This window comes from Theobroma cacao, chromosome 10 (assembly GCF_053813885.1).
Source record: "Theobroma cacao isolate CCN51 chromosome 10, ASM5381388v1, whole genome shotgun sequence".
In the NCBI taxonomy this organism is placed as follows: domain Eukaryota; kingdom Viridiplantae; phylum Streptophyta; class Magnoliopsida; order Malvales; family Malvaceae; genus Theobroma; species Theobroma cacao.
The window spans coordinates 27,408,707-27,480,795 of record NC_142648.1 but is presented as its reverse complement, the minus strand read 5'-3'; the positions used below and the strand labels follow the sequence as shown (position 1 = coordinate 27,480,795).

General features: G+C 31.2%; 9 protein-coding genes, 1 non-coding gene and 1 pseudogene across 11 annotated transcripts; 3 read left to right on the top strand and 8 right to left on the bottom strand.

Moving 5' to 3' along the window:
- Nucleotides 1–637: 637 nt before the first annotated feature.
- On the top strand, nucleotides 638–3,101 carry LOC148760561 (F-box/kelch-repeat protein At3g23880-like). 2 transcript variants are annotated; one of them, XM_088802546.1, is made up of 3 exons: nucleotides 639–990; nucleotides 1,790–1,900; nucleotides 2,032–3,101. In XM_088802546.1, the coding sequence occupies exon 3, from the start codon at nucleotides 2,097–2,099 to the stop codon at nucleotides 2,946–2,948; it is 852 nt and encodes a 283-aa protein (XP_088658672.1). In that variant the 5' UTR covers nucleotides 639–990; nucleotides 1,790–1,900; nucleotides 2,032–2,096; the 3' UTR covers nucleotides 2,949–3,101. The 2 variants fall into 2 exon arrangements, with proteins under 2 accessions (XP_088658671.1, XP_088658672.1); XM_088802545.1 differs by having other exon boundaries at nucleotides 638–990; nucleotides 1,790–3,101.
- A 205-nt stretch (nucleotides 3,102–3,306) lies between these two features.
- Nucleotides 3,307–5,343, top strand: LOC148760560 (ribonuclease 1-like). Its single transcript, XM_088802547.1, has 3 exons — nucleotides 3,307–4,330; nucleotides 4,599–4,791; nucleotides 4,890–5,343. Exons 1-3 carry the CDS (start codon nucleotides 4,067–4,069, stop codon nucleotides 5,213–5,215), a joined length of 783 nt encoding a protein of 260 aa, XP_088658673.1. The 5' UTR covers nucleotides 3,307–4,066; the 3' UTR covers nucleotides 5,216–5,343.
- Nucleotides 5,344–8,883: 3,540 nt separating this feature from the next.
- On the bottom strand, nucleotides 8,884–9,975 carry LOC18587347 (F-box/kelch-repeat protein At3g06240-like). The gene has a single exon (XM_088810532.1). The coding sequence runs from the start codon at nucleotides 9,973–9,975 to the stop codon at nucleotides 8,884–8,886; it is 1,092 nt and encodes a 363-aa protein (XP_088666658.1).
- A 4,960-nt stretch (nucleotides 9,976–14,935) lies between these two features.
- Nucleotides 14,936–15,943, bottom strand: LOC148760559 (F-box/kelch-repeat protein At3g06240-like). The gene has a single exon (XM_088810531.1). It carries the CDS (start codon nucleotides 15,941–15,943, stop codon nucleotides 14,936–14,938), a length of 1,008 nt encoding a protein of 335 aa, XP_088666657.1.
- A 10,717-nt stretch (nucleotides 15,944–26,660) lies between these two features.
- On the bottom strand, nucleotides 26,661–27,776 carry LOC148760558 (F-box/kelch-repeat protein At3g23880-like). The gene has a single exon (XM_088810530.1). The coding sequence runs from the start codon at nucleotides 27,774–27,776 to the stop codon at nucleotides 26,661–26,663; it is 1,116 nt and encodes a 371-aa protein (XP_088666656.1).
- A 4,510-nt stretch (nucleotides 27,777–32,286) lies between these two features.
- On the bottom strand, nucleotides 32,287–33,462 carry LOC18587343 (F-box/kelch-repeat protein At3g06240-like). Its single transcript, XM_088810529.1, has 2 exons — nucleotides 32,959–33,462; nucleotides 32,287–32,538 (listed from the first exon to the last, which is right to left on the bottom strand). Exons 1-2 carry the CDS (start codon nucleotides 33,460–33,462, stop codon nucleotides 32,287–32,289), a joined length of 756 nt encoding a protein of 251 aa, XP_088666655.1.
- A 1,505-nt stretch (nucleotides 33,463–34,967) lies between these two features.
- LOC18587342 (receptor-like protein 34) lies at nucleotides 34,968–35,908 on the top strand. Its single transcript, XM_018128910.2, has 2 exons — nucleotides 34,968–35,445; nucleotides 35,535–35,908. The coding sequence occupies exons 1-2, from the start codon at nucleotides 34,968–34,970 to the stop codon at nucleotides 35,906–35,908; spliced, it is 852 nt and encodes a 283-aa protein (XP_017984399.2).
- Nucleotides 35,909–39,065: 3,157 nt separating this feature from the next.
- LOC148760557 (F-box/kelch-repeat protein At3g06240-like) lies at nucleotides 39,066–40,257 on the bottom strand. The gene is made up of 2 exons (XM_088810528.1): nucleotides 39,519–40,257; nucleotides 39,066–39,418 (listed from the first exon to the last, which is right to left on the bottom strand). The coding sequence occupies exons 1-2, from the start codon at nucleotides 40,255–40,257 to the stop codon at nucleotides 39,066–39,068; spliced, it is 1,092 nt and encodes a 363-aa protein (XP_088666654.1).
- Nucleotides 40,258–48,484: 8,227 nt separating this feature from the next.
- Nucleotides 48,485–48,576, bottom strand: LOC148760556 (small nucleolar RNA snoR8a). Its single transcript, XR_016023275.1, has one exon. It is a non-coding gene; the product is annotated as a small nucleolar RNA snoR8a (small nucleolar RNA).
- A 1,016-nt stretch (nucleotides 48,577–49,592) lies between these two features.
- Nucleotides 49,593–51,344, bottom strand: LOC148760555 (scopoletin glucosyltransferase-like). The gene has a single exon (XM_088802752.1). It carries the CDS (start codon nucleotides 51,117–51,119, stop codon nucleotides 49,671–49,673), a length of 1,449 nt encoding a protein of 482 aa, XP_088658878.1. The 5' UTR covers nucleotides 51,120–51,344; the 3' UTR covers nucleotides 49,593–49,670.
- Nucleotides 51,345–53,526: 2,182 nt separating this feature from the next.
- On the bottom strand, nucleotides 53,527–53,835 carry LOC148760554 (putative UDP-glucosyl transferase 73B6 pseudogene; annotated as a pseudogene).
- Between the last annotated feature and the right edge of the window lie 18,254 nt (nucleotides 53,836–72,089).

Genomic DNA, 72,089 nt, shown 5'->3' with positions numbered 1-72,089 from the left:
AAATTAAAGATAATTATTTTAAAAAATTGATATTTTTAAAATATTTTCTCATGTCTTACTAAGCAAAATTTTTTATTTAAATAATTTTTATTTTTTGAAAACATTTGACATTTTATAACTTAATATTTGCTAATATTGATATAATCATATTTTGTTAATTACTATGATTCTAATAGCAAATAAAATTCAAATTGAGAAAGTATAATATATTGAAAGTAATTATTGATAAGCTACATAATTTATATAATAAAATTATTAAAATAAAATGAATATTTTTTTGTAAGTCAAAATAAAATGAATATTAATTTTAATGATGAAATTTTGTAAATTATCTTCAATTTTAATTACTATTTTTTATCTTATGCCTTTATAATTATCCTCCAATAATTTTGGTAAGTCATTATTAACTTTATTCAATTAATTATCAAAAAAAATTGTTTCACCTTTTATTTTTATCTTTTTTTTAAAAATAATTTTATAAATTTAATGCTCGCATAAAAAAAGAAATTATATAAATAAAAAAAAATCAGCTAATCCTAAAGCTGAGTTGGGGTTGGGTGAATCCTACCCACCACTTCTTTTTTTGTTGAATCCATCATAAACGACGTTGTTTTAACTTATCTAAGTAGGCAACCCCTTTCTCTTCTTTATTTTTGCTCCCTTCTAATTGTCCACTGCCCCTGGCAGCAGCGGCCAACCCCTTTCTCTATACCCTCTCTCTCTTACTCGGTTCCCGGCGCCGTCGCCTCACCGGCCTGGGCCTTTCCAGCAGTGGCTCCCTTTTTCTTTCCCTTTCCTCTTTTCTTCTCTTCCCTTTCCTTCTGCCGCTAGTTTCCTCTCTTTCTAAAAAAGACTAGCCACCGTTGTCTCCTTCCCTCTAACAACTGTATAAATACCTCGAAATCTACCCTATCCGTATCACCCACCTCTCTGTCTCCCAAAAGAAAAACATATTTTTCTTCGTCTCTCTCTGATAATCCATTGAATCAGGTGATTTTAATTCAATAATTCTCATTTAATTTCAGTTTTGTTTGTATTCTTTATGTGTTCATGTTTCTTTCTTCTGCAATTTGTGATCTGAAAAATAAAGAATCTTTGCTAAATTGAATCTAAAATTGATTTATTTTGTATTTAATGTGTTATTTTTGATCTGGGTGTTTTTATTCTTTTAAAAGGTGTTAGATTTAGTTTTAATGGGTGGTGATTTTGAAGGGATTAGATAGATTCTAGCCTTTCATTATTGGATCATGTGTTCTTCATTGCCGTGTTGGCATATGTGGCTGCATAAGAGTATGGTATGAGTATTTATTGTTGCTTTGATGATTCTTTAATAAATCAACATTTATTCCTCTTGTTAGCATCTGTTTGCTTTTTACTCTTTATTGCTTTTATATTCATTTCAGCACTCATACGTATAGAAATTTCAAGATAATCTTCAAGAGAGGTTTTGCACCAAACAAGGTCAATTAAGGAGAAGTTGCCATCTTATCAAGGAGTAAACATATTTTTTTAAAAACAGCCAAAAAACCAGAAAAATAAACTGGTAAATTGATATAAATTAAAAGGAAAATGGGCTTTATATTAAATATATTGGATTGAACTTAATTTGTGTATTTAGCTTAAAGCCTAAATTTGTACTTATCTTAAGGCCTTATAGAGAAGTTAGGGTTTTAAACCGTCTCATTCATATATAAGGTTTGCGGCATGATCATTGTTGCTTGTTGATGTAGTCTTGGAGTTGTTGTAGACGCAAAGTGCATGTCTTTTAAGTCTTAATTATTTGTTTCAGATCAAGAGCGAACTGCTCCATGTTGATGCCAATTACCAACCACGAGCTGCCAGAAATCATGGTGATCGATATCCTTTTGAGGCTTCCTGTTAAATCCCTTATGAGATTTAGGTGCGTTTGTAAATCCTGGTGCTCTTCTTTTCAGACTTCTGAATTTATCACCAACCATAAAAACAAAAATCTCAATCTCCTTTTAATGCTTCATGATGAGGTCCCTTACTTCTCCTTGCTTTCAACTGAAGCGAAAATTAAGGAATATGGTGAACCCGAGGTCGAGTTTAATCTGAAAGTCAAAGAGAATATTCATATGCTTGACTTTGATCAACTCACAGTCTCTGGTCCATGTAATGGCTTGCTTTGTGTGCATGATAATTATAGCATTATCCTTTGGAATCCTTCCACAAGAGAAGTTAAGGTTCTTCCTGAATCCACTATCTCACGACCTCCTGCCACAGATGACACTTATTTTGGCTTTGTCGGGTTCGGGTTTGATCGCAACTCAAATGACTACAAGGTTTTAAGGTGTGTTAACAATTGTGTCCTTGAAGAAGATGGATTTGCTGTGTTGGAATTTATATATCAAATTGATTTATACAGCCTCAGGACGGATTCCTGGAGAGAAATTGCTCATCCTGACGTCTTTGTTTACGATCCTTATTTGTTTAACGCTTATATAAATGGAATTTACTATTGGGAAGCGATGGGTGATGATGATGATCTAATCCTTTCTTTTGACATGGTTGAAGAAGTTTTCTCGACATTATCCTTACCGAATTTCGGTATGTCTAAAGCTGAGTGTTCATGGTGTATTGCTTCCTTTAATGAAGCTCTTGCTACAATTGTTCATCCAAGAATAGGCATGGAAAAATGCTATGATATATGGATCTTGAATGGATATTCGTGGACTAAACAACTTACCATCGGACCTATTCTTGGAGTTGAGATGCCGTTGGGATTCTGGAAGAATGGAGAATTGTTTCTGGAAAGTGAAAACCACAAACTAGTCATGTTTGATCCCTGCACGGGACAGCTTCAAGATTTTGGAATCTACATGAGTCAGGACTCAACGCAGCAGCTAGTTGTTTATGCTGAAAGCATTGTTTCAATCAGGGGAAGTTTAGAGTATGAGGCAAATATAACTCGTGAAGTGCAGGTGTAAGTGTAGAATTTAGTTAGCAATGCTTCAATAATATTGTATTGAGAAGAAGAAAGATGGAGGTGAGGTTGGATTAGAAAATAAACAAGAAAGGATTAGTATTAAATGTCTTTATTGAGTTTATTAATTCATACTGATTTCGGTTGTAAGATTAAAGTATGGTTCCTTTCGCACTATAGAAAACATAATGATATCTCTGTTAATTTTGGTCAGAAATTTCTCCTTGTCTAGATTTGATTTTTCATTAGTAGTGGGCTGCTTTTAAGTTTTGCGTAGATAACGGAATAGAGACCATTGTCAAGATAATCTCTTCCACCCTCTTGTGAAATTAGAGGCAAATAGATAGTGTCCTAAGAATTGCCTAATTCTTTGCTTTCTCATAGAGGCAGAGAAAGGGAGGGCTGGAGTTTGTTATGAGGAATATTGTGCTATCACACAGTTTAAAGCTTAGTTTAGCCATATAATTGACCTTTAGAGTGGTGAACTGGGCTATCTTGCTATGAATCTACTTTTCTGCCAAAACCAATCTGGTTACTTGCATGCATAAAACATTTTGAAACATTTTGATCAGAAAGAATTAACCTACCACAGAGAAAAGGTCATTTATCAAAGACAATAATTCGCAGATGGGGTTTAGTTGTTTTGAATCTGGGAACAATAATACTAGCTGAGAGTTTAATGGATTTTTTTTAAATCCATTTTAAATCAGATAGCGTCCACGAGAGTTGATACTTGGCCCAATTCTGTCCAAGAGGTTTGGTTTTCTTACATTAGTTGTCCATAAACCACCCAAAGTCAGACACAATTCACGAGAAACAGACCCCAGCTTCACCAGTACATATTTTTCACAATATTCTTTCCTGACACTTCCAACAGCCTGGCAACATCACAACAAATTTGTTGTCATTCTGTTGTTATAGTTATGACCGTATCTGACATTCATATTTCATGTTTTGTTTTAGTTTATTCATTCATATAATGCTTATACTTAGACATCCATAATGTGTGTATGTTAGTTTATTAAAAATTCAATTTTTACAATTTTTGCCTATAAATTCCCACCGAGAGTGAAAATTCATCATCAAAAATTCTTTTGAATTTGCTTTTACTCTATCAAAAACATGCATAATTGTTTACTTTTGTTAGCTGCCCTGGTTTTTCTTCCATTCACTGTAGGTCAAGCACCTTTTGACCTGTACAAGTTATGTCTTAGATGGCCTCCTTCTGAATGCAACATTGGCCAACTTAAGTGCACACCGACGGTTCTTAACTATTGGGTTATTCATGGTATTTGGCCTACATATGAGAATAATACAGCAGTGCCCAAGTATGATAAAACCAAAAATTCTTGTGCTCATAATCCTACAAAGGAAAACCAAATTAAGGTATGCAAGTAATGTTTGAATTATTTATATATCTACTAAATTGAATCATTAGTGCTTAAATTTCTCGTAGAATTTCATTTTTATTATCCATTTAAAATTTTAATCTTTTTATTTATGATTTTATGAAATGTTAAAAATATGAGTTTTTTAAGTTAGAGATGAAACTAAAACTTCATTCACAGGCTAATTATACAATTACTCATTTAATTTGTTATTTAAACTTGTGAAGTTTAACTTATTTATGATTTTTTTTTACTGTTGCACAAAGGCTAAGTTGTCCTCCATTAAAAACACTCTCACACAATTTTGGCCAAGTCTCCGAAATTATGCAAAGGATAAAACAAATCTAAAAGATTGGATCCATGAATGGAAGTTTCATGGCCAATGCTCTGATTACCCAACAGATCCTCTATCATATTTTAACTCTGCCCTATCTCTCAGAAGAAAGAATGACTTAGCAGGTAATATATTTTAAATCCAAATTCATTATTTAATTGTATTTAAATTCATTTAACTTTAAAATACATTTTCTGATCATTATATGTTAATATTATCGTAGGCACTAGAATTCAACCTCGAGAAGAACCATATCAAGCAAAAGAGATTGTAGATGCAGTCAAGCAAATTTTGGGTGCAACTCCTGAAATTACATGCAACACACATCGTCCAAGTGGCATGATCCAACTGCGAGAAGTTCGTATGTGCTTTAAAAGAGCCAAGCCCCCTACTGAACCTAGAGATTGCCCCATCCAGTTTTCTGGTACTTGTAACAAGGAATCTGACCATATAAGGGTGCCTCCTGCTCCATCACCAGGACATTCACAAGTACCATGGCTGCCTATTAATATATTTTTATTGGCTTTTTGTTTAGGAATAGTTATTTAGGTGTTTAATTTTAGTTAGCTTTTCTTTATATGGTAGATGACTGTTCTACTTTTATTAGGTTTAAGAGAAATTAATATTAATTCTCTTTTAGTTTAAGTTTTTCAATGAAATGCAAGCTGCTTATCATGTATGTTATTAGAATCCTTTGGATTTTAATTCTTAATTAAGTTGCTTTGGATCTCAATGTTTAATTAAGTTTCCAAATTAAGTTTGGTATTATATCTTAATTAATTTCTCTGGTGCAAAACAAGTGCTGGATTACCTGTATTTATGATGAGTCTTAAAGCAAAACAAGTCTTATTCTCTTGTCCTGGATTAATGAATTTATTTTGTTCACTTTGAAGGGACTTTGGTTGTGGTTTCATGGACTGGATATTCCTTTTGCATGCTTGAGCAGTGATGGTTTGTTCTGTACAGAGTGTAGGGCAGGTCATGGTTTATTTTTGTAGCGGAGTCCAGTGTTTTTCACTTTAGAGGCCTTGGCTAGGATTGGATTTTTGTTGGAATCTTTGTCATGGTTCATGTGATGTACAGGTTGGTGTTTTTTATTACTGGATGACTGATGAGATTTGATTTTGTTCTTAGGGATGTTGGGTTGGTGTGCTTGAATCTGTGTACAGCAAGTCAAAATCCTTTTGTAACAACTCAGATGGTGAACTGTTTGTTCCCTCTGCCATTAATTGATATCTAATTTTCAAAAAAAGAAACTTTCTTCTATCTTGTGGGCATGTCTAGTTGTGATTACTTTCAACTTCCAGCTTCTTAGGTATGTAACCAATCAAATCAATGCTTTGAGTGCTGTATCAAAACAAATAATCTTGTTTCGAAAGCAGAAAACAAGTATCAATTGAAATAGAATCTTAACAATCTTATCCTGTTGAAATATGTCTGAGGGTTGTATAAGCATTCTATTGTCTCTTACAAGAATAACTTAGTTTTAAGATCTTAAACGGAGTAATAGAAGAGTTAGATATTAGTGTTTTCGTCAATGGTTTTTTTATTGCCAAAGAGTTAAATATCAATCTTGCCAAAGATTATCAGCATTCTTGATTGCATTAAAATGTGCTTTGGCCTCAGATTTTGCAGTGTTTTCTATCACCTTTGGTCCATCATACCTATCAGCTCTCACAAGTAACACAAAGAGCTGTTCAAAGAACATGAACTTATACCTGGGAGTGAGCATTTCAATGCACCAATGCTGCTCACAAGAGAGTTGGTAGATTACACTGGAACACATACTAAGTAGTTTGAAATGCATGAGAGTGAAAAGATTATCTTGATAGACAATATTATACATTGCTTTATCAATCCAAAATTTAAAAGGAAACAAAATTGGAATCTTTTGGAAAAAACCTTAAATTACTAGGATAATAAAAGGTGAAATTACTGATCAAAATCATCAGAAATATCAGTACATTGTATAGTGCAAAAGGAAAAATGCATTGATCTTCCAATTGAAATCAATATCATTAAATAAACACAATAAACACATTGAATACTAATAATTTCTTGTTTATTTTCTAATCCAACCTCGCTTCCATCTTTCTTCTTCTCAATACAATATTATTACAGCATTGCTAACTAAATTCTATACTTACAACTACACTTCACAAGTTACATTTAATGTACTATTTAAGTATAATACTTACAATTATTATTTAATCACATATTACTGTTCAAAATGAATATTTAAAAATTATAAATATCTATGTTTTAAAATTTTAACATTAAATTTATTTATTAACAAAATGATAACATTTGACTCTTTGAAAGATATAAAATCTTGACCGTCTAACAATTATAAGTCTTATAATATATTTTTATGTTTATTTATTTTTTTATGAGTATTTAAAAAGGAAAAATTAATAAATTCCTAATAAGTAGTTGTTAAAATATCAACAAAATTGTACAAATTATCCACAAAGAAACATTAGGAACTTACACTTGGTGACGCAGTGCAACTGTCTACATCCAAAAGAATCATTTAAAAATCATTTTGAATATAATTACAATTTAACACACTTCTAATCCAACACTCTTTCTTCAACTTACATATAAATACCGAGTCTCTTCCCCTCTTCTCTTGGTCTACTATAAAACTTTCTTTTATGTTATAGCCATGATTAGATTTGCTGCTTCTAGGTCTTCCTCATTCATTTCTTCTTCCTCAAATTCATTATACTATTGGGTTAATTCTACTTTAATTAATACTGCTAATATTTATGAACTCTAACAATACATCCTTGTTTAACAAGGAACTTAAGAGACAATTTCACCAACTTTAAAGTAAAAATTCCCAGGAAGTTCATCATATTTACAGCAAATTTAATGGGCCATTGCCACAATCCCTATTGGCTGGGCAATCTTCTAGTTCTACATCATATTTACAGCATTAATTAATGCGAGACATCAGACTATATCAGGAAAAAGCTAAAGAGACTTGGTAAACTAAATTGTCTTGAATGCAATGATGTGCAGTTGGGGTTCTGCAATGGGTGCATCCCATGTCCCTTAGGAAGGTAAATTGATTGTTTAAAGAAGCTAGTTCCAGCATTCGGCAATTGTAGGATTTGCTTTTGTTGAAGTTTTTTGAGTTTTCATGATCGGGAATCCGAGCAAAGTTGAAAGGTAAAGGAAAATAGGGGATAGCTGAATGATTCTATGGGCATGGGCTCTGATTTTGGATTTGTGTTTGATGAGGAAATGGCAAAATATATTTCCCATTGATGATGTATGTTTTGGCATCAGGTTTAGAATTAGTTGTTAATTTGATGAATAAGTAGGTACATTTGGATTAAGATTAGTGGTTTTTGATGAATTGGATAGGACTCTGTTTGATGGATATGCTAGAGTTTTATAAATATTGTACACAACTAAAATTCAGTAGAATGTGATAAATGAGAAGTTTTAATTTATAAATTTTAAAATAAAATATATTTATGATCGATCATGAAGTGGGTTTTAACAACTTCCAACTGAATATTTTATTAAATATTTTTCAAGTAATCGCATAATTTATCCTAAAATGAAAAGCATATATATATATTAGTCTTGTCAGCAATTGCAACACAAGAAAATTTATTATGAAATAATAAATCCTGGTCTATTATAGCTTCCTGTGTATCTTGTTGGACACAGTAATTATAGCTTGTGAAACTAATAAACAATTTACTTAAAGGCTATGTATGCAAACAAAAAATTTTATGAAATCAGGCGATGAGACACATGAAAATAAACTGCAATCAAATTTATCATTGTTCAATAGTAAATTAAGTTTGCACCTTTAATTGTTGTTCATCATGCTTCTTCGCGGCTTTAAAGTGAGATTCGAGGAGCTTTCCCAGAGATTTTCTTTATTATTCTTGGTTTACCAAACTGTCAATCTCTTTGTTGGAGCTCACAGGGGCCAGGATAGCCATATAAAGTGTTGTTTACTCTGAATCTTTGAAGAAGCAGACTACTTTTTCTCATGCCTTGGCAAAAAAAAAGGAGAAATTTTTAATCAAAATCAACAAAGATATCCCTTTTCTAGTACAAAAGGAAACATATTTTAATTTTACAATCAAAATCAGTATCATTTAATAAACACAATAAACGCATTGAACACTACTCATGTTTTTGAAGCCTGCTTACAAGTGCACTTTACGAGTTTCATTTTCCTCGTACTGTCATTTTCTCCTGATTGGAACAATGCTTTCAGCATAAACAACTAGATGCGTTGTGTACTTAGGCATGTGGATTTCAAATTCCTGAAGCTTACCAGTGCTGAGATCAAACATAACTAGTTTACTGTTTTCACTTTTCAACAATAATTCTCCATTCTTCCACAATGCTAACGGCCTCCAATCTCCAAGAATAGGCCCAATTGTAAGTTGTTTAGTCCATAAATATCCATTCAAGACCCATATGTCACAACTATTTCCCATGCCTTCCCTTGGACGAACAATTGTAGCAAGAGCTTTATTAAAGGAAGCAAAACTCCACCAACATTCGGCCTTAGACATACCAAAATTCGGAAAGGGTATTGTCGAGAAAACTTCTTCAGCCATGTTGAAAGAAATGATCAGATAACTACCATCATCACCACCAACCACTTGCCAATAGTAAATACCGTTTATGTAAGTGTTAAACATTACAGGATTAATTCGGAAGTTAGGATGAGGAATTTCTCTCCACGAATTCGTATTGAGGCTGTATAAATGAATTTGATGTGTGGATTCTGACTGGAAACGGTGAGTAACCTTGTCTAAAATCTTGTAATCATCTGACTTGCTATCAAACCCAAACCCAATGCAAGAAAAATAAGTGCAATATGCAGAAGCAGGCCGTGAGATACTGGATTTAGGAACAACCTTAACTTCTCTCATAGAAGGATTCCAAAGGGTAATCCCACAACCATCATCCAAACAAAGTAAGCCATTGCATGGACCAAACATCGTGATTGGTGCACTATTACTAATAGAGACAGGCATAGGGATATTCTTTTTGTCTTTTAGATTAAGCTCAACACCAGATCCACCATGTTTTTTAATTTCTGTTTCAGTTGAAAACAGGGATAAGCGAGGGACATTTTCAATATGCTTGACGAGGAGATTGAGATTGTTGTTTTTATAGTTGGTGATAAAATAGGAGGTTTGAAAAGAAGAGCACCAGGATTTGCGAACACACTTAAATCTCACTAAGGATTTAATGGGAAGCTTCAAAAGGATTTCCATCACAAGGGTTTCTGGTAATTGCTTGTCAGTACTTGGCATCGACATGGAGCAGTTCTTCGTTTTTTTTTCTGAAACAAAAGATTAAGACTTGAAGACTTCAACTCAAAGGATACATCAACAACCAACAAAGATCACGCCGCCATGCAAACTTTATTCAGGAAATAAGAAGGTTTGAAACCCTCTACTTTTCATTAAGGCTCATAAGCTAACTGGAGAAAAAATTCAATGTGAGAAATAGACGAATTTACACTTAAATATTCAATTCAATAATAAAAAATTAACACTTAAAAATAAATTAATTAGGGAAATTGAGAGATATCCGACAAGAAACTTTTGTCAAGCCAGGGGTCCATCAAAGCATAGGAGCATAATATTTTTGATGTGACACTCTTTATTTCTTATAATGGAATCCTTTTCCAATTAGGCTAAGTTTAATCTATCTTTTTCATAGAACCATGGATTTTCATTTTAAGGAACACTTGAAACAATCTGAAAGAAAAATGATTGAAAGCAAACTCATTTGTAGTTTGGATATCTAGCTAGTTAAACTCCAAGTCCAGTTCCATGTTCAAAGAACTGGTGAATTTGTCCAGTTTCTTCATCAGCAAATACTTTAAAGATTTGAAAACCCCATTATCTTGTAATGTCATGTTACTACTATTTAGTGTATTGGGAGACAAGATTTGAAGAATACTATCATAGAAGCACAAAGACCCCATGCTCTTGCAAATTGAAAATCATAAAGCTACGTGTGAAAGGTTCTCAAAGAAGGATAATAATCTGTAAATCAAACTTAAAAAATTAAAAATTATAATAATTATGTTTACAATAGAAAGATAATTTGATCTAGAAAATGCTTGATATATACACATGACACTATATTTGGTTAAGTTAAAAAAAATTGATCTTATGTAATATCATAAGATCAGGAGATCAAAGGTTTCTGTCTGTCATCAAATATATCAAACCTTAAGATTAGTTTTTGATATTTCAGTCTCACACATAGCAATATAGAACATAATCAACTACCTATTATACTAACAACAATGGTATCAGTAGCAATAACCTTCCAGGGAATTCAACTAAAAGAGATAACAGTAACAGTTCAAGAACATTAAACAACAAGTTTCCTCATGATCAAAGAAAAATGATTCAACCAAAAAAAGGAAAGAGAAAAGAAAAACAATAACATCAAGAGTGAAGAAAACCAAATTGGCATAGTTCCTTAGGATTTGAGGCTGCATGTTTCTTTGTGAAAAAAGTAAAGGCATGCAAATGACTGCATGTTAACTGAGAACATTGAAAGCAATACAAGAACACCAAGAATAGTTCAAGTATCGATAAATTAAAATGAAAAAAGACCTTTGCAATATCATTCTTGGTTCGCAAAGCAGAGAATGATTCATTGGAACTTCCAAGAAGTGAAGGTGTGAAATTGTAAGGACTTTCCAGACACAGAACTTTTAAAACACATGGAATCATGAAAAAAATATGAAAATCATGCAAACAAATGGAAGAAAGAGTTGTTACCTTGTAAATGTAGTTTTCCTTGGAGACAATGTGGGTGCTGTTAGAAATATTTGATAAGAAAGAAAAAACTTCAGAAATCTTCAGAATACAACACACTTATCAGAATTGTAAAAATTGCAATGTAAGAACATTGTTTATATAATAAGCCAACATATGCGTCTTTTAAGATAAAGAGCTGTTGTATTTTATAATGTAACTTTTCAAATAGTTGTTTCCTTTCAGAATATAACTACTCAAAAATTATATTTAATAAGGGAACTTTTTTCTAACTCTATAGTCATGACTTTTCATCAATGAGCACTTTTCATAAATAACATTTTATTATTTAATTCAAAAATTAGAATAATAAAATTAATTGCTTATTGCTTTTTTTCCTAGAGTCCAAATACCAACATTAACAAATTATCTAACAATCCCTCACTAGTTTGAAATGTTGATTTTTTTTTTCCTGCCTTTCATACAAACGAATATTATGCATACAAGAATATATCTCTTGATTTAAAGCATCAATTAGTGAATGCATCTCAGAAACCTAACAAAGTAAATGGTGTCCACAGATTGAACCTTGACTCCTAGTGTTAGAATTGAATATTCACCACACATAATATTCGTTTATATTTTTGGAAATGGACATTCACTTTTAGCACCATAATGGCCATGTGCTTAACATGTTCATAAGAAACATTTACAAGAGAATCTCCAAATTCTTCTTATATAGATTTTTCTAGTAAAGTATATATATAATATGTAATTAAATTTTAACCCACTAAATTATACAAAGATATTAATAAATCGTAGCATAGCACGATGATGCAATGGATTCAATGAATGCAATGATGTGTAGTTGGGGTTCTGCAATGGGTGTATAATTTTTCGTTTTTGCTGTTTAGTCAGGATAGGATGGATTAAAAAAACGGAATGGATTGGGAAGTAGTTTTTCTTTGGCTTGAATTTTTATTTTATTTTACTTTTACTTTTTTAAACTTATTAATCACTGGCTGGTTTAACAATTTTGGAATTTAATGTGTGTATAATTTTGGAAGTTAATTTTGAAACTGATTCCCCAGAAATAAAAACCTTTGAAATGTCATATAATTTTGTTTCATTTCTTTTTTGTTTTGTTTTTTATTTTGTTATTTTAGTATGTTCAATTAATTGGACATTTTTTGACATATGAAATGGACTTGAGTTAGACTCCACCTTGATGATGCAATCTGAAGAAAAAATTGGTGAAGGAGAGAGAAGATGTAAAAAGCGAAAGTATCCTTTAAATTATATAATCATCTTTTCTTTTTGACTATTTAGTAAGGAAAAAATAAAATGGACAAAAAAATGTAACACACTAGGAGGCAGTATTTTTTGTTAGAATTTCTACTTTGGCTTATTGTATTACAGTATGTATGAATTTATTTAACTTTTATGCTACAAAAATTATTTATGTATAACTTTAAAAATATTGTTTTATGATAAAATATAATATTTTACTTAATATTTCTTTATTTTCTTATTATACCCAAATAATCAAAATTTCGTTTTAAATGAAGATTTTAGACTTTAAAACTCACTTTGGATTATGAATTATATGTTTTGTACTCGTATATTACATTTTATCAGGTTTCAAAATTTTTGAGAAAAAATGACTAAAATACCCCTGTGAGATGAAAATTACTATTTATTTGTTTTGAGTTGAAAACAGTTTGAAATCTTATAGAACATGATTGTCGACAACGATTACTCACGGGGGAAATGAGATACTAATATTAAGTCTTGCGAGATCCCGGTTGGCATTCCGAGAAATAAATGTCTATCAGTGTACCGCGACTGTTGTCACGGGCTCGGGGGGAGTATCGGGTCGTGACACCAACGGCCTCCCAACTCCAAGAATAGGCCCAACTGTAAGTAGTTTAGTCCATAAATATCCATTCAAGACCCATATGTCATAGCATTTTTCCATGCCTCTTCTTGGATGAACAATTATAGCAAGAGCTTCATTGAAGGAAGCTATATACCAAAAACACGCAGCCCTAGACATACCAAAATTTGGCAGTCGTGATGTTGAGAAAACTTCTTCAACCATGTCAAAAGAAAGGATCAGATCACCACTATCACCAAATGCTAGCCAATGGCAAATTCCATTTATGTAATGGCAAGTTCCGTTTATGTAAGTGATAAACAAATGATGAAGACCATAAAAAAGGACCTTAGGGTGAGAAATTTCTCTCCAAGAATCTGTACTTAGGCTGTATAAATGAATTTGATTTATATATTTGAACGAGATAATTCTCTCTTCATTGTGGACACGATTAATAACATTCACTAAAACCTTGTAGTCATCTGACTTAGGATCAAACCCAAACCCCATGCAATGAAAATAAGTACTCTCTACGGAAGGAGGAAGTGAGATAGTTGACTTAAGAAGAAGCTTAACTTCTCTCGTGAAAGGATTTCAAAGGGTAATCCTATAACCATCCTGCAAACAAAGCAAGCCATTACGTACTCCAGACACTGTGAGTCATGACCTACTACTATTACAGATGGAGACAAGCATATGGATATTTTCTTTGACTTTCAGATTAAACTCGGCATCAGGTCCACCATGTCTCTTAATTTTTGTTTCAGTTGAAAGCAGGGAGAAGTGAGAGATCCTAAAATCCTTGAAGAGGAGATTAAGGTTGTCATTTTTATGGTTGGTGATAAAATAGGGAATTTGAAAAGAAAAGCTCCAGGATTTGCAAACGCACTTAAATCTTATCAGAGATTTAACAGGAAGCCTCAAAAGGATTTCCATCACTAGGATTTCTGGCAATTCCTTGTCGATAATTGGCATCGACATGGAGCAATTCTTCCTTCTTTATCTAAAACAAAGGATTAAGACTTCAAAGGCAAGATCTCTAAGCCTGAAGCAACTCAAAGAACTAAAATTTAATAAAGGTATGCCGCAAGGCAAACTTTATTCACAAAATTGTATTTACATTTAAACACTCAATTTAATAAGTGTTTGTGTCAAACAAAGTTACTATTACTTTACATAATCATTAGGTTGGTAAAAAAATAAATAGAAAAGTATTTTTTTTATTAATTTAAATAAATTTCATGAATATGTTAGGGCATTATAAATATTTTATACAACTAAAATGGAATAGAATGTGGTAAATGAGAGGTTTTAACTCCTAAATTTAAAAATAAAATATATTTATGATCCATGAATGAGGTTTTTAGAAAACATTCTTTCAGATGAACTTAGAGACAAATCTTGATTCTTCGCAATGGGTTATAATTTTTTTTCTCTTTAGTTTCAAAATAAAAATTTTAATATTATATCTTTTAAATATAAAAAATATATATTTATCATTAAATTAAATATTCAAATCAAATGTGAATAATATACCTTATTAATCAAATTAATTTGTTGGCACATTTGGGAATAGCGATCTACTTTGGTGGTTTGAATGTGCGAAATTATATATTAAGTTAACTATTTTTTATTATCACTTTCCAGAAACAATTCTCCATTCTTCCAAAATCCCAACGGCCTCCCAACTCCAAGAATAGGCCCAATTGTAAGTTGTTTAGTCCATAAATATCCATTCAAGACCCAAATGTCATAGCATTTTTCCATGGCTCTTATTGGATGAACAATTGTAGCAAGAGCTTCATTGAAGGAAGCTATATACCAAAAACACTCAGCCTTAGACATACCGAAATTCGGCAGGCATGATGTCGAGAAAACTTCTTCAGCCACGTCAAAAGAAAGAATTAGATCACCACTATCATCAAACGCTGGCCAATGGCAAATTCCATTTATGTAAATGTTAAACAAATACTTAAGACGATCAAAAGAGACCTTAGGATGAGGAATTTCTCTCCAAGATTCTGTACTTAGGCTGTATAAATGAATTTGACTTATATATTTGAACGCGATAATTCTCTCTTCATCGTGGACACGATTAACAACATTCACTAAAACCTTGTAGTCATCTGACTTACGATCAAACCCGAGCCCCATGCAATAAAAATAAGTACTATCTACGGAAGGAGGAAGAGAGATAGTTGATTCAGGAAGATGCTTAACTTCTCTCGTGGAAGGATTCCAAAGGTTAATCCTATAACCATCATGCAAACAAAGCAAGCCATTACATACACCAGACACTGTGAGTCGTGACCTACTGCCGCTGCAGATAGAGACAGGCATACGGATATTTTCTTTGATTTTCAAATTAAACTCGACATTAGGTCCACCATGTTTCTTACTTTCTGTTTCAGTTGAAAGTAGGGAGAGGTGAGGGACCTTAAAACCCCCGAAAAAACCCTTGAAGAGGAGATTGAGGTTGTCGTTTTTATGGTTGGTGATAAAATAGGAGGTTTGGAAAGAAGAGCACCAAGATTTGCAAACACACTTGAATCTCATTAGAGATTTAACGGGAAGCCTCAAAAGGATTTCCATCACTAAGGTTTCTGGCAATTCCTTGTCGGTAATTGGCATCGACATGGAACAATTTTTCGTTCTTTATCCGAAACAAAGGATTAAGACTTCAAAGGCAAGATCTCTGCGTTTGCAACAACTCAAAGAATACGTCAACAACAAACAAAGATGATGCCGCAAGGCAAACTTTATTGACGGAATAGTTAAGAGAATTGTATTTACATTTAAATGCTCAATTTAATAAGTGTTTGTGTCAAACAAAGTTACTATTACTTTGCATAATCATTAGGTTGATAAATAAATAAATAGAAAAATAAATGTTTTATTAATTTAAATAAATTTCATGGATATGTTAGAGCTTTATAAATATTGTATACAACTAAAATTGAATAGAATGTGGTAAATGAGATATTTTAATTCATAAATTTAAAAATAAAATATATATATGATCTGTGAATGGGATTTTAAGAAAACATTATTTCAGGTGAACTTAGAGACGAATCTCGATTCTTCACAATGGGTTATAATTTTTTTCTCTTTAGTTTCAAAAATAAAAAATTTTAAAATTATATCTTTTTAAATATAAAAATATATATTTATCATTAAATTAAATATTCAAATCAAATGTAATAATATACTCTTATTAGTCAAATTTAATTTGCTGGCATTTTTGGGAATAGCAATCTGCTTTGGTGGTTTGAATGTGCAAAATTATATATTAAGTTAACTATTTTTTGTTATCACTTTATTTAAATTAGATTTATACCACTAGGAAACTTCAAATTCTATCTCATTTTCTTTAAAATGTTACTTCTTCGAGGAAGCAACTAATTAAAATTATATATATATTTATAGATAAAGGAAATAGTATTAGAAAATAAGGTCTATGTCGGTAGTTCAAATTTATTATTAATCTTTTAATTGGAAAAAATGGCGTGGTTTATTGAAAAGGCAAAAGCTGACACAAAATTTGAAAATGATTGATTTTTTTAATGGTTTTGAAGGGAATATTATTGCTAGAGGATTCGTGGAATTGGAGTTTTTTCTTCTATCGAGTTATCTTCAATTATTTTTTGAGATTATAAAACAACTTTCAACTAAATATTTTATTAACTATTTCTCAACAATTCAATCAAACTTGTTTCAAAATTAAAATTATAGTAACAAAATTAGGTCAATGGAAAAATTATTGATAAATTTGAACCAACAATAGAATAAATAAGTGTACATTTGATGTAGTGTCAGCATAGACTATTTATATGCTTTAACAGAACACTCAATTAATCTGTATAGATAAAAATTTAAAAATCTTTTAAAATAAATATTTTTAAAATTGTGAATATTTATTTTGAAATATTTTTGACAATTAGGCCAAATTCGCTTCCGAATTAAAGGTATGATAGTAAAATTAAGCCAGTTAAAAGAAAGGTATTGTATTTATACTTAAATATTCCATTTAATATTAAAAATAATAAGAAGTGTTTGTGTTAAAGAAAATTACAATAAAAAACAATACATAGTGTGTGTCAAACAAAGTTAGTACTAAATAGAAAAACAATTTTGTTTATTAATTTCAATAAATTTCTTAAAAAGAGAAATATGCTACTTTAACTATAAATCTTTCATTCATACTTGACATTCAATCTCTAAGATATCTAGGGGTGTCTTTATATAACTCGCTCCCAGCAGCCTTCTACATGGCTCCATCAATTGAACTTCACATTCTATTTCAGGTAACCTAATCAGTTGATTTTCTTTCTGATGTTTTTGTACCAGAAATTTTTTCTAGTAATAAACCTGTAATAAAGCATGAATTGGCTACTCCATTTCACACTTATTATGTTAATTAATCTTTAAGAATTGATCGATAAGCATCTGAACAGCTAACTTAATGGTAGGTAATATATGCACCTATCATTGAGTTAAACGCTCTTACGCAGATTTCATATAATTATAGGTTACTACAGCCCCTCTAGCAAACCAAAGCAGAAAAAAGAAAAAAAAAACAAAATTGAATACCGAAAGGGATACTATGTTTATGTTAAAAAGAGAGGGAAATTAAGAGATGATTTGTGGCAGATAAAGCTATGCCTGGTACCTCGTTTTATAGTGGGGAAAAGGTATACTTTGTTGACTCACTGTAGTGGGAAAGAAGAACAGGATAAACTCATCCACCACACCCCCCCCTCACCAAAAAAAAATTATAGAAATAGGCTATTAGCTTATATGGCATAAAAACTAGTTTCCCCCTAGAGAAGTTTTGTTTGATAGAAAGAAATATCTCTCCGTCCAGCTGAAAACGTCATAGTTATATGATGTTTAAAGATGGGAATAGCATCAATACCAAAGTCCCAAAAGAAAGCAAAAAAAACTAAGGTCTATAGGTTAGTGAACGTCCATATCCAAAACTATATTCCATAATTGAAAGCAACAAACTAGCTAGTAGAAAATGTGTTTGTTTCCTTCCAATATGACTTTGAATAATTGGTCAGCATAAATCTTTTCTCATTTGTCAATTTTTACACCGACAATGTAAGTTTAACCTGTCACGACCCAGAACCATCCTTGAGTCCGTGACAACCGCCGCGATGTCTCGATAGGTACTCATCCCCCGAATACCATATCGAGACCTCACAAGGCTTTCATATTAGTTTCTTATCTCCCCTGTGGTTAATCGTTGCCAAATGTCGTATTTTAGAGGCTTTTAAGCCTTTTTTCGATTTAAAATAGTGGAAAAATAAATTTCACTTCACAGGGGTATTTTGGTCATTTTTCGTAAAAAATTTCAAATTCGACCAAAATGTAGTACTTAAGCGAGAAATGCATATTTTGAAATCGAAATTAAATTTGAATGTCTAAAACGTGATTTAAAATGGAATTATAACCATAAAATAAAAATATTCGACAAAATATTCTATTTTCTTACAAATTAATATTTATAGAGTATTTTGAAAATGATTTGTAGTAGCGTAAAAGTTAAATATATTTATACAAACTATAATACGGAAAACCAAAGTATGAAATTTAATTTACAATGCAACGTGGGCCCACAAATGAATAAAAGTAGTAAAGACAATAAACCTACAGTTTTTGAAGTAGTAAGGCCAACTATAGTTCTCGACGATGTCTGCTATCTACAGGCTAACTCGGCCTGAAATGATGAGATAAAAAAAAAGGGTGAGATTATAAAATCTCAGTGAGTAAACAAACACCATCTAAATAATCTAAAGGCGAGTAAAGGGAGATAATTAAAAATAATTTATTTCAGCAAATTTCTCACAACACGAATATTCATTTCAACCAAATAATCAATATGGCTTGTGAATTTCTCAAAACTTAACTGATGCCAAATCCTATACTCGGGGACACCTGGACCAGGAGTATCCAACCGAGTCCGCCAAGGCTGTGAAAAATTTTATATAATCATAAAACTTGTTTTTATTTAAAAAAAATAGTCGTTCATTGGCGTTGACTGAGTCTCACTTCATGTGGTAGTTAACGTGAAGTGCACTCAAAAAGCCCACCTCAAGAGATACCCTACGCCCCTCTACGACCGAGGTGAGAATATAAAAGAGTTTACCATGCCCCTCTAATAGATTGGTCCACGGAACCCCGCCACTGTAGTAGCTAATCTTTAATCCACCAATTGATCAAATTTCAATGGCATAGCATGGCAATTACATTACTAACCAATTTATCAAGGCAAAACAGACAGTTCATATTTTTCAACACAAGTATAAATTCAACCAATCATGCCAATTTATCACAAGCCATTTAATTCAAATCATAATTTACAATAAATCACATGGTCTCCAATTACTCAAATTTTCAAATCCAACATTCTATTTTCAAATCAATTTATAAACATTTCAATTTATTTTACAATTCCATTTATTTTATAAATTCATATTTTTCTCATAAAACAAGAAATTCATCATTTAAAATAATTTTCACAAATCACAAAATTGAATAAAAACTACTCTAGATAATTTAGACGATAATAGGTTTACTCACAGGTTTCAAAAGTTCAGATTTCGGGTGTACTCAGCTTAGTGATTCTTAGGCGTAATTTCCTTGCCTTTGTCGAAGGGCACACCACCTTGACACAGTATAAAATCAAGAAATTTACTACGTTGCCCTTAAATTGAAATAACTAATTTAGATCACTAATGCATGGTATGAAATGCAAAAGGTCTAAATTTTGCCTAAACACCGTATTGACCTATTTCGATCTTTTACCCGATAAATTGAAATACGCATCCAATTAGCTCCAATTGATCCCATTTCTCTTTCTAATGCTTCAAATCACCAATGTCCAGCCAAATAACCCAAAAATCAGCAAAGCCACATTCATTTTCCTTCTTGGAAAAATTCGGCCAAAATGGTGCATCATTGTCACAATTTTTCCTACTTGATTTTCTTTCCATAATTCATTAATTTCCATATCAAAAACCATGATTTCATAATCAAATAACTTAAAATAACATCACATTCTTCCTCACCATTGACTTGAAAATTCAGCTAAGGCTAGGTAATGGGAAAAATGAATGTTTTTCTACATATTTTGTTTACTAACATGCTAAACTAACACTAAACACTAACATATATCAAAATCAAATCAATCCAACAATTTTCTCTCTCTAGACCCATAGGACCAGCCATTAAATCACCATGAAAACATGCAATTTAATCATGGAAAATAAGCAGAAATGCTTGGAAATAAGAAAACTCAAGCTTAATAGAAAAAATCTCACCTTTTTCACTTAATTTCAATTTAATTCACACTTTTTCTTTGATTTTCTCTCTCTAGGGTTTTGTTTTTTGTTTTCCCTCTCTTCTTGCTGGTTTGGCCGGCCATGGGGTGGAAGATGGTGTCACAACCCGGCACTCCCTTCGAGCCCATGACAACCACCGCGAAGTCTCGATAAATATTCATTACCCGGTATGTCAACCGAAATCTCGCAAGGCTCTTGCATCAGTTTTCCACTTTCCCTGTGAGCAATAGTTACTAAATATCGAGTTTTGAGAGAATATAAACTATTTTAGATCGAAAACAATCAAAATAAAATTTTGACCACACAGGGGTATTTTGGTCATTTTTACCTAAAAATTTTGAAACCTGATAAAAATACAACGTATGGTAGAAAGATATCCATTTTCGATTAAAAATAAATTTTTATAATCTAAATCATCCATTTGGAGTGAAAAGTTGGCTAATTAGACTAAATAAAAATATTCTATAATATATTCCATTTTCTTATAAAATAATTTTTATAGAACTATGCATAAATAATTTTATAGTGTGAGAACAAAATAAATTCATACACATAGTGATACAGTAAACCAGGTATTCAAAATTATCCTATAGTGGCATATGGACTCCGAGATAACCAAAAGTGTGCTAGAATGTAGACCTACGATTTCCAAGGAAGTAAGTCCAAAAGAGATCCTTGATGAAATCGACTGCGTACAGATTATCCTGAACCTAAAATGGTTAAAAAAAAGAAAGGGTGAGTTTTCATAAACTCAGTGAGTAAACAAAGTCCGTCATTAATATCTAAAGCCGAATAAATAGAGACAGTTAACTTTTCATCATACCATAATCCACAACATTTTGTACTTGTTTCAAATCATATATATAAAACAACACATTTCATTATAATACACATCTCGACTTATAATTTTCTCAAAAACTTGGCTCGTGCCAAAAATCATACTCGGTGATACCTTGGCCGAGGCATTCAACCGGATCCATCAAGGTTATTAAGTTAACAATTACTCATAAAAACATAATTTAGCCATCCCTTGGAGTTGGCAGAGTTCATCCTCAAGTGGTGGTTCAACGTGAAGTGAACTCTATCGTACCTTAGGAGATATCCTCCGTGCCTCTCATTCTAAGGTAAATATAACGGGGTTTACCGTGCCCCTCTAATAGACTTGTCCACGGAAACCCGCCTACTGTAGTGGCTAATTAAATAACCCACCAATCAATAAAATTTTGACAGCATAACGTGGCTAACATAATACTACCCAACCTGTCAAAGGAAAACAACAGTTTATATATTTCACAACTCAAAAACCCAGCCACATATGTCATCACGTATCAGTTCATAAATCATCAATTCCAAACATTGGTACGTAAACTTAAATATATAGGCAACATCAAAGGTTGGTCTCCACATACTCTCATTTTCAAAAACATTATTGAATTGTAAAATAATTCATAAACCTTATTCCTTAAATCGATTACTAGTCATAGAACAAAAAATTCATTTGGGTTCAATATTCTTAAAATCATAAAAACGATTGTAAAAATACTTTAGATGGATAAGATGAACAGTGGTTACTCACTTTGACGGGAATTTACAACACTCTTATTCTTGATCCTCGGGTGCAATACCTTTGCCCTTATCCGAAGGCTCACCACCTATACATAATGTGTAACAGGAAATTAAATATACTTATGCTAATTGTCATAAAACTATTCTATGTTCTATATGAATGCATGCAATGAAATGGGAGGTGTTCGGCCTATCGCGCACTATACACTATTTAATCGGTCTAAACGTCCAATTCGATTCCAATTAATTTATTACACTTCCAGTACTCCCCAAAATTCTACACACTTCAATAAAAATCTATTCTAAGTGCAATTACCAAAATATCCTTCATTATGGTGCAAATTGCTAACTAACGTGAGTAAAATTTTTCGGTACCTGTTTTCGATTTTCGGTATTCCCAAGCACCAAATACATCTAAATGGCATGAAAAACAACCAAATTCATCATCAATCCTCACCCATAAAATTCAGCCAAGGTAGGTTCTATAATGGGCATGTGGATTTCTTGCATAATTTTCATACTAAATGTAACTAAACACCTAAAAACACTAAATTACTTTGAAATTCAACTAAATTCGTCACCAACTTTCTCTCTCTAAATTTGGCCAGCATATTGCCCCTCATGAAAACTTGAATTTAATTCATGGAAAATGGAAAATGGAAAAGAATGCATGGGCAAGATGAATTTCAAGCTTAATATTAAAAATCTTACCTTTAGTAACCAATTTCTTGAAAATTCAACAATTTTTCCTTCGCTTTTCCACCCAAGGGTTTTTCTTTTCTTTCTTTTCTTCTCTTCTCTGCAGGTGCTGGTCGGCCTTGAAATGCTGAGTGGAAGAGTGTGGGCTGGTTTTTAAATGGTAATATAAAAATATTAAATTTTTGACACATGTCACCTTTTTATTGGTCCACTTATTTTAACTTAATTTTTAAGCCTTTTCTCACCACCACAAATGCTCTAATATTTATCCATAGCATAAAATAATAATAGGTAGAATTCTGGAGCTTGAAAAATGTCATAGTGGTGTAAAATTACAATTTTGCCACTAGGGTGGTAAAATTATCATTTTACCCCTATGCTCTAAAAAATACCGGAATTACAATTTTTTTTCACTTCTTAACCTCAAATCATACTCCAATACTCAAATCATACTCTAATAAGTCAAATGGGGTCAAAAAATCTTTTCTAAAAATTTTCATTTTGTCCCCAGGTGGCAAATGACCATTTTGCCATTGGATAGTGAAAATTTCGATTTGACTCCAAATTGATCCTCGAACTCTAAATCACCATATTAAACCATTCTGATATTTTAATATCCTTAATTTCATCTCAAATTCTCTATTTGATCTAGTTCGAGGCTTAAATCAACTTTGTTGTACCTCTAGGTACAATACCTACTTTTGTAAATTTTTCGAGACTCTCCTAGCATGCAATCATGCTATCATCACATGTATGTCATGACAAGTATTTTATAAAGTCGAGCTTTACAGATGGGCTGATTTTTGTGCCGTTTAAAAAGGAAAATAATAAATTAATAAAGGCATGATACGTGGCATCATGTCATTGGCCCGTTTTTAAAACTTAAAAAATTTTAATCCTTTTTATCTCCACCACACAATTAGTCAATGGTCAAAATGAGAATAATGGAAGACCATGTGCTGGACAAATGTCCTGGTGGTGAAAAATTATTGTTTTGCCCCTAGGGTGGCAAAATTACCATTTTGCCCCTATGCTCTGAAAAATACCAAGAATAAATTTTTTCACTTCTTAATCCTCAAATCATACTCCAATAAGTCAAATGGGGTAAAAAATCTTTTAAAAATTTTCATTTTGTCCTCAGGTGGCAAATGACCATTTTACCCCTAGATAGTGAAAATTTCAGTTTAACTCCAAATTGATCTTCGAACTTCAAATCACCATATTAAACCATTCTAGGACTTTAATATTCTTAATTTCATCTTAATTCTCTATTTGATCTAGTTCAAAGCTTAAATCAACTTTGTTGTACCTTTAGGTACAATACCGACTTTTGTAAATTTTTTTCGGGACTCTCCTAGCATGCAAACATGCTATCCATCACATGTATGTCATGACAAGTATTTTATAGAGTCAGGCTTGACATCTTTTCCCCTACTTGGATCAACCATATGATCCTTCTTCATGTCTGATTTCGACATCCGACTAAATATTAATATTTTAATATTATTTTATTAATAAAATATTATTTTATTTTAAAAATTTTATCCTGTCTCTTTGGTTCCTAAAGTTCCTTATTATGCCTTAATTCGCATTTGACCAACTTTATTTAGCACCATATCAAAGTATGGGGCATTTCATAACCTAACAGTCTATATTTTTATATATGTTAAAAAAATACAATAATTTTTCATCGAAATATTTTGATGAATTTTTGTTGAGTTTTTTACGAAATTAATTTTGTATTAGAAAGGTTGGTGTCAAAACTAGAATTCCCAATCCCCCCTTATAGCTCTTGATAGTGTATAATATATATATATATATATATATATATATATATATATATATACATATTATCATTAATTAGTAAATCTCATTCAATTTGATGGTCAACAATACGAACCAAATTTTCTTAACCTTTCAAATTTTTTTTCGGTTTAAAAGAAATCATACGTCATACTAATTTTAATTAATTTTAACTAATTCATTTTTTAATTAGAGTTAAAATCAGCAAATTATACAAAAAAAGATAAAAAAAATACAAAATCTAGCTAAATATTGATAAGAATTGGCTAAAATTGGATTTGATGCCTTGTCATCAAGTTAAATTGTTAGGTGCTATTTATTATTTTGACACATTAATACAAATAATAATAATAATAATAATCAAGATCTTGATTTTGGAATGTTATAATAGGACTAAGGTATAACAAAACAAAATCTCCATGTATTAACCTGAGGGCTAAATGTTTTGTTCCTTTTGTTTCTTTAATGCAAAGCGAATCGATGTTACATTTCATTAAAAAATTTACTCGAATTAACACGTGATCTTTATAACTTGCAAATAGTATTATTGATTAGTTCATGCTTTAATTGCATTTAATTTAATTGAGATACATATTATATATGGAAAATTTTTTTTTAAATATCGAATATTGAGATATGTAATCTTCATTTTTAATTATCATTCTAGTATACAGGTTATCCTTTGACATCATTTCATTTTTTTTTCTTTGGAACAAAAGGAATTATAAAGTTAGTACTGGCTCCTGCGACATAGCTAAATACCAAAATGAAAGCTTAATTGTTATCATTTCGAATAATATGATCAATAATAATCATCTGCTTTTCTATGATTAACAAATGGTACAGCCGACGGTTGCCCACTAGTCTTAAACAACCCTTTCTTCCGAGCAGAGCTCACGATCTTCTTCGGTGCACTAGGGAGAGGAGAGAATTGTTGCATGACCAGAACTGAGCCTGACGGTAAGAAATCCGCTGCTCCTAATGTTTCCCCGAGAAGTCCCAACTCAGGGCAATTGCTCCAGTCTGATAGCCCTACTGTCAATGGAGACTGCATGCCATGTCCTCTACCTACTGTGTACAAATCAAAATATGTACATACATTTTATCAACACTCAACTTTTTTTTGTTGGTCAAGATCGAAAATATTAATATTAAGAAATTTTTTTTGGTCATCTCAATTTTTCTGCAGAAATAGTATGGGCGTTGTTTGTACGGACATAGTGTTATGGCCATTGGCATGTTCTATCTTGGCCTCGCCAAACTTTTATATATTTTTATCAATTAATGAAGTGAATCTGTATTGACTGAGCAATATATATAAATGAAGATCATTCCACATAAGAACTTTTATTGAAAGTTTTGAGGTTGCAAAGTTCACTCTCTTTTGTACGATGACTACACAAGCATGTTGTTGAAGTCATAAGTTTTGGAATTTAAAGATGAATTTCTCTCCTTCTATAGATTTTGCCAGCATGCTTGTGTACGATAAACACTAGTATTTAATAAATCAACGTTGCTGATCTCTCTCCCATTTTTTGTTTCTTTAAATTCTTTTCTCAAGTTGTTATTCTTTTGACTTTCTTAGGGAGGACGATAGAAGCTTGTCTCAGCAGCCTTGGACAGTCCCTTCACACTATACTTGGAGTGAGCATCTCATGATTCCTGCAACTGCAACACATACTATGTAACACTATACAGTTTAGTACAATCGTATCTATTGCTTTATCACACAAAACCCAAAAGCAGCCCACAATACAAAAAATTGGACAATTATCAGATCTATGATGTATCGGAATGTTTTTTAGTGCAAAGCGAATCATATTTTGATTTTACTACCCAAATCAATAGTATTTAATAAACACAATAAATGCATTGAATACTACTCTCTTCCTTTGAAACAAAATTATTGGAGCATTGCCAACTAAATTCTACACTTACAGCAGCACTTGACGAGTTAGTTTTGCATCATACTCTGAAATTCCCTTGATTGGAATAATGCTTTCAGCATAAACGACTAGCCGCATTGTGTACTTAGACATGTGGATTCCAAAATCCTGAAGCTCTCCAGTACAGGGATCAAACATGACTAATGTATTGTTTTCACTTAGCAAAAACAATTCTCCATTCTTCCATAATGCCAACGGCCTCTCGACTCCAAGAATAGGACCAATTGTAAGTTGTTTAGTCCATGAATATCCATTCAAGACCCATATGTCATAGCATTTTTCCATGCCTTCCGTTGGATGAACAATTGTAGCAAGAGCTTCATTAAAGGGAGCAATACACCACAAACACCTAGCATTAGACATACCAAAATTCAACAAGGGTAATGTCGAGAAAACTTCTTCAGCCATGTCGAAAGAAAGGATCAAATAACTATCGTCATCACTAGTCACTTTCCAATAATAAATGCCGTTTATGTAAGTGTTAAACAAGAAAGGATCAATAAAGACGTTGGGATGAGGAAGTTCTCTCCAGGAATTTGTATTTAGGCTGTATAAATAAATCTGAGATGTAGATTTCGACCAAACACAATGAATAACCTTCACTAAAATCTTGTAATCATCAAACTTGCGATCAAACCCGAACCCAATGCAAAAAAAATAAGTGTAATCAGTGGAAGGAGTAGGGGATTCAGGAAGAAGCTTAACTTCTCTTGTGGAAGGATTCCAAAGGGTAATTGTATAACCATCATGCAAACAAAGCAAGCCATTACATGGACCAGACACTGTGAGTCGCCAACTATTACAGATAGAAACAGGCATATGGATTTTCTCTTTGACTTTTAGATTAAACCTGACGTCTTGTTCATCATGTTTCTTAATTTCCGTTTCAGTTGAAAGCAGAGACAAGTAAGGGACCTTGTCAAAACCCTTGAAGAAGAGATTGAGGTTGTTTCTATGGTTGGTGATAAAATAAGAGGTTTGAAAAGAAGAGTACCAAGATTTGCAAACCCACTTGAATCTCATCAGGGATTTAACAGGAAGCCTCAAAAGAATTTCCATCACCAAAATTTCTGATAATTCATTGTCGGTAATTGGCATCGACATGGAGCAATTCTTCCTTTTTTATCTAAGACAAAGGATTAAGACTTGATGACTTCAACTCAAAGGATACATCAACAACCAACAAAGATCATGCCGCAAAGTAAACTTTAAAACCCTCAGCTTTTCTATAAAGCCTTAAGATTGGTACAACTAGGTTTGGGCTAATATATTTATTAAATTTAATAAAAAAATAAAATAATGAAAGGAATTGCATTCACACTAAAATACTCAATTTAATAAGTGTTTGTGTCAAATTAAGTTAGTACTCTGCATGATCATTATGTTGATGAATAAATAAATAGAAAAATAATTTTTTATTAATTTAAATAAATTTAATGAGAAAAGAAAGATGGATATGTTAGAGCTTTATAAATATTGTATACAACTAAGATTCAATCGAATGTGGTAAATGAGAGGTTTTAATTCATAAATTTAAAATTAAAATATATTTATGATGGATCATGAATAGGGTTTTAAGAAAATATTGTTTCGGATAAATTTAAAGATGAACCATGGTCCCTCGCAATGCTGTATTGGATCTAGCGCTGGGTGCTTGGTGCAATGGGTTGCAGCTTGTAATTATTGTTCTACTGCTGCCAGGTTTTTGTTTCAGCACCAGTTTTTTTATTATGATCATGGGAGGCGCCTCTTTTTACTAAGGCACTCCCCTGGTTTCAAAATGAATGCATACATTCATATTTACATATTTACATACATACATATATATATATATATGTATATATACATATATACAGTTTCACAATTGGCTTGAATCTGCTGCCATCTAACTACAGATTCAGTGCGGTATTATAGAAATTAATAAATTTAGATTGATACATTATTTAATATTTTTTCAATTACTATATTGATGACTTTGGATTTTTGAAACTGATGAAAAGTATTTTATAGAAAGAAAAAAATTAACTATGACTGACGAACAAGTATCATGCCATGTCGAGTACGCCTTCGCCAAATTAATGCAGATATAGCTATCTGTTGAAAGAGATAGAAATGATTAAGAAAGGTGCCCTTATCTACTCATGTTAGACTTGTTATTAGTACAAGGGTTAGCAATCTTATTTCTGCAGCTTTTAATTAGGCAATGGGCCATTCGAAATCTTTTGCCTTTGAAAAGGGGGGAGGTTTTGAATTGATTTAATCAATAGCACACTAATAATGTTAATTAGTGGAAGCACAATGATGGGGCAAAGAGCATACATACTTGGACTCCGATTAGAGATACCTTGGAATCTGCAAAGTTAATGACCATTCCTTAATTAATTACATGTTTATTGGTTGACAAATAATGATAAACTATTAATCCACCTACAAAGCACAGAAAAAGGAAAATGATTCAAAGAAAGCTAATGGTGAAAGCAGCAAAGCATCCATGTAGATACAACAAAGTCATGGTATAATTTAAGTAGCTTGATGTAGCCTCATTGACAATGGCTGTATATGCCTATGCTTTTCCAATCTGTCCAACAAATGAAATATACCATAAGAAATTTATTCTTATCTCTTTTAGTTTTGTTTTTGGTCATTAAGATTATTGACCAACTAAATTCTCAATAATATTCTCACTACAATATTATTGCAACGTTGCCAACTAAATTCTACACTTACAACTGCACTTGACGTGTTATTTTTGCCTCATGCTCTGAACTTCCCCAGATAACAACTAGCTGCATTGTGTACTTAGGTGTGTGGATTCCAAAATCTTGAAGCTCTCCAGTGCAGGGATCAAACATGACTAGTTTATGATTTTCACTTTCCAGAAGCAATTTTCCAATATTCCAAAATGCCAACGGCCTCCTGACTCCAAGAATAGGCCCAATCGTCAGTTGTTTAGGCCATGAATATTCATTCAAGACCCATATGTCATAGCATTTTTCCATGCCTCTTCTTGAATGAACAATTGTAGCAAGAGCGTCACTAAAAGAAGCAATACACCACGAACACTCAACATTAGACATAAGGGTAATGTTGAGAAAACTTCTTTAGCCATGTCGAAAGAAAGGATAACCACCATCATCACCCATCACTTCCCAATGATAAATTCCATTCATGTAAGTGTTAAACAATACAGGAGTAATAACGACGTTAGGATGAGGAATTTCTTTCTAGGAACTCATATTTAGACTGTATAAATGAATTTGATATATAGATTCCAACTGGGTATAGTGACTAACCTTCACAAAAATCTTGTCATCTAAATTGCAATCAAACCCAAATCTGATGCAAAAATAATTAGTGCTATGTGCAGAAAGAGGACGTGAGATAGTGGATTCAAGAAGAAGCTTAACTTCTCTTGTGAAAGGATTTCAAAGGGTAATCCTATAACCATCGTGCAAACAAAGAGCAAGCCCTTACATGGACCAAACACTGTAAGTCTACGAATAAAGACAGGCATATGGATGACTTTCACATTAAACCTGACTTCTTGTTCATCATTTTCTTAATTTTCGTTTCAATTGAAAGAAAGGAAAAGCGAGTGAATTCCGTTTCAATTGAAAGGAAGGAGAAGTAAGGGAGCTTGTCAAAACCCTTAAAGAGAATATGAGATTGTTGTTTTTATAGTTGGTGATAAAATAGGAGGTCTTAAAAGAAGAGCACTAGGATTTACAAATGCACTTGAATCGCATTAAGGATTTAATAGGAAGCCTCAAAAGGATTTTTATCACCAGGATTTCTGACAATTCCTTGTCAGTAATTGGCATCCACATGGAGTAGTTCTTTGTTCTTTATCTGAAACAAAAGATTAAGACTTGAAGACTTCAACTAAAAGGAAGCATCAACAACCAACAAAGATCATACCGCCCGGAAAATTTTAAAATAGTACAACTAGGTTTGGGCTTTTGATTAAGTTAATATATTTATTGAATTTAATAGAAAAGAATTAAATAGTGAAAGGAATTGTATTGGCACTAAAATACTCAATTTAATAAGTGTTCATGTCAAACAATGTATGTATTCTGCATAATCATTATGTTGGTGAATAAATAAATAGAAAAATATTTTTTATTTATTTAAATAAAAATTCCATAAGAAGAGAAAAATAAATATATTAGAGCTTTATAATTATTGTACAGAACTAAGATTTAGTAGAATGGTAAATGAGAAGTTATCATCTCGTTAACTCATAAATTAAAAATAAAATATATTTATGATAAGTGAATGGGGTTTTAAGAAAACATTGTTTCGGATGAACATAGAGATGAATCTTGATTCTTCACAATGGGTTATAATCTCTTTTTTCTTTACTTTCAAAAATAAAAAATTTAAATATTATATCTTTTTAAATATAAATTAAAAATATATATTTATCGTTAAATTAAATATTTAAATCAAAGATGAATAGTATACTCTTATTAATCGAATTTAATTTTCTGGCACTTTAGGGAACAGCAATATGCTTTGGTGGTTTGAATGTGACAAATTATATATTAAGTTAACTAATATTTATTATCACTTTATTTAATTTAGCATTATACCACTAGGAAACTTCAAAACTGTTCCTTGACTTCCATCTCAATGAGGGAGCACCTAAATTAATATATATATATATATATATATATATATATATCGGAAATAGTATTAAAAAATAAGGTATAAATTAATATATATATACCAATCATAGACACAGGGCAACAAGAAACTCGTAAATTGCTAGTATATGTATGGCTCTCTTTGTTGAAATGTGCAAATTTCTTTCTGAATTACATTGCTCTTTGCAATGATCACCAAATGACGAAGCTGTGGCATAGTATTGTCAAAATTTAAAAGGTAATAAACATTTTTTTGAGAAGAAAACTTGTTTTATACCAGGAAAAATAAACGGCATGCACTGATGTCCACCGGTAGAAATCTCTTCTCTTGGTCTGCTATAAAACTGCCTTTTATGTTATAGCCATGGTTAGATTTGCTGCTCCAAGGTGTTTCCTCATTCATTTCTTCTTCCTCAAATTCATTATACTATTGGGTTAATTCTACTTTCATTAATACTGCTAATATTTATGAACTCTAACAACCCTGTTTCATCAGATAAATTAGATTATTTGGTTCGCAATAAATAATGTTTCTTGTGTTAAAGGAGAAAAAAAGAAACATACAGACTCAATTTCACCAACTTTAAAGCAAAAATTCCCTGAAAGTTCATCGGAATAATTTACAGTATTAATGCAATGATGTGAAGTTGGGGTTCTGCAATGTGAAGCTGAATTTGTGAGGTTATAAGTTTTGGTATTTAAAGTTGAATTTCTCTCCTTCTATGGATTTTGCCAGTAAACTATACATGTATATGACGTTATTAAATTTTAGTTCATAATACATGGCAGAGCACAATGATGCAATGGATTCAAAAATTCAAAAATTCTATTGCAAAAGGAATCATATTTTGATTTTACTACCGAAATCAGTAGCATTTAATGACTACAATAAACATATTGAATACTACTCACCTCCACGTTTCTTCTTCTCAATACAATATTATTGAAGAATTCCGAACTAAATTCTACACTTGCAACTGCACTTCGCGAGTTATATTTGTCATATATTCTGAACTTCCCCTAATTGGAACAATGCTTTCAGCATAAACAATTAGCTGCGTTCTGTACTTAGGCATGTGGATCCCAAAATCTTGAAGCTCTCTAGTGCAGGGATCAAACATTACTAGTTTATGGTTTTCACTTTCCAGAAACAATTCTCCATTCTTCCAAAATCCCAACGGCCTCCCAACTCCAAGAATAGGCCCAATTGTAAGTTGTTTAGTTCATAAATATCCATTCAAGACCCATATGTCATAGCATTTTTCCATGCCTCTTCTTGGATAAACAATTATAGCAAGAGCTTCATTGAAGGAAGCTATATACCAAAAGCACTCAGCCCTAGACATACCAAAATTTGGCAGTCATGATGTTGAGAAAACTTCTTCAGCCATGTCAAAAGAAAGGATCAGATCACCACTATCACCAAACGCTGGCCAATGGCAAATTCCATTTATGTAATGGCAAATTCCGTTTATGTAAGTGATAAACAAATGATGAAGACCATAAAAAAGGACCTTCGGATGAGGAATTTCTTTCCAAGAATCTGTACTTAGGCTGTATAAATGAATTTGATTTATATATTTGAACGAGATAATTCTCTCTTCATCGTGGACACGATTAATAACATTCACTAAAACCTTGTAGTCATCTGACTTAGGATCAAACTCAAACCCCATGCAATGAAAATAAGTACTCTCTACGGAAGGAGGAAGTGAGATAGTTGATTTAGGAAGAAGCTTAACTTCTCTCGTGGAAGGATTCCAAAGGGTAATCCTATAACCATCCTGCAAACAAAGCAAGCCATTACATACTCCAGACACTGTGAGTCGTGACCTACTACTATTACAGATGGAGACAGGCATATGGATATTTTCTTTGACTTTCAGATTAAACTCAACATCAGGTCCACCATGTCTCTTAATTTTTGTTTCAGCTGAAAGCAGGGAGAAGCGAGAGATCTTAAAATCCTTGAAGAGGAGATTGAGGTTGTCGTTTTTATGGTTGGTGATAAAATAGGGGGTTTGAAAAGAAAAGCACCAGGATTTGCAAACGCACTTAAATCTTATCAGAGATTTAACAGGAAGCCTCAAAAGGATTTCCATCACTAGGATTTCTGGCAATTCCTTGTCGATAATTGGCATTGACATGGAGCAATTCTTCCTTCTTTATCTAAAACAAAGGATTAAGACTTCAAAGGCAAGATCTCTAAGTGTGCAGCAACTCAAAGAATACGTCAACCAGCAAAGATATGCCGCAAGGCAAACTTTATTCACGGAATTGTATTTACATTTAAACACTCAATTTAATAAGTGTTTGTGTCAAACAAAGATACTATTACTTTACATAATCATTAGGTTCATAAATAAATAAATAGAAAAGTATTTTTTATTAATTTAAATAAATTTCATGAATATGTTAGAGCATTATAAATACTGTATACAACTAAAATTGAATAGAATGTGGTAAAGGAGAGGTTTTAATTCTTAAATTTAAAAATAAAATATATTTATGATCCATGAATGAGATTTTTAGAAAACATTGTTTCAGATGAACTTAGACAAATCTTGATTCTTCACAATGGGTTATAATTTTTTTTCTCTTTAGTTTCAAAATAAAAATTTTAATATTATATCTTTTAAATATAAAAAATATATATTTATCATTAAATTAAATATTCAAATCAAATGTGAATAATATGCCCTTATTAATCAAATTTAATTTGCTGGCACATTTGTGAATAGCAATCTGCTTTTGTGGCTTGAATGTGCGAAATTATGTATTAAGTTAACTATTTTTTATTATCACTTTATTTAATTTAGCTTTACACCACTAGGAAACTTCAAATTCCAACTCATTTAGTTCAAAATGTTACTTCCTCGAGGAAGCAATTAAATTAAAATTATTTATATATATTGGAAATAATATTAGAAAATAAGGTCTAAATTTATTATTTTAATATGTCAGTAGTTCAAATTTATTATTAATCTTTTAATTGGCTCAACTAATTAAAATTGAGGGGAAGATTATTGCTTCAGGACACGTGGGATTGGAGTTTTTCCTTCAATTTTTTTTTAAATTACAAAACAACTCCCAACTGAATATTTTATTAACTATTTCTCAACAATACTATCATACTTGTTTCAAAATTAAAATTATAATAATAAAAATAAGTCAATTAAAAAATTAATGGTAAATTTGAACCAACCACACAACAAATAAGAATACATTTGATGAACTGTCAACATAGAATATTTATACGCTTCAACAGAACAACACTAAATTAATTTGTATAGATAAAAATTTAAAAATTTTGCAAAATAAATATTTTTAAAATTGTGAATATTTATTTTGAAATATTTTCAACAATCGGACCAAACTTGCTTCCGAATTAAAAGTATGATAGTAAAATTAAGCCAATTAAAAGAAAGGCATTGTATTTACACTTAAATATTCAATTTAATAATTAACAAATAATAATTGTTTGTGTTAAAGAAAGGTATTGTGTTAAAGCTTTCCCAAAAATTGTTTATAATTCTTGGTTTAGCAGAGATTTTCTTTTATAGTTTAATTGGACACCATATACCAAACTCTCAATCTCTCTGTTGGGGAATAACTTAGCAGGTCCAATTCCTTGACCAACTGCAGGATGCTACAAGTTCTAGATATTGGAAACAACATAAATGACATATTCCCAGTTGGTTGGGAGCTCTTCCGGAGCTTCAGGTACTTGTTCTCCATTCCAATAAATCCCATGCTCTTCTGCCAGGTTCAGGGAGGAACATTTCTTTTCCAAATTAAGTTGCGAATTCTTTATCTCTCTGACAACGATTTTAGTGGTCCTTTGCCAACGAGGTATTTTGAAAGTGTGATGGCCATGAAGAGTATTGGTGAGGGTGAAAGAGAATTGAAGTATTTGGGACAAAAATACTATCAGGATTCTGTGAGGGTAACACTAAAAGGGATAGAGGTTGAACTGGTGAGGATCCTAACTATTTTCACTACCATTGACTTGTCGATAAACAGCTTTCATGGAGAGATTCTAGAAGTAATCGGAGAGCATCGTCCATTGAAAGTGCTAAACTTTTCCCTCAACAGCCTTACAGGACGAATACCAACATCTCTGGGTAATTGACAGTACTTGAATCATTAGACCTATCCTCCAACAATCTAACTGGAGAGATTCCTGGGAAGTTAACCAGTTTGACATTTCTAGCAAGGCTAAACTTACCACAAAACCAGCTTGTTGGATCCATTCCTCGAGGTAATCAGTTCGATACCTTTGAAAATGATTCATATATAGGAAGCTTGGGTTTGTGTGGTTGGCCATTGTCAAAGAAATGTAGCAGTGATGTGGCCCCAGAAACACCATCTTCAGAGTCTGAAGGGAATGGTGACTTATTCTTAGATGGACTTGGTTGGAAGGCTGTGGTGATAGGGTATGGAAGTGGAGTGGTGGTTGGCAATGCTGTTGGATATATAGTGTTCTTAACCGGAAAACCTCGTTCTCTTGTTCGGATAATTGAACGAAATCATCACAGAAAGATGAGAAAGACCAATCAGAGACACAGGGAAACAAGAAACTCATAAATTGCTAGTATATACCAGGAAAAATAAATGCCATGCACTGATGTTAGTCAGTAGAAATCTCTTCTCTTGGTCTGCTATCAAACTACCTTTTATGCTATAGCCATGATTAGATTTGCTGCTCCAAGGTCTTTCCTCATTCATTTCTTCTTCCTCAAATTCATTATACTATAGGGTTAATTCTACTCTCATTAATACTGCTAATATTTATGAACTCTAACAACCCTGTTTCATCAGATAAATTAGATTATATGGTTCGCAACAAATAATGTTTCTTGTGTTAAAAGAGAAAAAATAAAAACATAGAGACACAATTTCACCAACATTAAAGCCAAAATTCTCTAGAAGTTCATCGGAATAGTTTACAGTATTAATGTGAGACACCTAACTATAACTCAAGAGTATTAACCTTGAAGGCAATGATTTTAGTGGGCCATTACCACAATACTACAGTCACATTCCCCTATTGCCTGGGCAATCTTCTAGTGCTACATCATATTTACAGCATTAATGTGAGACACCTAACAATATCAGGAAAAAGCTAAAGAGTCTTGGTAAATGCTACATCATATTTACAGCATTAATTAATGTGAGACACCTAACTATATCAGGGAATAGCTAAAGAGACTTGGTAAGTGCTAAACAATTCAGGAGCATAAATATAAACATTTGGATGAGGAATTTCTCTACAGAAATCAGTATTTAGGCTGTATAAATGAATTTGAAATATAATTTTCGACTCGACATAGTGAAAAACATACACTAAAATCTTGTAGTCATCTAACTTGCGATCAAACCCGAACCCAATGCAATAAAAAGAAGTGTGAGATGTGGAAGGAGGACTTGAAATGGTGGATTTAGGAAGAAACTTAACTTCTCTCATGGAAGGATTCCAAAGGGTAATCCTATAACTATCATGCAAACAAAGCAAGCCATTACATAGACCCATCACAGTTTGTCGTACAGGTATATGGATATTCTCTTTGACTTTTAGATTAAATTCGTCAGGTCCACCATGTTTCTTAATTTTTGTTTCAGTTGAAAACAAAGAGTAGCGAGGGACTTTGTCAACATACCAGATGAGGAGATTGAGGTTGTTGTTTTTATGATAGGTGATAAAATAGGAAGTCCAAAAAGAAGAGCACCATGTTTTGCAAACACTTAAATCTCATCAGGGATTTAACGGGAAGCATCAAAAGAATTTCCATCACCAGGGTTTCCGGTAATTAGTTATTGGTAATTGGCATCAACATGGAGCAGCTCTTCGTACTTTATCTGAAACAAAGGACTAAGACTTCAAGACTTCAACATGAGCAGAGATCATGCGGCTGGAAAACTTTAAAACCCTCAACTCTAGGTTTGGGCTTTCCATTAAGCTAATATATTTAATGAATTTAATAGAAATAAAGGAAAATAGTAAAAAGAGTTGTATTTACACTTAAATCCTTAACTTAATAAGTGTGTGTGTCAAACAAAGTTACTACTCTTCATAATCATTATGTTGGTGAATAAATAAAGATTTTTATTAATTTAAATAAAAATTGTGTAAAAAAAGAAAATTGAATATATCAGAGCTTTATAATTATTTTATACAATTAAAATTTAGTGGAATGGTAAATAAGAAATTATCATCTCGTTAATGCATAAATTTAAATATAAAATAGATTTATGATCAGTGAATGGAGTTTTATTTTTTAAGGACAAACTTAGACACTAATCTTGGTTATTGACAATGGGTTATAATTTTTTTCTCTTTAGTTTGAAAAATAAAAACTTTAAATATTCATCTTTTGAAATATAAAAAATATATATTTATCATTAAATTAAATATTTAAATCAAAATATATATGAACTATTTTTAACTATCACTTTATTTAATTTAGCATTATACCAGTAGGATACTTCAAAACTGTGCCTTGACTTCCATCTCAACAAGGAAGCCAGAAGTTTCAATTTATCATTAATCTTTTAAGTGGCTCAATTACACTACCTTATTTTTTTTTTGGAAAAATGATGTGGTATAATGAAAAGGTAAAAGTTGACGGGGAAATTGAAAATGTTTGATTTTTCGTAATGATTTTGAAGGGAATATTATCACTTGAGGACACATGGAATTAGAGTTTTTTCTTCTATCATGTTATCCTCAGCTGTTCCAACTGAATATTTTATTAACCATTTCTCAACAACTCGTTTCAAAATTAAAAGTACCATAATAAAATTAAGTCAATTGAATCATTAATGGTAAATTTGATCCAACCACAACAACTGAACGAAATCATCACGGAATTGCTAGTCTATGTATAGCTCTCTTTGTTGAAATGTACAAATTTCTTTCTGAATTACATTGCTCTTTGTGGCATAGTATTGTCAAAATTTAAATGATAATAAACATGTTTTTGAAAAGATATACCAGGAAAAATAAATGGCATGCACTGATGTTAATCAGCCGAAATCTCTTCTCTTGTCTGCTATAAAACTTCCTTTTATGCTATGGCCATGATTAAAGCAAAAATTCCGTGCAAGTTCATCGGAATAATTTACAGAATTAATGTGAGACACCTAGCTATAACCTTAATGTTAACCTTAATGTTAATGATTTTGATGGGCCATTGCCACAATAAAATAGTTGTGGCAGTGCAGTGCTAAATCTTAAAAGCAACAAGATAAATGACACATTTGCCTATTGCCTGGCCAAATTCCAGTGCTACATCATATTTACACCAAAAATTCACCTAAGATTACTTGAACTTTAAACTTGGAGTGAGCATCTCAAGATTACTGCAACTGCAATTCTTTGTAGTTTACAATTGTATCTATTGCTTTATCACACAAAACTCAAAACAGCTGACATTATGAAAATCTACTAATAAAAAATTTATTTATATCTGTTAAATAAAAATTGGCTAAAAACTAAATCCAATATAACTAAGACAAGATAAAGGTTTAATTTCTAAATCTAATATAACTAAGACAAGATAAAGGTTAAATTTCTAATCAAAATCAACAAAGATATCAGTATGTTTTCTAGTGCAAAAGGAATCATATTTTGATTTTACTACCGAAATCAGTAGTATTTAATAAATACAATAAACACATTCAATACTACTCACCTCCATGTTTCTTCTTCTCAATACAATAGTATTGAAGCAGTGCAAACTAATTACTTCACTGGAAACTTCACTCCACGAGTTATATTTGCCTTATATTCTGAACTTCCCTTGATTGGAACAATGCTTTCAGCATAAACAACTAGCTGCGTACCGCACTTTGGCATGTGGATTCCAAAATCCTGAAGCTTTCCGGTGCAAGGATCAAACATAACTAGGTCATGGTTTTCACTTTCCAAAAACAATTCTCCATTCTTCCAAAATCCCAACGGCCTCCCAACTCCAAGAATAGGCCCAATTGTAAGTTGTTTAGTCCATAAATATCCATTCAAGACCCATATATCATAGCATTTTTCCATGCCGCTTTTTGGATGAACAATTGTAGCAAGAGCTTCATTGAAGGAAGCTATATACCAAAAGCACTCAGCCCTAGACATGCCAAAATTTGGCAGTCGTGATGTTGAGAAAACTTCTTCAGCCACGTCAAAAAAAAAGAATTAGATCACCACTATCATCAAACGCTGGCCAATGGCAAATTCCATTTATGTAATGGCAAAATCCATTTATGTAAATGTTAAACAAATGCTTAAGACGATCAAAAGAGACCTTAGGATGAGGAATTTCTCTCCAGGATTCTGTACCTAAGCTGTATAAATGAATTTGACTTATATATTTCAACGGGATAATTCTCTCTTCATCGTGGACATGATTAATAACATTCACTAAAACCTTGTAGTCATCTGACTTACGATCAAACCCGAGCCCCATGCAATAAAAATAAGTACAATCTACGAAAGGAGGAAGAGAGATAGTTGATTCAGGAAGAAGCTTAACTTCTCTCGTGGAAGGATTCCAAAGGGTAATCCTATAACCATCATGCAAACAAAGCAAGCCATTACATACACCAGACACTGTGAGTCGTGACCTATTGCCGCTGCAGATAGGGACAGGCATACGGATATTTTCTTTGATTTGCAAATTAAACTCGACATTAGGTCCACCATGTTTCTTACTTTCTGTTTCAGTTGAAAGTAGGGAGAAGTGAGGGACCTTAAAACCCCCGAAAAAACCCTTGAAGAGGAGATTGAGGTTGTCGTTTTTATGGTTGGTGATAAAATATGAGGTTTGGAAAGAAGAGCACCAAGATTTGCAGACACACTTGAATCTCATTAGAGATTTAACGGGAAGCCTCAAAAGGATTTCCATCACTAAGGTTTCTGGCAATTCCTTGTCAGTAATTGGCATCGACATGGAACAATTTTTCGTTCTTTATCCGAAACAAAGGATTAAGACTTCAAAGGCAAGATCTCTGCGTTTGCAACAACTCAAAGAATACGTCAACAACAAACAAAGATGATGCCGCAAGGCAAACTTTATTGACGGAATAGTTAAGAGAATTGTATTTACATTTAAATGCTCAATTTAATAAGTGTTTGTGTCAAACAAAGTTACTATTACTTTGCATAATCATTAGGTTGATAAATAAATAAATAGAAAAATAAATGTTTTATTAATTTAAATAAATTTCATGGATATGTTAGAGCTTTATAAATATTGTATACAACTAAAATTGAATAGAATGTGGTAAATGAGATATTTTAATTCATAAATTTAAAAATAAAATATATTTATGATCTGTGAATGGGATTTTAAGAAAACATTATTTCAGGTGAACTTAGAGACGAATCTCGATTCTTCACAATGGGTTATAATTTTTTTCTCTTTAGTTTCAAAAATAAAAAATTTTAAAATTATATCTTTTTAAATATAAAAATATATATTTATCATTAAATTAAATATTCAAATCAAATGTAATAATATACTCTTATTAGTCAAATTTAATTTGCTGGCATTTTTGGGAATAGCAATCTGCTTTGGTGGTTTGAATGTGCAAAATTATATATTAAGTTAACTATTTTTTGTTATCACATTATTTAAATTAGATTTATACCACTAGGAAACTTCAAATTCCATCTCATTTTCTTTAAAATGTTACTTCTTCGAGGAAGCAATTAATTAAAATTATATATATTTATAGAAAATGGAAATAGTATTAGAAAATAAGGTCTATGTCTGTAGTTCAAATTTATTATTAATCTTTTAATTGGAAAAAATGGCGTGGTTTATTGAAAAGGCAAAAGCTGACACAAAATTTGAAAATGATTGATTTTTTTAATGGTTTTGAAGGGAATATTATTGCTAGAGGATTCGTGGAATTGGAGTTTTTTCTTCTATCGAGTTATCTTCAATTATTTTTTGAAATTATAAAACAACTTTCAACTAAATATTTTATTAACTATTTCTCAACAATTCGATCAAACTTGTTTCAAAATTAAAATTATAGTAACAAAATTAGGTCAATGGAAAAATTATTGATAAATTTGAACCAACAATAGAATAAATAAGTGTACATTTGATGTAATGTCAGCATAGACTATTTATATGCTTTAACAGAACACTCAATTAATCTGTATAGATAAAAATTTAAAAATCTTTTAAAATAAATATTTTTAAAATTGTGAATATTTATTTTGAAATATTTTCGACAATTAGGCCAAATTCACTTCCGAATTAAAGGTATGATAGTAAAATTAAGCCAATTAAAAGAAAGGTATTGTATTTATACTTAAATATTCCATTTAATATTAAAAATAATAATAAGTGTTTGTGTTAAAGAAAATTACAATAAAAAACAATACATAGTGTTTGTGAAATACCTCATACTTTGATATAGTGATAAATAAAGTTGATCGAATGCAAATTGAGGTTAATTAAAATGTTTAAAAGTGATAAAAGACGAAAGGAGTAGTTTAGGATAAAATATTTCGAAAGTGAGAAAATAACAATAAAATAATAATAATTTTATCGGAGGAGAATTTGCGAGATAAAAGGCGATTCGGAAGTCAAGTGAGGCATAATAAGGTATTTTGGGTATCAAGGAGACAAGATAAAATTTTTAGAATAAAATAATATTTTATTAATGAAATAATATTAAAATATTAATATTTAGCCAGATGTCGAAATCAGTCATCAAGAAAGATCATATGGTTGATCCAAGTGGGGGAGAAGATGACAAGCCCGACTCTATAAAAATATTTTTCATGACATACATGTGATGGATAGTATGTTTGCATGCTAGGAGAGTCTCGAAGAATTTATAAAAGTCGGTATTGTACCTAGAGGTACAACAAAGTTGATTTAAGCCTCGAACTAAATCAAATAGAGAATTTACGATGAAATTAAGAATTTTAAAGTCTCAGAATGGTTTAATATGGTAATTCGGAGTTCGAAGATCAATTTGGAGACAAACCAGAATTTTCGCTATCTACGGGCAAAATGGTCATTTGCCACTTGGGACAAAATGGGAATTTTGGAAAAGATTCTTTTGGCCCCATTTGACTTATTGGAGTATAATTTGACTTATTGGAGTAAGATTTGAGGTTTAGAAGTGAAAAATTTTAATTTTGGTATAATTTAAAATATAGGGGTAAAATGGTAATTTTATCACCCCAAGGGCAAAACAGTAATTTTCCACCACCAAGACATTTTTTCAGCACATGGTCATCTCTTATCCTCATTTTGACCATTGACTAATTGTGTGGTGGAGATAAAAAGGATTAAAATTTTAAAGTTTTAAAAACGGGCCAATGACATGATGCCACGTGTCATGCCTTTATTAATTTATTATTTTTCTTTTTAAAAGGCACAAAAATCAGCTCATCTTCCACCCCATGGCCGGCCAAACCAGCAAGAAGAGAGAGAAAATAAAAACAAAACCCTAGAGAGAGAAAATCAAAGAAAAAGTGTGAATTTTCAAGGAAATTAAGTGAAAAAGGTATGATTTTTCAAGCTTAGCTTAAGATTTATCATTTCCATGCATTTCCCATCATTTTTCATGGTTGAATCATGTGATTTGAGGATGAATTCAATTCTGAAAAAATAGGTTAGGAGAGAGAAACTTGTTAGATTAATTTGATTCTAAGTTATGTTAGTGTTTTAAGTTAGTTTAGCATATTTAGGAACAAAACAACAAGAGAAGAATTTATTTTCCTCCATTACCATTATTGGCTGAATTTTCTAGGGGAATATTGGCTACTGATCTTGATGTTTATTTGAGGAATTATGATGAATAATGATGAATTATGAGTCTAGAAAAATAATGCGAATTTTCGGAGCAAAAATAAGAATTTTTACCCATTAGGGGTATTTTCGTAATTTGCTATCGGGACTGATAATTTGCACCACACTGAGGAACATTAAGTCAGTTTGGGTACAATTGAGGTATAGAAACTGAAAAAAATTAATTTGAGATTAAATTGGACGCGTTAGTAATTTAATCGGGTAATAGGCCGAATTAGGTCAGCACCGCATTTAAACTGTAGTCGGATAAGTTGCATGTCATATCATGCATATATACCGAGCCTGAAATGATTTTATAATGGTCAAGCATTGATGTGGTGAATTATGTATTGTACATTGTGGATAGGTGGTGAGCAAATTACACTAGTAAAAGTACAGAAATTGTGCTTGAAGACTGGGATTAGGAGTACATCGACTTCTAGAACTGTGAGTGGACAATTTATCGTCTTAAATATCTAGAGTAATTATACTTGTTTGATGTTTTTATTGAATGGTGAGCTTAAATTATAAAATATTATGTTTTCCAATTAAAATGTTTTTTTAATAAAAATGAAATTTATACTGATTTTGAAATCATATATTGTTTTGGAAAAATTGAGTATATTGAGACTGTGTTGAAATTTATGATTTTATATGTTATTGAAATTGTGGCTTATGACACTATGGTAGCATGATGGCTAAATTTTTGGGGTTGTCATGAAATATATGAATAGTTTTGGATTGGTCTCGATAGACTGGATTACATTTTATTCGTTATATTATGCTACTGAAATTTTTATGGGTCTGGTGGTATATTAAACGGTCACTGTAGTGGTGGGGGTTTCCGTGGACTGCCTATGAGAGGGGCACGGTAACCCAATTATATATTTACCTCCGGGGGGAGATGTTGGATGAAGTATCTCCTGAGGTAAGATTTGAATGCACCTCACGGTCACTGCAGTGGTGGGGGTTTTCGTGGACTGCCTACGAGAGGAGCACGGTAACTCAATTATATATTCACCTCCGAGGGGGAGATGTTGGGTGAAATATCTCCTGAGGTATGATTTGAGTGCACCTCACGTTCGGGCCACCACGTGAGAGTGAGACTCAGTCAACGTCAAGGAACGACTGTGTGTTAGATGTGAAAACATATTTATGGGTATGGGTCATTGAACAGCCTTGGTGGTCTTAATGGGATACCTTGACGAAGGTACCCGCGAGAATGATTCTGGTAGGGGCCAAGTTTAAGAAATTCATAAGCTGGGAAATTTTGATGAAAATAAATTATTTGGTATAGATTGAAACGAATTTTGTGTTATGAACATTATTGAGATATAACGTTTTTATATTGTCTCAATCTACTCGGCTTTAGATGCTTTTGATGGTAATTGTTTACTCACTGGGATTATTTAATCTCCCCCCTCTTCCTATCCATTTTTCAGGCTCAGGACAATTTGTTGATAGTTGATTAAGACGAGAATTAATCTCAGAGTTGCATCCTAGAAAGTAAGGGTTCGTAGCCCTACATCTTCTTAGTCAGTTGGGGGCCCACGTGTCACTGTAAAAGTAATTTTATTCTTCAGTTATTTGATTTAAAGTATGTATGAATATATTTAGCTTTTACACCATGTTTTTGGCGAGTTTCGGTATTTTCGAAAAAAAATGACGAAAATGAAGAAAATGCCCATGTGAGCCAGAAAGTAATATTTTATTGTTTTGATTTGAAAATGACTTATGATTTTTTTGAAATGTGAGATTTAATAACTGTCGCTCACTGGGGAGATGCGGAAGCTGATGCTAAGCCTTGCGGGGTTTCGATCGGCATTCGGGGTAATGAGTGCCTATCGGGACATCGCGACGGTTGTCACGGGCTCGATGGGAGTTCCGGGTCGTGACACTTTATGTTCGCTTCAAATGAATGTAAAAGAGTAGTACTCCTAATTTATTTTTCTTCTTTTGTTATTCACATAGATTTTTGTAATATGGAAGTGTTTCAATTTTATGACGATAGTAAAAAAAATGGTCATAAAATGAAACACTCCACTCTAGGTGTTTTTCTTATTTTCATTTCCTATTTTAAATTTTATTTTGGTTTATTGTCTCAATGTAATAGTACAAAATTTATGTTTTACTGTAGCATCAAAAGTTATGCACGTAAAATGGTTTTCCTTACTCTAGGTGCTTCTCCGAATCTTTCTTATGATCATGTAATTTGGAGGTACGGTTTAGGTCCCCTTCCTTTGTACTTTTTATTTTGTAATTAATAAAATTTAACAAGGTAGTTGGGCCCTGCGTGAATTTTCAGCATAAAAAAAAAATGAGACTCACAGCTTTATGAAAATAATAAAAAAATAGACTTCTTATGTATTCTTTGGAGAAAAATTGAAGTAAAAGGAAGAAAGAGCAAATGAGAAAGGAAGATTTCAAAAGTAAATATTATACATTGAAAAAAATAATTGGTTTTATATATAGGAAAAAAATAGCTGTTGGAAATCATTAAATGCGTTGATTGAGAATAAGAGAAATAAATGAGAAAAAAATAGCTGTTGAAAATTATTAAATACATATGACTGTTAGTTTATTGAAAATAAGAGAATAAAGTTGAGAATTAATAGCATTTTAGAAATAAAGAAGTAATAAAAAATTGAGATTTATTAAGCACATAATTAAAAAAGTGAAAGAACAAATAATTTTATTAATTATTTTTTATTTTTATATTTTTTAATTTTTATATATTTTTAATATAATTAATTATATTATAATTATTATAAAATTATAAATCTTCTCTAAAACTGAGGCCTCTCCAAATTGGGGGCCTAAAGCCCTTGCTTGGGTGGCTTCACCCAAGGGCCGGCCATGAGTTTTGCCTCATACTCTAAAATTCACTTGATTTGAATAATGCTTCCTTACGATTTTCACTTTCCGAAAATAATTCTCCATTCTTCCAAAATGCCAATGACCTCCAAAGAATAGGCCCAATTGTAAGTTGTTTAGTCCTTGAATATGCATTCAAGACCCATATGTCATAGTTGTTTTCCATGCCTCTAGTTGGATAAACAATTGCAGCAATAGTTTCATTAAAGGAAGTAATATGCCGTAAACACTCATTATTAAGTTCGGCAAGGGTAATGTCGAGAAAACTTTTTCAACCATATCAAAAGAAAGGATCAAATCACCACCATCATCGTCAATTCTTCCCAATGGTAAATTTCGTTTAGGTTAAGTGTTAAACAATTCAGGAGCATAAATATAGACATCTGAATGAAGAATTTCTCTCCAGAAATTTGTATTTAGGTTGTATAAATGAATTTGATGTATAATTTTCGATTGGACATCGTGAATAACTTTCACTAAAATCTTGTAGTCATCTAACTTGCAATCAAACCCGAACGCGATGCATAAAAAAAATGTGAGATGCAGAAAGAGGACGTGAGATGGTGGCTTCAGGAAGAAGTTTAACTTCTCTCGTGGAAGGATTCCAAAGGGTAATCCTATAACCATCATGTAAACAGAGCAAGCCATTCCATGGACCGATCCCCATTTGTTGTATAGGTATATGGATATTTTCTTTGACTTTCATATTAAACATGTCCCAACGCATAAAAAAAAGTGTGAAATGCGAAAGGAGGATGAAAGATGGTGGATTCAGGAAGAAGCTTAACTTCTTTGTGGAAGGATTCCAAACGGTAATCCTATAACCATTTTGCAAACAAAGCAAGCCAATACATGGACCAAACCCAGTTTGTCGTATAGGCATATGGATATTCTCTTTGGCTTTCATATTAAACCCATTAGGTCCACCATCTTTCTTAATTTTCCTTTCAATTGAAAACAAGGAGTAGAGAGGGACTTTGTCAAAATGTGAGAGATTGAGGTTGTTGTTTTTATAGCTGGTGATAAGATAAGAGGTTTGAAAAGAAAAGCACCAGTCATCAGGGATTTAAATTGAAGCATTAAAAGGATTTCCATCACCAAGGTTTATGCCAGTTCCTTGTTGGTAATTGGCATTGACATGGAGCAATTCTTCATTCTTTATCTAAAACAAAAAGATTAAGACTTGAAGACTTCAACTCAAAGGACACATCAACAACCGACAAAGATCGTGCGGTCTGAAAAACTTTAAAACCCTCAACTCTAGGTTTAGGCTTTTGATTAAGCTAACATATTTAATGAATTTAATAAAAATAATAAAATAATGAAAGAAATTGTATTTACACTTAAATACTAAATTGGACAAAATATCTAGGAAGTCCCTGTACCCATACAATTTATTCAATTTAGTCCCTGTACTCAAAATCGCAACATTTTAATCCTTTAATTTTGAAAATTATTTCAATTTAATCCCTCTTTTTAATAACATCCAATTTTACCGTTAAAAAGATGACATCAGCATTGACATCAATGCTGATGTGGTACCTACATGATGATGTGGCATGCCAGTGGCACCGACGTGATGACTTGGCAATGTTGACATGACACTGAGATGTTGACATGTCAGTGCCACATGGCAGATCAAAAAGTTTTTTAAAAAAATTTTTTGTTGCATGTCATAGGGACTAAATTAAATAAAAATATATAGTATAAGGACTAAATTGAACAAATTTGAGATGTTGAGGGACTAAATTGAAAACATTATTTGAAAATGCAAATCATTAAGTAGATGATAGATATACTTATTAATAAGCCAAATATTTAAGTGTAAAAGATTTATGGTGTTAAAAAATATATATAAATATTTTCTTACTTGATTATTTGATTCTAAAATATGTACATTAATTTATCTTTTTTGTAAAAATTAAGTTTAAATTCTCCTTTTATAAAAAAATTTCAAAAATAATTACATACCTAAAGTCAAATTTAGATGAATAACTTACATTTTACTAGAATAAAATAATATAAAACAACTAAATATATTCTTTTTTTCTTCTATTTATAATAGTATAAAAGTTTAAAATTTATTTGACTTAATTTTTAACTTGAGCTGAATTCAAATTAATAAAATAAGTTGATTTAGTTACAACTTTCACAATTTACAAATAACTATTCTTTAGGAATTATTCAGCCCTTACACAATTTATCTTTTATTTAAATTTACCAAAATTTTCTTATAAAAAGATTTTATATAACGTCAAATATCACAACCAAATTTTTCTAAATTTAAATTTAAATTATTAATTTGGATCTTCAAAAATTTTGTAATAAAAATAAAATTATACAAATATTTACAATTATATTTAACTCTATCAACCATACATGCAATCTTTCATCCAAAAAATTTCAACTTAAAAAATATTACATGAAATATTAAACAAAATAAAAACATAAAAAATAAATAAAAAATTAAAGGGGTGGAGTAACTCAAATTCTATGTTGTAATAAGAGGTTTGTAATGCCCAAATTAAGTAAGTCAGAACGCAGAATTATTTTTGTAATAATCGCTAACTACATATCTCCCTTCTTTATTATTTTAAAAGAAAAACTAAATCAATCTATTTTTCTAATTTGAGTTCAGCTCAAGTTAAAACTAAGTCAAATAAATTTCAAATTTTTGTACTATTATAAATAAAAGAAAAATAATTATTTAGTTTTTTTATATTATTTTATTCCAACACAATGTAAGTTATTCATCTAAATTTGACTTTAGATATGAAATTTTTTTAAATTGTCTTATAAAAGGAGAATTCAAACTTAATTTTTATAAAAAAAAAATAAATTAATGTATATATATTCTAGAATCAAATAATCAAATAAGAAAATATTTATATCTATTTTTTAACACCATAAATTTTTTACACTTAAATATTTGGCATATTAATCATCTACTTAAAAGATTTACATTTTTCAAGTATTCTTTTCAGTTTAGTCTCTCAACATCTCAATTTTGTTCAATTTAGTCTTTGTACTATATATTTTTATTCAATTTAATCCCTATGACGTGACACTAAATTTTTTTAAAAATTTTTTTTTGATTTACCACGTGACACTGACATGTCAATATGTCAGTGTCACGTCAGCTTTGCCATGTCATCGTAGTAGTGCCACATGGCACTGCCACATCATCAATTTGGTACCACGCGGCATGTCACATCATCGAAATGTGCCATATCAATGTTGATGTCAATGCTGACATCATTTTTTTAATGGTAAAATTAGATGCCGTTAAAAGAAAACACTAAATTAAAATAATTCTCAAAATTAGAAGATTAAAATATTACGATTTTGAGTATAATGATTAAATTGAACAAAATGTATAAATATAAAAACTTCTCAAGTATTTTGACCTTTTTTATTATTAGTATTATTATTATTATTGTTATTATTTTGGTAGTGCGCTGCAAAGTAAGAAAATTAGTTCAAACAAGTAGGTAAACACATTCTAAAGCTAGCGCGATCGTTGGTAAAGCTTTGAACAAGGTGAGTAAGGCTATGATGAAGAGTGTGGGTTGTTAATTTTCAAGCAATTATGAAACAATGATCATTATTGGAAACTCATTAAAAACTTAGACCATAAAGGTGCTACATATACCCTACAATCTCCATTACTTGTATGTTTTCAAGGCACGAGCAGTTAGTTCTTGAATTAAAGCATTCAAATCAGAGTCAGATGAACCACCCTTTTCAACAGCCTTCCTAGCTGACTCTGCAAGTGCCTTGGCCCTGCTTCTCATTTCGTCTGCCCTGTCGCCCACAATTATCTCTGTCACTGCCTTCTCTATTGCTTCTCTCTTCACGAAATCCCCAACTAGCCTGGCCCATTTTTGCGCACCAACACCGATCCCAATCCTCAGTATTTGAGTCAGCAACTTTTCGTTGTAGAACTGCTCGGCAGCCACTGGCCATGTGACCACAGGCACACTGGCGCATACTGATTCAAGAGTGGAATTCCACCCACAGTGAGTCACAAACCCACCAATTGCTTCATGATCAAGAATCAACACTTGGGGTGCCCACCCTCTTATGATTAGTCCCTTACCTTCCATTCTCTTCTCAAACCCTTCTGGCAGCCAATCTTCTTTCTCTTCATTTTTCTTTTCTTTCCTGACTACCCAAATGAACTGTTGCCCTGAAGCTTCAAGACCCGTTGCAATCTCCAAAAGTTGAGAGGAACTGAAGTTTGTCACACTCCCAAAACATATGTAAACAACCGAGTTTGGTTTCTTCGAATTGAGCCATGCCAAGCACTCATTTTCGTCAATACATGTTTTCTTTCCTCTTTCTGTTTTATCAATAGTCCCTTTATTGCGTAACGATATGGGACCTACATGCCAAGCCCTTCTCCCCAAGACCTTCGTGTAATGATCAGCATAAGCAGATTCAAGTTCATAAAAGCTATTGACTATAACGCCATAGCACTTCAGCTCAGTTTCCTTGCTTTCACTATAGAACTTGGTAAAACCTGTTTCTTGCCTAACAAAATCTGGCATTTGTGATCTTGTCAGCTTGATCTCACCTGGAAAATTAGGGATGACAAAGGGTTCCGAATCAGACGACACCTTCTTGTGAGGCTCATACAATCTGATGTGTTCTGTGGCGGATAGGGAGAAGACACAGGTTCCATGGAAGACAATTCTTGGAATTCCAAATGCAGCTGCAACGTCAGTTACCCAAGGAAAGAACGTGTCTGCAACAAGGCAATCAGGACGATGAGCTTGGAGTAGATGCGCAAGGGGTTCCCTGAGCATGGTGGTAGCCGTGAAGAATTTAAACTGCATATCCGGTGATGAAGCCTGATCGTAGCTCTCACATCCTTCAGGCAATCCAGCCTCGACAGAAGGGAAATATGTGACGAGGATGTTGATTTCATAGCCCAAGTTTTTGGCCCTCTCAGTGACCTTGGAGATGTGGGGTACATTTAGAGTAGTGGTAATGATGGTTGTCTTTACACCTTTAGCGGCAAAGAGCATGGCCAAATCTATGAATGGTATCATGTGGCCCTGAGCCATGAAGGGCAGAAAGAAGATTTGAAGCTGACGGTTTTGACAACTCATGGGGCTCGTTTTCAGAAATTCCCGTAACAGTTTAAACTCTGATCCAAGCACTCCAAGCCAACAAGCTGAAACGAGCCTCTGTTAAAGCCGTATGAAGGACGGTGGAGTAGATATGGTAAACAGGAGGATAGGATGGAGAAGAGACTAGGACTACAGAGCAAAGCGCACAAATACCTTCCCTGATATTAACGCAAATGAATGGCAATGCCGCTCGGGAAGAGCCATGTAAATATCAAACCACCTAGTCAAAGTGCAAGTCTACTAGGACCACTACCGCCGATAGCAGGTTCTCATTATCAGCAATTTCTAGTGTTACATCAGCCATTACGTAACGAAGTTGGAAAAGTAGGTTCTGAAAAAAAGCAGGTGGGCTTGCTCACGTCTATCATTTATCATCGTTCAAGCAATCACTTTGATGATGGACTATGTCCAACTAGAAATTAGATGCTTCTAAATTAGGTCCAACATACTTATCATCAAAAAAGTTTTTTACTTAAAAGGTCGGAAGCTGTGCTAAGTTTTCAGCTTATTCAAATTGCTTTTTACTCGCATAGTTGACTTTCTTTCCGTTTTCATTTGGAAAACAGTTACCACTGTATACTACTGTATAATTTCTATTCTCAAGAGAATAAAAAGAAAAAACCGATTTCATGCCGGTGCCATTGAGCTGTCTAATACAAATAAAGATGCATCCTCTTATAATTAAATAGTATTTTTAAAAATAATTTTTAAAGATAAAATATTTTTAAAAATAATTTTTTTATAATTTTAACTATTTTTAATTAAATTAGATAAAATTACCTTTAATGAAATTACACGTTATAATATTACACGTCATATATAAAAACATATGACACATCATGATTAGATTGTTACACGCTATGTACAAAAACATGTGTCAAGCCATGATTAAGTTGTTACACGTCATATTAAAAATAAATACTGTTGTTACATGTCATGTACAAAGACATGTTACACGTCATAGTTAGGTTGTTACATGTCATGTATAAAAACATGTAACATGCCATGATTATATTGTTACACATTATGTGAAAAAAAAATATTGTTGTTACATGCCAAGTACAAAAATATGTTACACACCATGGTTAGGTTGTTACACGTTATATACAAAAACATGTTACACACTATGATTAAAAAAGGTTATTACACACCATGTTGAAAAAAAAAATATTGTTGTTACACGTTATGTTGAAAAAATATTATTGTTACCTATCATATTCAAAAACATTTTGTTACACTTTAATGCCTAAAATGTTATTATTATTTACAAACCAAAACTTCAAATCCTCTCAACTCTTTTTATTTCTTTTTTTTTTTACCATTTGGCATTAATTAAAATGTTTCTAACATGTTTTCATAAATAAAAATACAAATTTTCTTGTCTTAAACACGTATTTTGACTAAAAATAAAAAAAATTCTTTTAAAAACCTAGGTTTATAAATTTCAATTTATGAGTTTATTGATGTCTATGTCTCGAATTGATTCAATTAAGAGCTATTTCAAACATTTAAGATCATTTCTACCATATTAGTTTTATCCAAAATACTTAAAAATCAAAATTTTCAAATAACCACCTACCCAAACATATCAAAATCATTGTTTGGTGTCTTGAAACCACAATAAAGAAAAATCCAAAAACGCGGGAGAAAGAAATAGGAAACATAGCAGACCAACGCCAAAAAGAAAAATCGATAAAATTTGAAAGAGTGTGATGGTGAGAGAGAGAAATCAGAAGTATAAATAGGAAAAAAATTGTGATGAATGGTTTAATTTATTTGAAATTGTTTTAAGGATATTTTTATGAAGTCATGGCAAAATATGATTAAAAACAGTTAAATTGATTTTGATGGTTATTTTTAAAATATCCTTATCAAAAAAGATTATTCCTCATAATTTTCTCTATAATTAATATATATTTTTAAAAAAAGACTCATAAGTTATATGCTACTAGTAATCTTTTATTAACATAAACGGCGTTATTTCGGCCAATGGAATCTATATACTTATCCTTTTCTTCATGGCCATATTGATCAAGGCATCAGAACTTGTATTAGGCGGTCATAACATTAGCAGACAATGGTTTCTTTACAAATTACAACAGTCCAATTTCCACCCTTTCAATGGTTAAGCCTCTCATTAGGATCATTACAAATGCCTAACAGACAAATCTGCTTATTGATTGTTGATAGACCTCCTTGAAAGTGAAAGACAACTGCACTAAGCCAAGCTAGCTATGGAAGGCATCATCTACCAACAACCTCTGAGTATAAGGAAAGTATTCATCGAGACAACCCTCTAGCTAAAGGTTAGCGTTAATGCAGCAATTGATAAAATGAAATTAAGAAGAAGCAAATGATGACAGAAGAATGATTTGCTTTCTTCCTCTTAATTCAATGCCAAGTGGCAACGCAAGCTTAATTCTGCAGTCAGATCATCCAAATCAGTGTAAGAAGAACCCCCCTTTTCAACAGCCGTTTTTGCCATTTCCCCAAGTGCCTTGGCTTTCTTTCTCATTTCGTGCGCTGTGTCACCCACCATTATCTCTTTCACTGCCTTCTGTATCGCTTCTCTCTTCACAAAATTTCCCAACATTTTGACCGACTGCTGAATACCAACAACAATCCCGATCTTCAGAACATCAGTCACAAACTTTTCATTGAAAAACGGCTTTGGGGACAATGGCCATGTGACCATATGCGGTTAAAATATCTGAAAAATCTCTGTATCTATGTATTTGGTTCAATTTAATCCTTATACTCAAAATCATAATATTTTAATCATTTAATTTTGAAAATTACTTCAAATTAGTCACTCTCTCTAACAGCATCCAATTTTGCCATTAAAAAAATAACGTCAGCATTGACATCAACATTGATGTGGCACATTTTTTATGACGTAACACCTACATGATGACGAGGCATGCCACTTTGACACCAACGTGATGACGTGGTAGTACTACGTGGCACTACTATGGTAACATGGCAATGCTGGTGTGGCCTTGACATGTTGACATGTCATTGCCACATGAGGGATCAAAAATTTTCCAAAAAAATTTTTTTGTGCCAAGTCATAGAGACTAAATTGAACAAAAATATATAGTATGCGGATTAAATTGAACAAAATTAAGATATTGAGGGATTAAATTGAAAAAGATATTTAAAAAATGTAAATCTTTAAGTAGATGATAGATATACTTATTAATAAGTCAAATATTTAAGTATAAAAAATTTATGATATTAAAAAATATATATAAATATTTTCTTACTTGATTATTTGATTCTAGAATATATATACATTAATTTATCATTTTTAAAAAAGTTAAGGTTAAATTCTCCTTTTATAAAACAATTTAGAAAAAAATTTCATACCTAAAATCAAATTTAGATATATAACTTACATTCTGTTGGAATAAAATAATATAAAAAGACTAAACAAATTCTTTTTGTCTATCTATAATAGTACAAAAATTTGAAATTTATTTGACTTAATTTTAATTTGAGCTGAATTCAAATTAGTAAAATAGATTGATTTAGTTTTTCTTTTAAAATAATGAAGAAGGGAGATATGGAGTTAGCGATAATTATAAAAATAATTCTTCATTCTGATTTGCTTAATTTGGACATTACAAACCTCTTATTACAACATAGAATCTAAGATACTTCACCCCTTTAATTTTTTATTTATTTTTTATATTTTTATTTTGTTTAATATTTCAGGTTATATTTTTTAGGCTGAAATTTCCTAGATTAAAGATTGCATATATTTATGGTGGATAGAGTTAAATATAATTGTAAATATTTGTATAATTTTATTTTGTATTTACAATTTTTTTGTGGATTCAAATTAATAATTTAAATTTAAATTTAGCAAAATTTGATTGTGGTATTTGAAGTTAAATAATATCATTTTATAAGAAATTTTGAGTAAATTTAAATAAAAGATAAATTGGGTAAGGGTTGAATAATTCCAAAAGAACAGTTATTTGTAAATTATGAAAGTTGTAACTAAATCAACTTATTTTGTTAATTTGAATTCAACTCAAGTTAAAAATTAAGTCAAATAAATTTCAAACTTTTATACTATTATAGATAGACAAAAAAGAATTTATTTATTTGTTTTATATTATTTTATTCCAACATAATGTAAGTTATTCATCTAAATTTGATTTTAGGTATGAAATTTTTTTTCTAAATTTTTTTATAAAAGGAGAATTTAAACTTAATTTTTCACAAACAATAAATTAATGTACATATTTTAAAATCAAATAATCAAGTAAAAAAATATTTATATATATTTTTTAATACCATAAATCTTTTACACTTAAATATTTGGTTTAGTAATCATCTACTTAAAGATTTACATTTTTCAAATTTTTTTTCAATTTAGTCCCTTAACATCTTAATTTTGTTCAATTTAATCCCTTTACTATATATTTTTGTTCAATTTAATCCTTATGACGTAACACAAAAAAACTATTTTTGAAAAAAAATTTTGATTTGCCGTGTGGCACTAACATATTAGCATATCAATGCCATGTCATCATATAGGTGTCACGTCATCAAAATGTGCCACGTCAACTTGATGTTAGTGCTTACATCATCTTTTTTAATTGCAAAATTGGATATCGTTAGAAAGAGGGACTAAATTGAAGTAATTTTTAAAATTAAGAAACTAAAATGTTACGATTTTAAGTATAGAGACTAAATTGAACAAAATGCACAACATACATAAGTACAGGGACTTCCCAAGTATTTTGACCTACTAAATTTAATAAGTGTTTGTGTCAAACAAATTTACTACTCTGCATAATTATTATTGTAAATAAATAAATAGAAAATATTTTTTATTAATTTAAGTAAAAATTCAATAAAAGAGAAAAAGGAATATATTAGAACTTTATAATTATTATATACACCTAAGATTTAGTAGAATGGTAAATGAGAAGTTACCATCTTGTTAGTTCGTAAATTTAAAAATAAAATCTATTTATCATCAGTGAATGGGGTTTTAAGAAAACATTTTTTGGGATGAACTTAGAGATGAATCTTGATTCTTTGCAATGGGTTATACTTTTTTTCTCTATTATTTCAAAGATAAAAAATTTTAATATTATATCTTTTTAAATATAAAAATATATATTTATCATTAATTAAATATTAAAATCAAATGTGAATAATATACCCTTATTAATCAAATTTAATCTGCTGGCACTTTTGGGAATAGCAATCTGCTTTGGCGGTTTGAATGTGCGAAATTATATATTAAGTTAACTAATTTTTATTATCACTTTATTTAATTTAGCTTTATACTACTAAGAAACTTCAAATTCCATCTCATTTACTTCAAAATGTTACTTGCTCGAGGAAGCAACTAAATTATAATTATATATATTGGAAATAGTATTAGAAAATAAGGTCTAAATTTATTATTTTAATATGGTGGTAGTTCAAATTTATTATCAATCTTTTAATTGGCTCAATTACATTACCTTATTTTTCTTTCAAAAAAAAAATGATATGATAAATGAAAAGGTAAAAGTTGACGCAAAAATTGAAAATGATTTATTTTTGTAATGGTTTTGAAGGTAATATTATTGTTCGAGGACACATGGAATTGGAGTTTTTCCTCCTATATACACACACAAAGCAGTAATAAAATTTATTTTTGTAATGATTTATTTTTGTAATCTCCTGTAATGATTTATTTTTGTAATGGTTTCTTCAAATTTTTTTAAAAAAATATAAAACAACTTCCAACTTAATGTTTTATTAACTATTTCTCAACAATACAATCAAACTTGTTTCAAAATTAAAAGTACAGTAATAAAATTAAGTCAATTGAAAAATTAGTGATAAATTTGAACCAACTACAAAGTAAATAAGTGTACATTTGATGTATTGTCAGCGTAGAATATTTATACGCTTTAACAAAACAGCACTCAATTAATCTGTATAGATAAAAATTTAAAAATCTTTCAAAATAAATATTTTAAAAATTATGAATATTTATTTTAAAATATTTTTGACAATCAAGCCAAATTCGCTTCTGAATTAAAAGTATGATAGTAAAATTAAGCCAATTTAAAGGCAAAAGTTGACACGGAAATTGAAAATGTTTGATTTTTCAAAATGGTTTTGAAGGGAATTAATATTATGGACATGTGGAATTGAAGTTTTTTTTTTTTGGTCGTGTTATCTTTAATATTAGTTTTGAAATTATAAAACAACTCCCAGTGGAATATTTTATTAACTATTTCTCAACAATATGATCAAAATTTGTTTCAAAAAATTAAAAGTATAGTGATAAAATTAAGTCAATTGAAAAATTATGTTAAATTATTTATAAATTTTTAATATAATATAATGTAAATTTGTATTTAATGTACTATTTAAATCTAATACTTATAGGTTATTATTTAATCGCAAATTACTATTCAAAATAAATATACTTAAAAATTATAAATACTTATTTTTAAAAAATTTTAATATTTAAATTTATTTATTAATTAAATGATAACATTTGATTGTTTGAAAGATATAAAATCTTGACAGTATATTAAATATAAATTTTATAATATATTTTTATTTTTATTTATGTTATTTATTAGTATTTAGAAAAGGGAAAAAACCTATTAATTTCCTAATTAATAGCTATTAAAAAAGGACTTAGACCTGGTAACGCAATGTACCTATCCTTATCCAAAAGAATCATTTGAAAATCATTTTAAAAATAATTACAATTTAACACACATCTAATCCAATACTCTTTCCTCAACTTACATATAAATACTGATTCTTTTCCACTCTTCTTCAGCTCTTTTCTCCTTTCCAAACACCCTTCTGTATTTTTTCAATCTGAAAGTCCTACCTTTAGGCTGGGTTTTAATTTAAAAAAAAAAATTAAGACTAACCCTTGATTTTTCATGCCATTTCCGATGAAGGGTATTGTTCAAAATTTTCAATTTTTTTGTATGCTGTTGTTGGTTTTTCAACAACAACTAATTTTGACTTAACGAGTACTTTGCCAGTTGCCATCCCTCGAGATGTTTTTCAACCTTACTATTGCTGATACTGCCTTATTACACAACAAGTTATTGTTTCTGGATAGATCAAACTATATGTTGTCTACTTCTTAATTTCTTTACTGTAATTCTTAAATTTTCAACTCCCCCAGATGCTACAAACCGACCCAATTGCCCAATACTATGGACTGAAGAAGGGACAGGTGGTGAAGGTTACTTACACTGAGGAATTTGTCAAATTTCATGAACGATGCTGCCGCGTTGTTTGATGCTAATCTTTGTTGATTAACCCCTTTTAAAGTGATAGCACTATGGGAAACTGAATTGCACCTTCTGTAAGTGGCATAGGTCTAAATTGCAGAAATTTACTATGACATCCATGTATAAATTTAGTCTTTTTTTGGCTTGTCTAGCTGGCACATTGGTCTTTGCCATCGTTATCGACCCCTCCCTGTCAATTTCATTTGTTGCATTACTGATTTTTCTTTCTGTAGCAACATTACATTCTTGAATGTTAAAGGTGATCATGATGCTAATCAATCATCTCCTACATCTAAACCTGGCAACTTTATCTATAAATCTTTCATTCATACTTGACATTCAATGTCTAAGATATCTAGGGGTCTCTTTATATAAATCGCTGCTAGCAGCCTTCTGCATGAGTCCATCAATTGAACTTCACATTCTCTTTTAAGTAACACAACCAGTTGCTTTTCTTTCTGATGTTTTTGTTTTCTTTTTGCTGTTTCATCTATAGGGGTTACCAGAAACTTTTTCTGGTAATAAACCTGTAATAAAGCATGAATTTGCTACTTCATTTCAGACTTATTTATTATGTTAATTGGTCGTTAAGAATTGATGGATAAGCATCCCAACAGTGGACTTAATGGTATGCACCTACCATTGAGTTAAATGTTCTTATGCAGATTTCATATAATTATAGGTTACCGTATTTGTATAATTTTGTAAGATGCAAGAAAAACAAATTGCAAAATGTAATATTATACACAGGTACAAATATGACTACATCAATGAAAGAGGTGTCTATGCAACAATAAATTTAAAATACTTCATTACAAAAATAAAATATATAAAATTTTGATTTTGATAGGCTTGGCAAGAAATTAGAAACTTGAAATTCTCATCAACTGACCACCTTTATAGACACGTAGCTGATCTCCAACAGAGTAATGGAAGTAACAGCATTGTAAATTAGACAATTTCTGTAATGCATGCCAATCTGGCATAAATCCAAAAGCTACCAATTGTGTTGTTAATTTGTCCCATTTATGCAAAGATGGTTTGCTTCATTTCTCAAACTGATCCAATGAACAATTTCAAGAAAAAAAATTGACAATGATACTAGCAAAGCAGAGAGGTCAATTATGTCTTTCTCTATCAGTATCCCAATGCCTATATAGCTATGTTTAAATCCAGGTAAACCAACAAGTAAATGGAAAACAAAAAACAAAAAACAAATCAATCTCAATGGTATGCATCCCATTATGTTAATTGGTCGTTAAGAATTGATGGATAAGCATCCCAACAGTGGACTTAATGGTATGCACCTACCATTGAGTTAAATGTTCTTATGCAGATTTCATATAATTATAGGTTACCGTATTTGTATAATTTTGTAAGATGCAAGAAAAACAAATTGCAAAATGTAATATTATACACAGGTACAAATATGACTACATCAATGAAAGAGGTGTCTATGCAACAATAAATTTAAAATACTTCATTACAAAAATAAAATATATAAAATTTTGATTTTGATAGGCTTGGCAAGAAATTAGAAACTTGAAATTCTCATCAACTGACCACCTTTATAGACACGTAGCTGATCTCCAACAGAGTAATGGAAGTAACAGCATTGTAAATTAGACAATTTCTGTAATGCATGCCAATCTGGCATAAATCCAAAAGCTACCAATTGTGTTGTTAATTTGTCCCATTTATGCAAAGATGGTTTGCTTCATTTCTCAAACTGATCCAATGAACAATTTCAAGAAAAAAAATTGACAATGATACTAGCAAAGCAGAGAGGTCAATTATGTCTTTCTCTATCAGTATCCCAATGCCTATATAGCTATGTTTAAATCCAGGTAAACCAACAAGTAAATGGAAAACAAAAAACAAAAAACAAATCAATCTCAATGGTATGCATCCCATTATGTTAATTGGTCGTTAAGAATTGATGGATAAGCATCCCAACAGTGGACTTAATGGTATGCACCTACCATTGAGTTAAATGTTCTTATGCAGATTTCATATAATTATAGGTTACCGTATTTGTATAATTTTGTAAGATGCAAGAAAAACAAATTGCAAAATGTAATATTATACACAGGTACAAATATGACTACATCAATGAAAGAGGTGTCTATGCAACAATAAATTTAAAATACTTCATTACAAAAATAAAATATATAAAATTTTGATTTTGATAGGCTTGGCAAGAAATTAGAAACTTGAAATTCTCATCAACTGACCACCTTTATAGACACGTAGCTGATCTCCAACAGAGTAATGGAAGTAACAGCATTGTAAATTAGACAATTTCTGTAATGCATGCCAATCTGGCATAAATCCAAAAGCTACCAATTGTGTTGTTAATTTGTCCCATTTATGCAAAGATGGTTTGCTTCATTTCTCAAACTGATCCAATGAACAATTTCAAGAAAAAAAATTGACAATGATACTAGCAAAGCAGAGAGGTCAATTATGTCTTTCTCTATCAGTATCCCAATGCCTATATAGCTATGTTTAAATCCAGGTAAACCAACAAGTAAATGGAAAACAAAAAACAAAAAACAAATCAATCTCAATGGTATGCATCCCATTATGTTAATTGGTCGTTAAGAATTGATGGATAAGCATCCCAACAGTGGACTTAATGGTATGCACCTACCATTGAGTTAAATGTTCTTATGCAGATTTCATATAATTATAGGTTACCGTATTTGTATAATTTTGTAAGATGCAAGAAAAACAAATTGCAAAATGTAATATTATACACAGGTACAAATATGACTACATCAATGAAAGAGGTGTCTATGCAACAATAAATTTAAAATACTTCATTACAAAAATAAAATATATAAAATTTTGATTTTGATAGGCTTGGCAAGAAATTAGAAACTTGAAATTCTCATCAACTGACCACCTTTATAGACACGTAGCTGATCTCCAACAGAGTAATGGAAGTAACAGCATTGTAAATTAGACAATTTCTGTAATGCATGCCAATCTGGCATAAATCCAAAAGCTACCAATTGTGTTGTTAATTTGTCCCATTTATGCAAAGATGGTTTGCTTCATTTCTCAAACTGATCCAATGAACAATTTCAAGAAAAAAAATTGACAATGATACTAGCAAAGCAGAGAGGTCAATTATGTCTTTCTCTATCAGTATCCCAATGCCTATATAGCTATGTTTAAATCCAGGTAAACCAACAAGTAAATGGAAAACAAAAAACAAAAAACAAATCAATCTCAAGGCAGTAAGTAAGAAACTCAAACTTGTATTAACCTATCTCCAATCTCATGGTCTCTCCTTCCTTTCTCTGGCTTCTGTGCTCCCTCCCCAAAGAATCACTCTTTCTCAGCTTTGTACCTATTTAATTTTGAGTTTTGACAATACCACATCGAGGTTCCGTTGGATGTCTCTGAGTTCCTTTTCAGATTCTGAAAGCAGCTTTTCATATGAACCTGATTCAACCTCCTTTATCAATCCAGAATAGGACAGATCACCTGCAGTAACCAGCATTGACCTCAAACGCATGATTATTTTATGAGCTTGATCCATCCTGCGTTTTAAATTCATTTTTTTATATAATATTTTCTCCTGAACTCGAAATAGTTTTGCCATCCTTATCACCAGTCCCCTTCGCTTTAGCTCTTCTGGATTTTCCATCATGTAAATGATCTTGTAGACTGAAATGGGTACCATCCCAAGGTAGATTTCCATCATATGTTTCAGCTTAGACTTCAAATCTTGGAAAATGGTCTCTTGTGCTTCATTGACTGAAAAGACATGGTAAATTTCAGTCATGAGGTCAATAAAGACAGATTCAATGTGGAAAATCCAATTCCTTATCACTTTCAGAAATCTTATTCTCAGATTCACAGTCACAGGATCAAATTCAGCAACAGAATCTGAGGCTTTTTGAGAAACATTCAGATCAATTTTCTTCTTCAACTCCTCAAAAACCTGTTTCAGTTTCTTGACTCTAACCCATTTCAGTTCCCCTTCATCTTTTTCCTGCAATTCACCATCATCATCCAAGTCTGAATCTTCATCAAATACAGTTTGATCCTCATCTTCAAGAAATACACGATTACTGTTGACCAGCCCCTTATGCCCTAGAGACGTTTTTATCTCCATTGCAGCATCCCATGGAAACCCATACAATTGAGTAGCAACAACATAGAAGCTAAAGTCTCCAATTTCTAATTTTCTCTTTAACCCTTGACTCTTCTCTTTTCCATCTTCTTTAGTAAAAGCAAGACTTTCAAGATCCATAGGTTTATTCTCTTTATAACTCTCTTCAATCCCACTGCATTTTGGCACTATATCGTAATCCCTCATCAACTCAATGACTCTCTCATTCAATTCATCCCCTCTTTTCTTTAACCCTTCAAGACCTTCAACTAAACCTACCAACTCATCCTCTCCTTTGGTTTCAATCACTTTAAGAACCTCATCTTGCAACTGAGAAAGATCAAGGTTGTGATTATTACCTTCACCGGGTTGATAGAATGGTGTCAGCAACTCATAAAAAACCTCCTTCAAATCTTCTTGATTCGCCTTGAGTTTTGCTGCTGCCTCTGCCAACCCATTAAGCACTTTGGTACTGCTGTCTTGGCTTACTTGGTCAAGGTTTTGGTCAATCATGGAGAGCGTCTGATTGAGTTGGCCAAGTGTTTGGTGAATGTCTCTGTCTTGGGTAGCCATTGATGATCAAAGAAACAAGAAACGAGGTTTACAATAACAAGACGAAGGAAATCTCAGTATAGCCAGAGAGAGAGTGAAAGATTAGAAAGTTTTGATGAGCAAATGTGGATTGGGGGTTCGGTGATTCAGTTAGATATAGGGAAGTTATTTGATTCAATCACATGGGGGTGATGTTTGATTAGATGACAGTGAAGGTTCTTGAGTTTTTGAATATTAGAAAAATAGCTTTGTTTTTATCAAAAATTATGAAATTGTCCAAATTTGTGAAACCATCTCATCTCTACTTTCTAATAGTATGACTTTTCAGGCTTTGATTTCTCCCATTGTCTAAAGCTGAAAAATGTCTTCTTACCATAATTCTTATTTATGGATTTTAACTTTTGTTGAAGCTAACCTACTTTAATTAATTAGTGATGATATTTATTCTTAATTATTACTCTAGAAAATGTAACTCAATATAAATTAAATCTTTATTAATGAATAAAAATTAAAAATTAAAATTTATAATAAAAGATGTTTTTGAATGACGATTTAGAAATATATTAAATGGTGTTGTCTTTTTTCGTCAATTCAAAATTTCACACACATTCATATATTTATATATACTATATATAACTACTTTTTCTTATCTATTTTTAAATAATTATTATATGTTCAAATAATAATCAAGTTCTTTGATTAAAAATGGATGAGATTATAAATTGTTCATATATGTATGCTGGTAGAACTAGGTAGTCCCACCCTGCCTGTAACTCTTTGCTGCTTTAAGCAGATTATTAATGAAAACCACTACATTGACTGAGCAAAAAAATAGAATTTGTCTCTCTTAGAATATTTAAAAAAGACTATTTTAAATTCGACACTTTACAATCTCAATGTGATTTGAGATATGTTTTATCTGTCAAGAAATAATTAAATTATTATTTATGTTAAAATTTGCGTTATTAGAGTTTCTTTCAATAATGAGCAAATTAAAAGAAACTTAAGCCGAGGAAATGAAGAAAATATGCCAATAGATTTATAAGCAACACAACACACCACCAACACCTCACTTCTCAATAACTTATTCATTAATAATGAGTTTCATAGAACAAAAACAAGTAGAAGACTATGAAATTTACAAACCATTTGGGTTTATCTCCTTTGGATCCCAAGATATCGCATGGCTCCAAAAAGAAACCCACATCCATAACCCAATAAAACAACTTTCCAGCCAAATCCATTTTCAAGTTGTAATTAGTCATCAACAGATAATGGTACTGGTGGTCTTGTCCCATCTTCTTCGCAATCTTTGGACAATGGAAATCCACATAACCCCAACTTTCCTTCGAATGAATCTTTTTCAAATGTATTGAATTGTTTACCTTGAGGTATGGGTCCAACAAGTTGGTTGTAGGAAAGGTTCAAGGAAGAAAGTGATGTCAAGTCTACCAATTACGAATAAGATTTTAATATAAAATTAATAATATATTTCTATCAAAAATTAAAATCATTACTGTATTTATGATTTAAGTTTAATTCTCAATTTTATTTTTTTTATTAATTCGTTGAAAAATATATATATTGTCTTATTAATCGAAAATGTTCTTAAATTGCAATAGAGGTTACTGCACACCCTAAGTGTTTAGAATGGTCAACGGAAAGTGGCTTTGTCGAATTTGTTTGCAAACTTAGTTCTGATTTTTATTTATATTTTCTTGAAATATTAGATAATTAGGAGGATTTCTGATTTGCTACTTGAAAGTGAATTTGACAAATCAAGTAAGTGATCGATGTCCCTTTGGTGTTTTCACATGCTAAAAATTAACCTAAATGTGAAATTGTATTTAGTACATTATATATAATATATCTTGTCTTATGATTTGTTAAAATAGGGTTGGGCATGTAAAAATGTATGTGTATGATTTTTGTATGTTAGATTTAGAATGTGAATTATGTAAAGTGTGATTTATGATTTTGAAACCTAAATATGATTTTGTTTACTGTATGATATATGATTATCTTTGTGATGCAAATATAAAATATTTCTTTTCAAACGAATATGTTTTGATATGCACGATATGTGTTTTGATGAAAATGAATATTACAGTTTTGTGAATTTGGGTAATCAAAAATATGTCTCGTTTTGTCGCCTAGTATGGCTATGTTATGATCCCGCCAATGAGGGTTAATTATTGGCTATGTCGACATGTATTTTAAGATTAGAGATCGATTTCCAAATCGTTCCACTGGTTTCAGAATAGTGGTTTTTGTGATGTATGTTTAATGCAGTCAATAATTGCTTGTGATAAACTTATGACTCATGTCACTGATGTTAATTGTAGTTTATGATTATGACCCACGCCACTGGGGTTAATTGTGGTTTAATTTATGATAATGACCCGTGCCATTGGGGTTAATTGTGGTTTATAATTATGACTTATACCACAAAGGTTAAGTGTGGTCATAATATGTTACAAGAGACCATTAAAAAATATGAATATTTGTGAAATTATGTTTTGTTTTAAGATATAGAAATGAAATTTTGGAATAATATGATTTTAAATAAGATTACCTAAATTTTGTTTTGATATTTATATGATTAATGATATTTTGACTTAAATGTTTTGGGCATGCTTAATCGGGTTGAAGGGAAGTTTGTTACTTATTAAGTGGTTATATTCACGCCTTCTCTCACAATTTCACAGGTTGTGAATTGGTTAGGCACGTGGGAAATTACAAGGATTGACGTTTCATAGGCTAGCATGTGGATTTGGATTGCTTTAGGATTATTTAAATGTTATGAACTTTTAGTTATCTTAAATTAGTTATTCAGGCCTTTATCTCGATATCTTAGCTTTATAGTATTGGAAACGTACTTTTGATCATTGTCAAATTATATCCCTTTTGAATTATGTTGATAGCCTTAGCTTTGTGAATCATTATATTTTCAGAAATATTTTACTCTTTAGTTAGTTGTATAAGATATATGTTTTCGAACTTCACATGTTTGTAGGATTAGATCTTATAGGTATGTGGTGTCTGTTATGTCTTGAGTCTAGAGTGTGACTAAAACATTAAGCAAAAGAAAATGGTTGGATTAAAGGGTGAGTTGGTCAGTTAGACAAAGATTGCATTTTGCATGAAATGACATTAATTATGCAAAACAGCAAAGACAGAAAAGAGGCGCCTTGTGTTTTGTGTGATGTTTTTCTTTGGTGAGGGGAAAAGAAGCTTTTTAATGTTTAATTTATCTTAACCCAATCCAAGTATGAAGTTTGATATCTCTTTTGCTTCTTCTTTGGTCTTACTTGCACATGGTCCTCTGTGTATCGATTTTTTTCCCTTTTATCAATATCTTTTCCTTTGGGGACTTCTCTTTTATTTGTTTCTCCATCTTTACTACAAAATTGCAATAAAATAGCCATGACTAACTTTGGAATATTGTCAATAAGTTACTACATGGAGTAGTAGATGTAATCAAATTATTCAAATTATTCTATTTATTTTGATAGGCTTGGCAAGAGATAGAAACTTGAAATTCTCATCAACTGACCACCTTTATAGACAAGTAGCAAATTCATACATGCAATTGTTAATTTGGATTTGGTTGAAGTGATGAAAGATGGAAGTGAAGCTTGTCTTCTCTATATTTTATCAATATAGTTAGACTGATTTAATTTCTGAAGTGATCTAGAAGAAAGTAATGGAAGTAATAGCATTGTAATTTAGACAATTTCTGTAGTGCATGCCAATGCGGCATACATCCAAAACCTACCAATTTTGTTCTTAATTTGTCCCACTTATGCAAAGATGTTTGCTTCCATTCTCAACTACAATGAACAAGTTCATGAAAAACAAATTTGGTAATGATATTAGCAAAGCAGAGAGGTCAATTATATCTATCTCTATCAGTATCCCTAGTCAAAATGTTCTGACTTTACCCACAAAGAATCACTCTTTCTCAGCTTTGTATCTATTTAATTTTGAGTTCTGACTTTACCCGATCGATGTTCCGTTGGATGTCTCTGAGTTCCTCTTCAGATTCTGAAAGCAGCTTTTCATATGTAGCTGATTCACCCTCCTTTATGAATCGAGTATAGGACAGATCTGCAGTAACCAGCATTGAGCTCAAACGCAAGATTATTTTATGAGCTTGATCCATCCTATCATTTAAATTCATTTTTTCATATAATATTTCTTCGTTACTACCCAATAGTGTTGTCATCATTTTCATCAATGCCTCTAGGTTTGCCCCTTCTGTATTTTCCATCATGTAAATGATCTTGTAGACTGAAATGGGTACCATCCCAAGATAGATTTCCATCATATCTTCCAGCTTAGATTTCAAGTCTTGGAAAATGTTCTCTTCTGCATCATTGCCTGGAAACATATAGTAAATTTCAAACATGAGGTCAACAAAGACAGATTCAATGTGGAAAATCCAATTCCTTATAACTTTCAGAAATCTTATTCTCAGATTCACATTCACAGGATCCAATTCATCACCAGAATCTGAGGCTTTTGGAGAAACATTCAGATCAATTTCCTCCTTTATGTATATCTTCTTCTTCAACTCCTCAAATATCTGTTTCAGTTTCTTGACTCTAACCCATTTCAGTTCCCCTGCATCTTTTTCCTGCAATTTACCATCGTCATCCGAATCTGAATCTTCATCAAGCACTATATGATCCTCATCTTCAAGAAATAGACGCTCACTTTCGACCAGCGTCCTATGCCCTAGAGATCTTTCTATCTCCATTGCTACATTCCATGGAAACCCATACAAATGAGTAGCAACAACATAGAAGCTAAAGTCTCTACTTTCTAAATTTCTCTTTGGCCCTTGACTCTCCTCCTGTCCATCTTCTTTAGTAAAAGCAAGACTTTCAAGATCCATAGGTTTATTCTCTTTATAACTCTCTTCAATCCCACCGCTGCATTTTGGCACTACATTGTAATCCCTCATCAACTCAATGACCCTCTCATTCAATTCATCCCCTCTTTTCTTTAACCCTTCAAGACCATCAACTAAACCTACCAACTCATCTTCCCCTTCGGTTTCAATCACTCTAAGACCCTCATCTTGCAACTGAGAAAGATCACGGTTGTGACTATTACCTTCGCCGGGTTGGAAGAATGGTGTCAGCAACTCATAAAAAACGTCCTTCAATTCTTCTTGATTTGCCTTGAGTCCTGCTACCGCCTCTGCCAACCCATTAAGCACTTCGGTACTGCTGTCTTGGCTTACTTGGTCAAGGTTTTGGTCAATCACGGAGAGCGTCTGATTGAGTTGGCCAAGTGTTTGGTGAATGTCTCTGTCTTCGGTAGCCATTGATGATCAAAGAATAAAGAAATGAGGTTAACAATAACAAAAAGAAGGAAATCTTAGTATAGAGAGAGAGAGGAGAGAGTTTTGGCGCCCAATTGTGGGTTGGGGTTAGGTGATTCAGTTAGATATAGGGAAGTTATTTGATTCAATCACATGGGGGTGATGTTTGATTAGATGACAGTGAAGGTTCTTGAGTTTTTGAATATTAGAAAAATAGCTTTGTTTTTATCAGAAATTATGAAATTGTCCTAATTTGTGAAACCATCTCATCTCTATTTTCTAATAGTATGACTTTTCAGGCTTTGATTTCTCCCATTGTCTAAAGCTGAAAAATGTCTTCTTACCATAATTCTTATTTATGGATTTTAACTTTTGTTGAAGCTAGCCTATATTAATTAATTAATTATGATATTTATTCTAAATTACAACTCTAAATTATGTAATTCAATAGAAATTAAAACTTTATTAATTAATTAAAATTAAAAATTAAAAATTATAATAAAAGATGTTTTCGAACGATGATTTAGAAATATATTAAATGGTGTTATCTTTTTTCATCAATTCAAAGTTGCACACACATTCATATTTTTATATGATCAAAATACTAAAGAAGTCTTTATACTTATGCATTTTGTTCAATTTATTCCATGTACTCAAAATCGAAATAAATTAGTTCCATTATTTTGAGAATTTCTCCAATTTAATTCTTCCTCCTAACGGTATATAATTTTATCGTTAAAGGGGATGATGTCAACACTGACATAGTAGATTTACTGATGTGGCAGTGCCACATCAACATGTCAAATTGACGTGGCACTGTCATGTGTTACTAACATGCTAATGTGGTATTATCATCTTAAAGGGACTAAATTTAAGAAAAATGTAAGGTATAGGGATTAAAATTGAATAAAATTTTAGCTAACTTGACAATGCCACGTCACTTTAACATGCTGACATGGCATTTTTACGTGACACTAACATGATGTGGTATTGTCACATTAGAAGAATTAAATTGAAGAAAAATGTATGATATTGAGACTAAATTAAATAAAAATTTAGAGTATGAAGACTAAATTGAATAAAACTTAGAGACTAAATTAAACTAAAAAAATAATTTTTTTTTAAATTTAAGAGAAAAAATATATTTAGCTCACCTTTCTGATTATCAAATAGCTTTTCTTGTTGATATCATTTCAAAAATACATGTATTAGATTAAAAATAAAACTAAATGGAGCCATATATTAATCTATTAATTTTGGACAAAACGTATAGTAATCTTACTATTAATATGTTTTTATAGGGACCGGAGGATTGGGATATCTTCTCTAGAGAATTTCAAACTAAACAAAAATTAAAAAAAAAAAGTAACATTCACTATATTATTTTCTAGACAAAAGAAGAGAAATATAATTATAAGAAAAATATAATTGTAAATAAAGCAAATAAACTTGGATATATTGGTACGTAATTAAGCATATATCCATTTTCATAAAAAAAAAAAAAGAAATTGAAATTCAAAGCATCAAGTACAATTCAACCATATTGCATAAGAAATTCAACTTTTAGCAAAGGAAATCTAACAAAAATAGGAGACTGCTACGAGAGACCTACGTGTATGTGGTTATCTCATAGAAACCTTAGTCTAACGGTTGAAAGAGATGGTTCCTCAGTTGGATTTTTTTTTTCTTTATTTTGACAAATATTGAATTTAAAAGAAAAATATAAAATAATTGAAGGTATTGCTTTTGCACTTAAATATTCAATTTAATTATAAAATTAATAATAAGTGTTTGTGTTAAAGAAAATTGCAATAAGAAAACAATACATAGTGTTTGAGTCAAACAAAGTTAGTACTAAATAGAAAAATAATTTTGTTTATTAATTTAAATAAATTTCATAAAAAGAGAAATATGATAAATTATTTATAAATTTTTAATATAATATAATATAAATTGACATTTAATGTATCGTCTATATGTAATATTTATTGTATAGTATTATTTAATCGCAAATTACTATTCAAAATAAATATACTTAAAAATTATAAATATTTATTTTTTAATAATTATAAAAATTTATGTTGAAATGTGCAAATTTCATTCTGAATTACATTGCTCTTGTAATTATCACCAAATGACCAAGTTGTGGCATAGTATTGTCAAAATTTAAAAAAAAAAAAAAGTGTGAGATGTGGAAGGAGGAAGTGAGATGGTGGATTCACGAAGAAGCTTAACTTCTCTCGTGGAAGGATTTTAAAGGGTAATCTTATAACCATCATGCAAACAAATCAAGCCATTCCATGGACCCAACCCAGTTGTCCGTAATTGGCATCAACATGGAGCTCCTTTATCTAAAACAAAGGATTAAGACTTGGAAGACTCCAACTCAAAGGATACATCAACAACCAACAAAGATCATGCGGCCTGGAAAACTTTAAAACCCTCAACTCTAGGTTTGGGCTTTTGATTAAGCTAATATGTTTAATGAGTTGAATAGAAATAAAATAAAATAGTAAAAGGAATTGTATTTACACTTAAATATTTAATTTATAAGTGTTTGTGTCAAACAAAATTACTACTCTGCATAATCATTATGTTGGTAAATAAATAAATAGAAAAATATTTTTTATTAATTTAAATAAAAATTCCATAAAAAGAGAAAAATGAATAAATTAGAGCTTTATAATTATTATATACAACTAAAATTTAAAAATAAAATAGATTTATGATCAGTGAATGGGGCTTTAAGAAGTTATCATATGGTTACTACATAAATAAAATAGATTTAGTAGAATTAAATCAATTGAAATATTAGTGGTAAATTTGATCCAACCACAGTAATAACTGAACGAAATCATCACGGAATTGCTAGTATAGGTATAGCTTTCTTTGTTGAAATGGGCAAATTTCTTTTTGAATTACATTGCTCTTTGTGGCATAGTATTGTTAAAATTTAAATGATAATAAACATGTTTTTGATAAGATATACCAGGAAAAATAAATGGCATGCAGTGATGTTAATAGGTAGAAATCTCTTCTCTTGGTCTGCTATAAAACTTCCTTTTATGTTGTCACGACCCGGAACCATCCTCGAGTTCGTGACAACCGCCGCGATGTCCCGATAGGCACTCATCTCCCAAATACCATATCGAGACCTTGCAAGGCTTTCGTATCAGTTTTTTTATCTCCCCTATGGTTAATCGTTGCCAAATGTCGTATTTTAGAGGCTTTTTAGCCTTTTTCCGATTTAAAACAGTGGAAGAATAAATTTCACTTCATAGGGGCATTTTGGTCATTTTTCGTCAAAAATTTCAAATTCAACCAAAATGTAGTATTTAAGCGAGAAATGCATATTTCGAAATCGAAATTAAATTTGAATGTCTAAAACGTGATTTAAAATGGAATTATAACCATTTAAAAAAAATAAAAATATTCGACAAAATATTCTATTTTCTTACAAATTAATATTTATAGAGTATTCTGAAAATGATTTTTAGTAGCGTAAAAGTTAAATATATTTATACAAACTATAATAAGAAAAACCAAAGTATGAAATTTAATTTACAGTGCTACGTGGGCCCACAAATGAACAAAAGTAGTAAAGACAGTAAACCTACAATTTTTGAAGTAGTATGGCCAACTATAGTTCTCGACGA

Excerpts from the sequence above, each read along its gene's own strand:
- LOC148760561 (XM_088802545.1), top strand. The coding sequence starts at position 1,809 with ATGTTGATGCCAATTACCAACCACGAGCTGCCAGAAATCATGGTGATC.
- LOC148760560 (XM_088802547.1), top strand. The coding sequence starts at position 4,067 with ATGCATAATTGTTTACTTTTGTTAGCTGCCCTGGTTTTTCTTCCATTC. Across the intron at positions 4,331-4,598 it reads CAAAGGAAAACCAAATTAAG|GCTAAGTTGTCCTCCATTAA; the intron begins GTATGCAAGTAA and ends TGTTGCACAAAG. Across the intron at positions 4,792-4,889 it reads AAGAAAGAATGACTTAGCAG|GCACTAGAATTCAACCTCGA; the intron begins GTAATATATTTT and ends ATATTATCGTAG.
- LOC18587347 (XM_088810532.1), bottom strand. The coding sequence starts at position 9,975 with ATGTCGATGCCAAGTACTGACAAGCAATTACCAGAAACCCTTGTGATG.
- LOC148760559 (XM_088810531.1), bottom strand. The coding sequence starts at position 15,943 with ATGCCAATTACCGACAAGGAATTGCCAGAAACCTTAGTGATGGAAATC.
- LOC148760558 (XM_088810530.1), bottom strand. The coding sequence starts at position 27,776 with ATGTCGATGCCAATTACCGACAATGAATTATCAGAAATTTTGGTGATG.
- LOC18587343 (XM_088810529.1), bottom strand. The coding sequence starts at position 33,462 with ATGCCAATTATCGACAAGGAATTGCCAGAAATCCTAGTGATGGAAATC. Across the intron at positions 32,539-32,958 it reads CTAAGTCAGATGACTACAAG|CAACTTACAATTGGGCCTAT; the intron begins GTTTTAGTGAAT and ends TTATGAACTAAA.
- LOC18587342 (XM_018128910.2), top strand. The coding sequence starts at position 34,968 with ATGCTACAAGTTCTAGATATTGGAAACAACATAAATGACATATTCCCA. Across the intron at positions 35,446-35,534 it reads ACGAATACCAACATCTCTGG|CAAGGCTAAACTTACCACAA; the intron begins GTAATTGACAGT and ends TGACATTTCTAG.
- LOC148760557 (XM_088810528.1), bottom strand. The coding sequence starts at position 40,257 with ATGCCAATTACTGACAAGGAATTGCCAGAAACCTTAGTGATGGAAATC. Across the intron at positions 39,419-39,518 it reads GCCAGCGTTTGATGATAGTG|CTTCCTTCAATGAAGCTCTT; the intron begins GTGATCTAATTC and ends TTTGGTATATAG.
- LOC148760555 (XM_088802752.1), bottom strand. The coding sequence starts at position 51,119 with ATGAGTTGTCAAAACCGTCAGCTTCAAATCTTCTTTCTGCCCTTCATG.